This window comes from Eublepharis macularius, chromosome 11 (assembly GCF_028583425.1).
Source record: "Eublepharis macularius isolate TG4126 chromosome 11, MPM_Emac_v1.0, whole genome shotgun sequence".
Taxonomy (NCBI): Eukaryota; Metazoa; Chordata; class Lepidosauria; order Squamata; family Eublepharidae; genus Eublepharis; species Eublepharis macularius.
The window spans coordinates 26,750,304-26,811,251 of NC_072800.1; the positions used below are offsets into that span (position 1 = coordinate 26,750,304).

Genomic DNA, 60,948 nt, shown 5'->3' on the forward strand with positions numbered 1-60,948 from the left:
TTCCTATGTACTGCGAAACCTATTAAGGGAAGAGCACAAAATGTGGCACATGGACTGTGTTCTGTTGAGTATACAGAGGTCCTTTTTTGTGGGAATGTCTTGGCCTCAACTACAGGTTCATTTGCACCAGCTCTAGCCCCACAGTGACATCACTGTAAAGTTACCAACCTTTAATACTTACTGAGAGGGCTCCCAAACAACCGCCTTCCTAGTGCCGGCATGGTGTAGCAGTTGGGGTAGGATCTGGGAGACTCAGGGCCAAACTACAAGTGACGCCTGACACTAGTTGGACACCTGTCAGATTCCCTCAAGTTTTGATGGGAAATGTAGGCAGCTTGGCGGAATGTTGGACAAGTGACAGTTGAAAAGTCCATTGGACAGCAGTCAGAGAATCAAGCTTCAAGACCAGGACGCCTCAGGGGTGAATCACCACTCAGTCATGGAAGCTCAGTGGGTGACTCTGGGCTAACCAAACATTTTCAGCCTAACCTACCTCGCAGGGTTGTTGTGAGGATAAAACCAAGGAGATGAAAACAGTGTAAGCCACTCTAGGTCCTCATCAAGGAGAAATGTGTGGTATAACTGAAGTAAGTAAACAAATAAATAGTGATGGTAACACCAGCAGGAACTGTAAGAAGTGCCATTTACCCTCAGGGGTTTAGTTAGGCACTGTTCTATGATGGAGTCTTATGAGGGCAACACGATGTGATCCGTTCACTGTGATTCATCAAAGAAACCTTCAATTATAGATTCAAATTGGCCTTCTTTGAATGCAGTAGTCATTGCAAAGGACCCGAGGAAACTTTTTTTTGTTGAAAAGAGCTGACTTTTAAACATGGTTTTCTGCAGTTCTGATGTGTCGTTAAAGCCATTTTGCTCCAGCATGTCATCGGAATGAAGTGCATTTCACATGTCCAAGTCTAATGAAAACTTTTTCTTTCTTTCTAACAATGAACAGTTCTTTATCATTTCAGCACTGGATGCAGAAAGGGAAAATTTCCTAAATGGTTGTCACCTTCACTGAAGATTTTGCAATCTATACACTTATTTAATGAAACCATCTTTTAAAAGCCAGGCAGTGAATAGATTCTTCAGGATGTCTTTAAGGGACTGAGGGCCCTGATTGGAAACAAGGGGGCAGAGAACACCAGAGACACCCGGGCTAGAGGGTGGGGTGGGGCGCAATTCAAGAACCTGCCCATTTATTTGCAGGGTAACAGATTAGGCTGTTGCCCCCAGAAGCCGCCTTTGGGGGTAAATTCTATTGAAACTGACTTGCTTCCACATGGAAATCTTAATGTGTAGCTTTGAAGAGTGTGATTCACTCTCCAGTACATTCAATTCCAGTGGCTCTGGAGGGCCTCTCACCCCCTACTGCAACTGCAAATGACCTTTGGGGCCAGGCCAGCCGTCACCAGGGAAAGCTAAGGCAGTTTCTGAGCCTGATACCAGCCCACTAACCACTTCACTGGGTTCAAGCTGCACCAGCTTGAACCAGGCTTGGCTGCCTCCACCCCTCCACCTGCTTTGGTGGGCTGTTCTGAGCCAAACGCAGCCCGGATCTGCCCCAAGAAGCAGGGGGGGGGGGGTTAGAGGGGAGTCATCATGGCGAGGGAAGCGCTCGCCTTTTGCTGGGAGTTCGGGTCCTGGGCTCGGCCTCGTTAATGGGGGCAAAGCTCCTCTGGCGCCATCCTCCAAGCGCGGCCTGATACTATTGCGACGGATTAAGCCCCAGCAGGGCAGGCGGGGGCCAGGCCCGCTCGCCTTAGCACTGCAACCGGCTGCGCTCTTCCAGGAGGCCGCGGCTTTCTTGCAGCTCCTCTGGCCGGCTGCTCTGCCTCCAGGCGCTGTGCGCGCCGCGTCCCTGGCGGGGAACAATCGAGCCCCGCTCGCTGTTTCTTCTCTAGGCTAACGTTGAGCAGGACGACGTGGGCAGATGCAAACGGGCTAAATCAGGATCGCTTTTTCCAGAGGCAGGGAAAATAGGAAAACCGTTTCCTATTGTGGGAAACGGTTGTTCCTCTTTATGCTGGGTGTCATTTAGCGGGTGCCTTTAGTACTTTTTATAGTTACTATGTGTATATATGAACTCTTGTAGTGCGATCCCCTGCGTGTCTCCTCTGAAGTATGGCCCACCAGTCTCTCCACAGGAGACATCTTACATGAGAACGCTCAAGTGTAGGAGACAATGTTAGCCGGGAAGCTTAGTTTAAAAAGACCTAGCAGAAATGTCACTTCTCTACACAGAGCCCGCGGAGATCGCTCCTCAGATAGTTTGTTAATTTCATTTTCGCCTCCGAAAGGCGCTGTCAATTTCACCTCCCCTTCAATGGGGATTAATCCCAGGTAAGTATGTATAATACAGCCCTTCATAAGACCACTCCCCCCTAAATTTTCTGTGCTCATGATCGGTACCACAGTAATTTACAGGATATCATTAATATTTTTGCCCTTTCTTAAAAGCAGGGGATTTTAGGTCGCTAATTTGATCCAAAGAACTCTCCCCCCCCCAACATGCCATAACTTTGTTTATATCCACTTTCTTATTGTTATTTTGTTTATAATATAAGCTGCCTTGAGTTCCGGGCGAGGTACAAAGGAGGCTAAGAAATGTTTTAAATAAACAAATATTTGTGGTAACTGAGAGGTCACAAAATGGGCACATCATCCCAGCCCTCCACCGCGCCCGCTGGGATATAAAGGCTCGGGATTTATCTGAAGAAAGGAGCATTGAGTCCCCTGGAAATCTTGGTAGTCTCTGGGGTGCCCCCGGACTCAAACCCCGCTGTTGCGCTTCAGGACTATTCATCAAAGGTGTGTGCGAGAGGCAGGCAGGGAGGGAGGGAGGCCAGCCAGGCCTTGATTCCTTCATATAGTGCTGGATGGAGCACCTTTCTTTTTCGTCTCTTGGGATGAAGGACAAAATGGCAACCTCCCTTTAAAACAGTGGTTGAGCAAATGTCTCTCTAGCACCGAATGGAAAACCCAGTTCGCTTATGAGGCTTAGCAGAGTAGAGGAAACGAGGCAGGCATTAACCGAGGGGGAGATTAATTGGAATGCTGTCCAGGCTAGAAATGGATTGAGGCCACCGGAGCTAATGGAAGCCAAATTAGGTAACATTAAAGCCCGATACTGACTTGATGTCTCTCTTCAGTGTCTACGGGGCTAATTGGGAAAGAGAGATGATGGTTTTGTGGCAGGGAGAGGCTGCTGTTTTTTCAGGAATCTGGCCCAGTTCCACAGCCCCAGCTTCCTTCTCCCCCCCAGCCCACACACAAGCGCTGCTTTTTAGCGCACAGGCCTGCACCTTACAGCTCTTTTGTGATGAAAATGAAACTTTTAAAGTATATTGAAGGTATATATTAATCTATATTGGAACGGCAGGCAAAGATGATTATGGGACTAAAGGGTTTCTTAAAGATCCTTAATGGGAAGGGAAATAATAGATGAACAAGTGGCAACCATGTGCAGATTTATGCCAGCGCCCCCAAACAGTTGTGCTGGGTGCTCCTGTGTATATTTATGACCTCCCTTTGAGTGTATACACGTCTGTATACTCGTATTCCCCATAGGCCCCAAACGTCTGAGGCGCTGCACGTTTTGGTCACTCGCCGTTTTTCTGTACACGATTGCCTTGGAGAAGAACTCCCGCCCTGTGTGCGCATCCACACGTTACAGCTGCTGGAGGCAGCTGGCGCGTCTTCTCACGTCGGCGACGGGTCGATCCAGCTTCTCTGCCGATTGCACTTCGTTGGCAGTTCAGTTTTCCCCCCGCCCCCTTCATCTTCGGCCCGGGAGGAGCGCGCAGCCGCCGCCAAAGTGTGAATACTTCCCCGGAAGGAGTCGCACCCCCGCGCCAAAGCTTTTAGCACATTATCCGCTGGCAATTGGACTATAATCTAATTGTCAGCCTTCGGGTCTTAATAGAGATTTTCTTTTGCCACTCTCGGATTTGCATCAGGGAGACGCCTAATGGGTTTAAAACGGCCTCTGCTGCGAGGTGACATTGAAGGGGGCTTGAGAGTGGGGGGATCGCAGAGAGGGTGGCCGAGGGTTCCCAGCTCGCCCACGCTCGGGGAAGGGTTCTTTCCGGGCCAGAGCCGAGTCCGGATCTCCCTTGGCTTCCAGTGAGGGCGAGGGGCGCGATCCGCTGGGAAGGTCGTTACCGGGGCCTCACCGAAACGCACGGGAGCCGCGCCAGGCCCTATTGCCCAGTTCCCATTCAGCATTTTAAGGGAACTCGCGCAGAACTTCCGCGTTGATGGCGTCCAATTACCAGCTTTGACACGAGCCTTTCAGCTCAAACTCGCACAGCCCCTGCAAAATTACTGAGATATTTATACCCTATATGACAACACCGTTCTTTCCCGCCCCATTTGCTCGGGGTCTGAGGATATGCAGACGCTAGAGGCTGATAGGAGGACGCCTGTCTGACTACGACGCGAGAGAAGCGATCTTGCCCTGCCAGGCTCCACGCTCCATTTCAAAAATGCCACCTGTGAATCAATGCGGGGCATTCCAGTGCGATTTACTTCCATGCGGACGAAGCAGGAGGCAATCCCGAGCGCTCTGACTACGTCTTAAATTCCGTGGGTCTCAGAAAATTTAAAGGCGCTCTCCGAAGATCTAAGCAGGCCGGACGAGGCCTAGAGAAGCAGCTGGCCTATTTGACCGCGTAGCAGCCGGGAGGCAAAGCTAACCGGGAAGTCTGGCAATCGCAGTCGCGTCTTCCGCCAGATTTGGGGGCTTATTTCTAAGACAGAGTCAAAGCCTGCGCATCTCTGGATATTTATTTAAGAAGTAGGAAGTAACGTCTATTGAACCCAGTCGTACTTTCTTCCGACTAACAGTGCAATCCTATGGAGAGTTATGCCAGTCTAAGCCCATTGAAATCAATGGGCTTAGACTGGAGTAACTCTTCTTAGGATTACACTGTTAATGTGAATAAAATCAAGACCAAAACCTGCCCGGATGTCCGCACTTTACCAGGCTGGGGAAGGGGGCGGGAAGGCCGGGCTGCAACCCTGTTGCCACGAAGCAGGCCGTGTATGGTCGCTTCAAATATTTTGTTTTCTCGATTCGAAATATTGCAAGGCAGCAGGGGAGATATGCTGCACATCCGAACTGGGCCCTGCGTAAACTGGATTTTAAGAGCGCGGTCCAGCCCAACAGAAGGACTTGTCATTTCAGTCCCGCTTGTTTCAAAGGAGGAGGTGCGTGCTTGTAGCGCCCCCTTGGTCTCAACGGGTCTTAAAAAGCTTGACCTTGACGGAATCGTGCCCAACGCGGTCTTAATATTTGAAGGTTTATTTGGAGATGGGTCGCGCGTCCAGCGCAGGTTGTTCATTCACTGCTGCAACAGAGAGTGTATTGCGCGAAGCAATACGGCGTACAAGGAGGACTCAGTCGCTGGCAAACTCTCCGGCATAGCAAAGTGGGAGGGGAGGGGGTCTGATAGAGCAAAGGGGGGAGGGGGAGCACCCCCCCCCCCATGTCAGAGCGCTGGGATGGGGGGAAAGTGGGCGAGGGCAAGGGGGCGCAGCCAAGCAAAATGAGATCTTCCCAGGACCCCCCCCCCCCCAGCAGAATTGGCTGGTTAGTTTCCCGTGTTTGCCTGCTGGCTCGAGAGCCGAAGCAGGCTTGCTCTGAAAGATTCATGGGCCGAGAGTGGGGCTCGACTCCTTGCCTGCGGTCCTCTTCCTCGCTGCCAGCATTTCTCAAAGCTTCACTCGAACTGAAATCGACGGGACTGAAACGCACGCCATTTGGGCAAGATCCTGTCCGAGTGTTTATGGGCCAGGGCGGGTAAGCAAACGAGGCTGTGATATTGACTCGAGAGTAAGCCCGGCTGAAAGTAGGAGCTCAAGTCTAGTAAATGCTTGGCCGGAGAGGGATCACGGCACTGGTTTTGAATGAGGTCCCTCGGAAATCCTCGTGAGTTTCAGTGGATCTTTCTTTTCAATAGCGTAGCGATAACCCCACAGATTTCATTAGGTTCAAGTCGGCTTAGGAGCCAACAGAAGGCAAGAATGGAGCTCAATGGTAAAAAAAAACCCTGGGTTTGCCCGTTTGCATAAGCAGATCTCGCCCCCCCTTTTCCATCGCTTCTATCAGGCCCATCTGAAGGGAGGGGGTCCAGAGAATAATGCTAATATTAGCCACGCCTTGCTTTCGTCTTTGCAGCTGAGCCACAGAGACCGAGAAGGTAACAGTGGAGGGGCGGCGGCGTAATTCACCTGCCCGATCAAGATTCGGGCCCAGTAGCACCTTAAAGACCAGCTAGATTTCTGCTCCCGCATCTTGCTCTTCTACTACAGACCAACAGGGCTGCCCACCTGAAACTACCTGTCCGAAAAAGCGCCGCTCTTGGGCCCTGCAGGGCTTGTCAAGGGAACAGAAACTGTTAACCAAATGCATTTGGCAGGTGCTGAAGGTCGTCAGGTAATAAGGCCACCCTCGTGCGCATGCCTGGGGGGGTCCCTGGTCGCATGATTTGCACCTGGGAGGCTTTTTAAAGGCTTGCACACGTGCTCGATTTAGAGCGCAATTCTAAAGAGATTCCAAGGTCATTGGCTTCAATGGGCTTAGGAGGGCGTCAAAGTGTGCTTAGGATCGCTCCCGTTAGGCAGTAGACCTTCTTGGGATCGCACTCTTACAAGCGTTACAGTTCCCTGGGAGTAAGCCACACTTGAGTAGGATTCCGAGACCTGCTTGGGACGGTTTTTTAAGCCTTGTTTCAGGTGGGCAGCCATGTCAGTCTGCAATAGAACAGCAGGATTTGAGATCAAGCACGGCAGAGAGCAGCAAGAGTTTCTGGGGCTGAGCCTTGGAGGGTCAGAGCCCCCTTCTTCAGTGGAGATCCCTTTTTATATCCCAGTCAAGAGGTAGGATCATATGAAGGCTCGTGGAGATCCACTCCCCGCCCGTATCCGAAGAAGGGCGCTCTGACCCTCGAAGGCTCGTCTCCACGGCGCCCCGGACTCAGGTTCTCCCCCAAGCGCCAGCGACGAGCAGCGCCGGCGGGAGGGGCGCCGCGCCGCGCCGCGCCTAACGAAAGACACGTGCGGAGCGCCGGCCCTCTTCCGGGGCTGCAGGGGAGGTGTCGGAGTGGTCAGACCGCGGGCCAATCCCCGCCTCCTCAGCGAGTCAGTTGTCTGGATTGGCTGAATTGGGAGCATGCGCAGCAGCGAAAAGCGGAGGAGGCCGAGAAGCGCCCCATTCATGCGGTTCCTCGAAGGGGCGGGGCTCTCGCCTCCTTGCAAAGGGCTGGGCCGCGAACGCTGCGCGGGGTTTTTCTGTCTATATAAGGAGAGCCGAGGAGGCCTCTGGACCAAGCGAAGTCGGGTGGGTGGGGCTCTCGCTCGCTTATCACACAGGGTAGGCGGTCTTCCAATATAGTAATATTCTGCCTGCTGATTCATCTCCGGGTTGCTCCGAGAACCCACTCGAATGGCTATTGCTATAAGTTTTTGTTTTAACATGTTCAGAGAAACCTGCTTCAAAATAGCTATCACGATCCTATCTGAAGAAGCGAGCTTTGGCTGTGAAAGGCTCATAGCCTGAAAAGCTTGTTGGTCTCTGAGGAGTTCCTTCTACTGTAGACCAACGAGGCTGCCTACCTGAAACTTTCACTACTATCCTGATACCAGTTCAGAAATCCGATCGGTTTCACTTAACCAAATTTACAGATAGGTCCTAAAATATGTTTACTCTAAAGTAAATCCCGACTTTCAGTTGGACCTCTTTATTTAGCGGCCCTTCACGAAAAGTAGCTTATAACATTCTTCCAATTTATCCTCACAACAACCCTGTAAGGTGGGTTAGGGTAAGAGAACGTGACTGGCCAGTGAGCTTCATGACAGAGCGTGGATTCGAACTCGAGGCTCCCAGTTCTTAGTCTATTACTCTGACCGCCATACAACACATACTCCCTGGTGTAAGATCTTGTAAGCGCACAAATTCGATGATGGGGGAAAGGCGGGGCATTATCAAGAGGAAGTAAAAGTGAATACGAGCTTCGGTGGTTTCTGGCCAGCAGGAGGGATTTGCTTATGGGAGCTTTTAAGTAGTTCCAGATGGTTTGCGGTATTCTTTTGTGTGTGTGTGTGTGTGTTGTGTGTGTGTATTCCCAATGCTGTTCTGCTTTTCCCCCAGTCCCGAGGGAATCCTCCTCCGTTGAACTCTTTGTCACTGTAGATCCAGAGGAGTTAGCTGTGTTAGTCTGTAGTCGCAAAATCGAAAAGAGTCCAGTAGCACCTTTAAGACTAACCAACTCTATTGAAGCATAAGCTTTCGAGAATCACAGTTCTCTTCGTCAGATGCAGGGAGGGTAGTGGCCATGAGATCTGGGGCCTTGAGTAAACCGTTCTGTTTGGACAACTGCACCAACAATCTCATGCACGTTTACTGGGAAGTAAAACTCGGAAGCGTTTCCAGGAAAGTAAGCGCGGGCTGACAGCCTGCAAACCTAGCCAGATTCTTTAATGCGGAATATGAGAGGCGGCAGAGAAATCGGCGCTCTGCCCCTGCTCCAAGGCCTCCCAAGGTTTGCCACCGAAGGCCGTTTCCCGAGCCGAGATCCTCCCCCTTCGCACTTCGTATTAGCCCTGCTTGTTGCCGAAGAGGCTCGACAAAGGAAAGGCGGCGAGCAGGGCGCCAGCTTGGGATCTCTCCTCGGAGCTTGCGGGACTCGCCTCCAGAGGGAAGAATGGGTAGGGCCGAGCTTGAAAGGAAGACGCATCGCTGGAGATGATTGACATTCGGGGGGTTTCGCACGAAATCCGCTTCAGCTCTCGAGGCGCGGCTGAAGTGAGACGGGGACAGCGGGCTGCTTGCAAACAGAGGCGGCGGGCAGCCCCACCTCTGTCTTGTTTACTTGGCAGTAAGTCCCGCGGAGTTCACCTGCACTGCCCAGGTTGGTGCGCATTTATCGGAAGCCTCGGTTCCCTTCCCAGGCTATGCCTTCGTGACTGGAGCGTCACCCTACAATTTACAACGCCCGTTGGGGTGGGGTAGGGTGGGGGGAGTCAATTCACGCACCAGATACAAAAATTTGGGTTTTTAAAAAATTGCATGAAGGTTTCCACAGCTCCGGTCACACACGTTTGTGTCACACTTCGGGCACAGGGTCATTCCAAGACGGGTTTCCACACGGGAAGGAAACTGACATCCTGCCTCGACCAGTTTGAAGACGTTGGGGAATCTCACCTTTCATTTAACTTCCTTGAATAAAGTATCTCTTGAGAACCTACATTTTTGTTGCGCCTCTTGCACGAACCCCTAGGAACAAAGCCCATTGAGGAGGAGGAGTCTCTTAATTATCTGTCTACTGGCAATTAAGCGGAAGTTCCCAGTCTGCAAACTGGTAGGCCGGCTCGCCAAGGAAGCGCAGGCACGCCTAGGAAATCTGCCCAAATCCTGCAGCCAAGCCTTCTATTGTAAGCGTTTACACGGGCATTTTGCCCTCGAGGGCCGTTTGCAGCCAATCCGCAGCCCAGGCGCCGGTCCGGTCCAAACCCTAGTCCGTGGCCTATTGTGCCTAGCGGTATAACGAGATTGCAATTACTTCTAGCTGCAGTTTGTAAGCATTCCGTAGAAAGAAAAGCCCAATTGTTTAATTTAGACTAGTCTCGCCCTAGCTAACAGGACGTTGACGTCAAGCAAAGCGCCGCGGCTTCACTGGGTTCCGGATCGGATTATTCGCGTGATGTGCGGATTGTCAGTTGGCAACAGAGAAATGTGCAAGGGGTGGAATGGGCGCCCTCGAAATCGACTATCCCAGTTCAGAATCAGAGCGATGCCGATTTCGGCTGCAACCCAAAACAACACTTTCCTGGGAGTGGGGCCCATTTAATAAAATGGGACTTACTTCTGAGTAGACCTTCTCCCTCCTCGCGTGATTGTGGGTGGGACTGAGGCACGTCGGTCCAGTGCTGGGGGGGGGGCGGAAGTTAAGACTCTCAGGCTCCTAAAACCCACGCAAAGAATTGCAGACGGGAAGGGGGGAAAGTGGCCCTTCGGGGCTGAAGCGACCGGCCACGGGCTATAGTAACTTCACTGCAGCCCCTTCGTCCAAGTTCTTGCCCTGACACCGAAAACTTTGGAAGAAAGTTCAGTTGAAACCTTCAATGCTGGTAGGGAAGGAGGAAAAGACTTTTCGTTGGGGAGGTCTTGCCCTCCCCACGTTACTGAAGAGAACTGGGCTGTTGTTTTGTCTGCTTTATTGTATGCCTTGAACTTTTCTTTTTAGTGTAACTGCACTATGTGATTGCTCAAATGACCGTAAAGAATGAATGGGTGAATGGGCTAGAGGCGGACCGATCCTCTGACCCCACGCACTCCGGATCCCGCCTGGAGAGGGAAGGGGGAGCGCCAGCCGTTTGGATGGGCTGACGGAGTCGGGAGTCAGCCGAGCCGGGCAGCTCTCCGGATTCGCAGTTTTTAAAAGTATGACCCGAATCTGAGCGCGCGAGTTGACTCCGCCGCGCATCGTTGCGTCAGAGCCGGGATCTGGCTCATTCACACGTGCGCCTCCTCGCCCCGTGTTGTGTGAACCGGCTGTTGTAGGGCAGCTGTCTCGAGTCCAGTGGAAGCAAAAGGCGTTGAGGAGAGGCCTCCTTGGCCAGATCTGGTGCTTTAATTAGCCTTGCCTTTTTATTTTCAAGATGGGTAGCCGTGTTAGTCTGCCTGTAGCAGTAGAAAAGAACCAGACTAACAAAATGTGTCTTATAGGCGCTGCTGGACTCTTTGCTCTTTATTTGATTTGGCCGGCGAGTCTCAACTGAGGAGCCAGCCTGGCGTAAGGGTCAAAGCCAGGGATGGGGCTCCCTCCTTCGAACCTCTGCTCCGCAGGGTTGCCCTAAAGATCAGTGGGAAAGGGGAGTTCCAAGAATCTCCCCTCGAGGTCCTTGAAGGAGAGCGGGACACGAAATTTCAAAACAAAGTGTGCGGCCATCCCACCAGCCCCCGTGCGTACCGAATTGGCACGTCTACAAAAGGTAACGAATTCGGCCGAAGTGATACATTCGGATTCGTTTAGCTCTGCTAGAACCCTTAGGGAACCGAGGCTCTGCCGGGTGTGTGAATGAGCCTTCACGGCTCTTAGTTTGATTAGCCGGGAAATTCCGCCCGCTGATCCCTGCCCGAGATCGCGGGAACTGACCATATCGCTGCCGTAGCAGCAGGGGTGCCAGCCAGCCAGGAGGAAAATGCCCAGTCCCTTGAACGGGTGCAAATGGAAGCCAAAGGCTGTGGAAAGCAACGGGGGGCGAGGCTTGTTCTCAGGGAGAGGGCAAAGGGCGGCTTTCTCTGGGCTGGGCTCCTTCCGAGGAGGCCAGGGGACGAAGGCACGGCGGTGCGCCCCCCAAACCTGGATTCTTCCCGCCTGCCGAAGGAGGCCTTCTCCTTCACGTGTTAAGCGGAAGACCAGAGGTGCCAGAAAAGCCCCCGAGAGTTACAACCCAGGCACAGATCGAGCCCCCGATTTGGGAAGGAGGGGGACACGTGCGAGCGCTCCGGCCTGGCTCTGGCTCCAGGCTAAAGGAGCCATTTCAGATCTCCCAGAAAAGGGAACATTTGCGAGCCCCTCCTTTGGGTGGGGTGTAGAAATCGGTCGACGTGATGGGGGTGCCTTTCTTGCGCCTGATGAAGCGAGCCCCGATGGAAGCTGCAGCAGCGGTGGGTCCCGCTAAGCAGGAAAGGGCCAGGCGATCCCTGATTCATTTAGTAGAGAGTCCAGTAGCACCTTTAAGACTAACCAGCTTTATTGTAGCATAAGCTTTGGAGAATCACAGATGCATCTGACGAAGAGAGCAGTGGTTCCCGAAAGCTTATGCTACAAATAAGTTGGTTAGTCTTAAAGGTGCTACTGGACTCTGCTATTTTGCAACTGCAGACTAACCCGACTAACTCCTCTGGACCCGATTCCTTCAGCTGCTTGGGGTTTTGTACCCAGAGCCAGAGATGATTCTCCCGAAGCTTCTTCACAAGCGGCCCAAACCAGGGATCTCCACCTCTCGGTATGCCTGGGAAGGGTTTCTGCGGTTACGTTTCGAGAACCCTTGTGGTGGGCTTTCCCCCAAACCTCCTCCTGACCCTGTGCGTAGGGTAAGCCATGTTAGCGAGGCGGCAGGTCATCGGCGCTCTGCCCTTCTTTTAAAGGCCAGGCGTCTGCGCGCCGGGGCAGGCGCCCCGGGTTCAGGCAACGTGCAGCCCCCGTGGGAGTCAGATGCCGCAGAAAGTGTCTGGGGGGAGTTTAAAGACCAACCAGCGCGCAGGGCGATCCTCTTCTGGGTCTGGGAGGAAGCCCCGCAGAAGAACTGCTGCGCGCAGCATCTTTGGCGGACGGGAGGCGGCTGCGGCAGATGCGCCTTAGGCCAGCCTGCTTCTTAAAAGGGAACCCCCGCAGGGCCTGGAGGCACCGAAAGCAAAGCCGCGCCCTTCGCCTCTGCGCCACGTGGCCGAAACCGGCCCTGGGGGCGCCCCGATGGGATTCGCGGGACGCGCTGCGGCTCCCCGGCTCGGGTGGCTGGCCGGGAGGCGCGCTCCAGGCGCTCCGCCGCCCCCAGCCCTGCCCTGCCTTCCCTGCCCTTCCCTTTCCTTTCCTGCGGGATCAGGGAGGCCTGACGTGGCCGGGCGCTGATTGGCCGGCAGCCGATAGGATCTAGGCGGCCAGCAAATTAAGGCAGGGGCGAGAGGGGGCGCCGGCACTGGAGTCCTTTGCCTGGCCGAGGCGGCGAGCGGGTGGCCAGCCGCCCTCCTGCGACCAACTGCGAGCAGAAGGGAGCCGAGCGCAGCAGCCGGCCGGAGATGAGCGCCGCCTAAGCCGGCCAGCCTCTGCCCGGGGGCGCCCCAGAACTTTCTCCCGCTGGCTCCGGGGGGCCAACGCGCGTCTCTGGGCCCCGCTTTCCCGCTGGCGACCATGGAGTACACCGCCTCGCCTAAGCCGCAGCTCTCCTCCCGGGCCAACGCCTTCTCCATCGCAGCGCTCATGTCCAGCGGCAGCTCCAAGGCCAAGGAGTGCGCCGAGAACACCATCAAGCCTTTGGGTGAGTGAGGCCCCGGCGCGCCGGCACCGGCTGGCCTGGGCGAGAGGGACTCCAGGGCTGGGGGGCCGGGCCGGGGCCGGGGGGGGGGGGGGTGCAGCCTGCCCCTACGCGATCGAGTCGGGCGCCCGGGACGCGCGCTTCGGTTTTCTGCTATCTCAACGCAGCTGCGTCAGGACGCAAAGATGCTGCGCGGGTCCCGCTGGATCCTGGAGAACACCAGAACTGCAGCCCAATAAAAACAAAAAGGGAGCGATTCCGAGTCTCCCGGCGCGGATCTCGGGGGCCCCTTGAAGGCGCCAGCCTTTTTTCCCCAGGTGGGTGGACTAGAATCTGGGGAGTCTCTAAAGTCCCCCCAAACTCCGGCTGGTGTGTGTTGCTGCTCCGAGTGATCCCCCTGGACTGGCCCTGAAAGGCTGAAACCCCGGGCGGAAGCCTCACCGGTAAGGGGCGGTGAAGTCAAACTCGCTGCTGCCCACGGAAATCTGGCCGGGCTACGAAATTAGCCCGCCTAGTTTCTTCTCCGAGCTGAACATCAGGCCCTGAGTCCGGTACCGGCGCTCCAGGCAACTCGGGGAAGCGCAACTAACCGAGAGTCTTGGAGAACCTCCAAGGCTCTCTACATTTCACATTTCGGTATCCGCCGCTGCAGGGATCGCGCGGCAGGGAACGCGCAATATTTCCGTGAGCGCTTTTGAAGGCCAGTGGAAAGGGAGAAGCCTAGTCCGGGTCGGAGGCTCAAAAACTTCCGCTGAAGTGAAAGCGCCCCCAAGGCTTCCTTGGGCGCAAAGGAAACGATTCCTCTTATTTGAAACTCTCTCTTTCTTGCTAAAAGCTCAAGCCTTAACAACTCTCCGTCCAAAAGGAACCGGATCCAATGGGATCCATTTTTCCAACTGGATCTGGAGTTAAGAAACGCTTCAGAGACAGCGAAGGGTCAACCAGATGTAGCGGCGGCGGATTAGAACCCGCCTTGGCTGCGCACAGCGAGGTGACTCATCCGCAGCTGAAGGAGGCGGCTCTGGCCCAGGAAAGCTGCTCCCCAGTGCCCTTCGGTTAGCCTTCCCGTACCACAAGAGCCCTGGTGGCTATTGGTGCTGCAACCAGCGGCGGAAGCCCTTCTCCCGGATCCCAAGGAGACCTTCAAGGCTGCGATTCCGCGCGCTCCTTACTGGGCTGCAAACTCCATTTAGCACGGAGGGACAGATCTTCGGACAGATATGCCGAGGGCCCCCCTGCTTGCCTCGCATTACCAGCCCCGAGCAAAGGGTGCCGCTTGCACACCGCTATGGCCCGAGATTTCGCCGAACTTCCTTCCCATTATTAAAAGGGGGCTTAAAGGGGCGGTGGAGGAACTGGCAACTCTTGTTGTGTATACTGGTTCTCTCTGCTTCATAGAAGGTCATAGAACCTAGAGAGCTCTGCCTTCGAGGAGCTTACAATGACTCCAGAAAGTAAAATTTTCCACGGGATTTGCGATAAAACTTTGCTTCTGCAAACGCCCTTGAGCTCACTCTCCCGGACTTTTCCGTCCTAGGAAGCTCAGACAAAGCCATATTTTCAATCACTTCCGATTGGGTTTTATGACTGTTTGAAACACCATTTTTCCAGTTCCTCTCCTACTGTCTTCCTGCTTGTCCAGCCCCATTTTAGCTGCTCATGGTCTTTAAAAAACAAAACCAAACCCAAAACTACTACTAGTAGTATTATTCCCTTGGCTAATAGGAAAGGAAGAAATCTCGCTTAAAATATTCTGCTATTACAAACGGTAGCTGTGCTATTACAAGCGGATTTTTTAAAAAATAATCTTTTAAAAATAACTAAAGGTGTTGTATCCAGTCTGCAAAGCCACTATTTTAAAAAAACTCGAGAAGCTTCACCAGAAAATAATTCACTCTCTCACCGTCCCTCCCCATTCACACCCCTAAAACAGTAATTTGGGGTGTTCATTCATTTCCTGATTTAGCTGATCAAAATTGCTTATTTGCAAATATTTTGCTGGAGAACAAAAATTAGCCCTTTCTATCTTGCGGCCTCCCAAGAACTTTTAAGACAAGGCTGCTCTGCATTTCTTCAATAAACAAAATAAGAAGTCTTTATGGAGGGGGAGAATTTAGAACGGTCGGATCTTTTGGATCTGCTGAGTCCACTAGGATTTAAAAAAAAAACAGGGAGTAAATGTGTACCTTTTTTGAATGGGGTTTGTTGAATCTCTGCTTTGGAAGGATCTGAGATCCTGGAAGCATTCGAGCATCTTCGAGCCCTATTGGCTTCAGTGGCAGAGGCAGGACTCTCCCGTGGAAGTCATGGCCTCGAACAGGGATTATCTTTCTCGGGATCGTGTCCAGAATCTACTCGCGGTGCACTTTCCCCACTATAGTGGCAGAATCTTGCCGAAGGTTCGTTTTTCAGATGGCCAAGGAGAGGCCTTCCCTTCAGTCCCATTTCCCCCCAAAACGAAGCAAGAGCTGATTAAGAGGCCGATGCACCGTCCCGGGGAAGCCGGTTCCGTTGAAACCCACCGGGTTGTTCCGAGCAATGGAACCCAATGGCCCGGCTTTTAGGTGGTCGGGAGTCCGGGCCTGGACTTGCAAATGAATTGCGAAGATTTTGTCAGTTGCATCCGTTGAAAATACATGCATTTAATGGCTATTCTGGTTGAACTGGCCCCCTCCAAAATGCCTATTCGGAGTATGTAATCTCCTCCACATCTGCCTGAGTTATAAAAGCGGGGGAAATTGGTTTTTCTTCCTACCAGTTTGTCCCAGTGAAAATGAAGTTTGTTTTCGGAAATCCGTGCTAAGAGAGTCAGCCCTTCCATACTGAAGTAAGCGGTGCATGGAAAAGGCGCGGTGCTAATATTTCTCTCTCTCGTGTTTTGTTGAGTTGAGGAGATTCTACTTCCGAGCAACCACGTGTGAGATCAGGGGGTAAGCAAGCAAGCAAATTTATCTTGCAAAGCAAGACACTCACCCACAGCACCCCCCCCCCAAAAAAAAGTTCCAGGAAAAGATTGGCAAGACTTAACAGCTGTTGAATGTAATTTCTTAACAGGAGTTGGAAAAAATATTTTTTAAAAAATAACGATTTCATGTTTCCGAAATGTGCCAGCTAACAATGCCATCCCATGCATGTTTTTACTCGAAAATAAGCGTACGGAGTTTAGTGGGGCTACTCCTAAACAAGTGGTGTGTATAGTATTACATAATCGTATCCCCCTTGGGAACAAACCCCTCTTTGAATTTAAAACCATCTATTTCAGTATAAAAATGACTGCAGAAGCTGTTAAACATCTCCGTCCCTAGTCAAGCTACACAGAAGTTCTCCGAAGCTCATCCACTTTCAGTTAATGGGAGCTGCCCGAGAGTAAGGACGTTAATTTCAAGGGGACTTTCGCAGCGAAATGACCGTTGGGTTCTGCTCCAAGCGGGGTCCTGTAAAAACATTAAGCGGCACTCATCGTGCCAGGGGTGTGTGTGTGTGTGGGGGGGGGAGAGTGGGTCGTGTAGGTTCGGAAATACAACTCTTGGCACCAAAGCAATGCTGCAAGTCACGCGATCTACAATTCAATTGCGCGGCGTTTCTTGGGGTTTAACCAGATGCGTTTGGTCTCCTGCACAGCTGGAACGCCAGACGAAGCCTGATTCCCACTTTCGTTTAGCGAGCTGGTGATTGAATTCAGGCCACCCAGTTGGAATCAGGAGTGCCGGATCAGAGAGCATTTTATGGACACGGGTTACACCGGAAAGGTTACTCGGCCGTTAAATCCCACTGAACAAATGGGACTAGTCCCCAGTAAATGCCTAGGACTGCAGGCGCGAAATCCTCCTCAACGTGCATGCGCTTTAGGCACCGATTCCACGGTAGGTGTCCGGGAACATCCCTTTCAGGATCGGCCCTGTTCACTGCTGGAAGACCGTCCTGGTCTGTGTGTCTGGTCAGTTTCAGTCCTCGAGGGAAGGTCTGCTTCTGGTCTCCCTTCCGAAGGCTTCTTTTAGAGAGGCCCCCCGGCCTTCAAGTGGTTTCTTTTTTAAAGGGCGAAGATAATCGGGGCAATTAGAGTCGCTTCCCTGCGTTCAGTCAAACGGGCTCGGCCCATCAAGGGCCCCTTATCGGCTGGAATCCCAAGCTCTTGGCACCACCGAAGGTCCCCCGATCACACCCTGTTGGTAGGAGTGGGAGATCTCGCCTGGCTTCCCGCCAGGAGTCCAGTGGTGCCTTAAGGACTTAGATCCAGAGAAGGTAGCCGTGTTAATCTGTAGTCGCAAAATAGGAAAGAGTCCAGTAGCACCGTTAAGACTAACTAACTTTATTGTAGCATAAGCTTTCGAGAACCACCGCTCTCTTTGTCAGATGCCTCTGACGAAATTCAACATACTGTGAGTGTGTGTGACTGGCCCAAGGGCACCCTGCGAGCTTCTGTGGCCAAGGGGGAATCGAACCTGCATCCCCCAGATCCTAGCCCAATCCTCTAGCCACTACATCACCTTGGCTCTCATCAGATGCTCAAAGCACACATCCCTCGCAGATACCTTTACTCTTAATTTTACAAGCAGAATCGGGTCCTGCTTTGTGCAGCTGATGGGGTGAGCGCTGCTCTGGAAAGTTGACGGGAATAAACGTTGTTGGGCCTCTAATCGCCACTGGACCAGGAAGGCAGCCGCCCACAAGTAGAACCTTTGCCATTGACTGTTCCGTCCCACCACATCGCTTCCTGTTGCCGTATTAGAGCAAGATCCGGTTCCAAGCGCCTCAAAGACCAACTAGGTTTCCAGGGTAATAAGCTTCCGGGAGTCAAAGCACCCTTCGTCAGATACAATTAGGAATGCTGTCTCACACCCTGGAAATGCAGTTGGCCTTTAAGGTGTTCTGAACCCGGATCTTGAAATTGGACTGCCGACCAACCCGGCTGCCCCCTTCCTGTACTATACTTTCTATTTCGGGGGGTGGTTGAGGTCTGGTTTCCCCTCCCGTTCTGTTAAATTCCTCATGCGCCCATGGCGAGGTTCTAAACACACAGCCCCGCGGACAGAAAACACGCCCGACAAGGTCAACTCACCGCCGGATTCATCTCCCGCTTCCCCAGGCAACAATAATAAAGAGTCCAGTTAGCACCTTTAAGACGAACCAACTTTATTGTAGCATAAGCTTTTGAGAACCACAGTTCTCTTCGTCAGATGCATCTGACGAAGAGAACTGTGGTTCTCGAAAGCTTATGCTACAATAAAGTTGGTTCGTCTTAAAGGTGCTACTGGACTATTTTGCGACTACAGACTAACAGGGCTAACTCTTCTGGATCAATGACCCAGGCAACAAATAAGTTCCTGCCTGTCTTGGGCGGCAGGCCTGGCGGGATGGACCAGGTCTGGCCGCAGAATCAAAGCCTCCTCTCCCATCTTTGCTCCCAGTCGGTTCCGCTTCAATCTCCCGTTGAAATCCGCGGGAGTAAGTAAGCGTGCTCCGAGCGTGCCTGGATCGCGGCCCGTGTTTATCTGCCTCAGGCCTGCGGAAGGAAATACCAAATCCCCCCCCCCCCCGCCAGCCCTCACATCCCGTCCTCTCCCCAATGTCTCGGGCGGTTTCTTGCGCCTGGAGAACGAAATCTGCTCCCTGCAAAAACAACAACAACAACAAAAAAAACCCGTCCTCGATAAAAATCGCCTTGGCAGCTCTGATTCGCTTCGTCCTATTGGGCTCACCCGGACTCCCCTCCGAGAAAGTGCCCCAGCCTCTGAGAGGGGCGTGCGCATTAGTTAGTCGCAGTTTAGTGTCAGGTTTGTTAAACGCCGCGCATAGATACAAAACACCTCAGTCGGCCGCGTTCGCACGTTACTTCGACCTGGGAGATCTTTACGCCTTTGATAGGACCTTGCCCACCAGTTGCCAGCCCTCCTGTGTCTGGTCTATTCTGTCTGTTGCCAGAAGTCCAGTGGCAAAAGACTAACGACGTGGATCCTAGCATGAGAAATAAATGTTGTGGTCTTTCAGGTGCCCCCTGACTCCTGTTTAAGTTTGCCGCAACAGACAGGCGCGGCTGCCCTTGCCGAGGGGTCTGTTGCAGTGGCTGGAAAGTTGGTGGCTCAGCCCTGGAGCGACACCACTCTATGCCTGCTGGAAATAAAGTCCGGCTTCTCATCTGCTTTTAGGTTCTGTCAGACGAAGCGTCCTGTGCAAATCGAAAGCTTGCCAATTCTTAAACCGGCAGTTCAGGAGAGTGCCGATTGTTTTCCCCTCTCCCTTTCCTGACTGATCTGTAGATTCCTGGGGCCTGAACAGAAGTGGCCGCAGAAGCTGGTGCGGAGCTGAGGCTCTCTAAACGACACCTTCTTCCCCTTCCTCTCCACTTCGATCGTTTTAATCCCCCATAATTTGGGAGCGGCTGCGTGTAGGCTGAGAGCCGTGTGGACGCTGCGCGCTTCTTCGCAGTCCTCCGGTTCAGGTCCCCTTCCCAAAAGCGCTCTGGAATTTAGCAAGAGAGAAAGAAAACCATTAAGGGGCGCTTTTGTGTACAGGCCGACTGCGTGTTTACTCGGAAGTAAGTTCCAGCGGACTCAACTATAATGACGTCCAAGGAAGCCTGCACAGCCCTGCAGGTTTCAAACGTAACCGGAGTTTAAGCCCTTGAAGTCACCGGGCGTAGAAAGTATAACTCTGGTTAGGCTCGCAGGGTGTTTTATTGGAAGGGCCAGGACGACGGGAGCCCTGCAATTTAGCATGAGGAGCAGCAGACGCCCCCAGTCTGTTTCTGACCGCTGGGCCCCAATCCAGCCCACGCTGTGCCCTGCTGCATCCCTTAGGGAAGCTGAAGCAGATGCTTCGATTTCCCCACCGAAATTAAAGGGATGGCGACGGAATTGCCTGTCCGGCGCTCTCCTCTGTGCCCCTCATTTCCGACTGTCCGTTTTCCAAAAGGCCGGGGCGCTTCGGCAGGGCGGCCGCGGGCAGGGAAAAGGCAGCCAGTAACACAGAAAAGCCCTTCCCCAGAAAAGCATCCGACTCAGCCGATCTGCAGGGCGAAGAAATCGCCGGGATCCTCAGGCTGCCCGTTCCCTAAGGGTCAATTTCTCTTCGAGCGGCACGCGAAGCTTCTGCCCGCTGGTCAGTTTCACGGCTTTGCCGCCGGGCTCCCGCCGGGCCCGGGATTTCCTCGGCTGGGTCTTCTCGCCCTTCCCGGGCGGGCGATTTGGGGTTCCTCGAGGGTGGGGCGCGGCCCTTCCCCGGCAGCCTGGTCCTGCTCACCGGGCGGCCCGCCCTCTCCTTGCCTCTGCCCTTTCCAGAGCAATTCGTGGAGAAGTCCTCTTGCTCCCAGCCTCTGACCGAGCTGCCCTCCTTGGAGCCCCACGGCGATTTCGGCGGCAGCGGCGGCGGCGGCAGCCCCTCGGCCCTGTGCACCGAGCCCCTCATCCCCACCACCCCCGTCGTCCCCAGCGAGGAAATGGCCAAGATCTCCTGCGGCCTGGAGACCAAGGAGCTCTGGGACAAGTTCCACGAACTGGGCACCGAGATGATCATCACCAAATCCGGAAGGTGAGACTCGGGGAACGGGGGCGGGGGGGGGGAAGCGCTGCCGGAAAAACCCTCCTAGGGTTGCCCTGGAACAGCCCAGAGAGGGCGAAGCTGTTTATTTACTCGGCCCTTTTTCACCCCCACCGTTTTCTGTAGGAGCGCAGGGGGCACCCGTAATTCTCTGTCCTCCCGTTATTTTATTTTATTTCATTTTTAAATTTCATTTATACTCTGCGTTTCCTCACAACAAACCATGTGAGGTCGGTTAGGCTGAGAGTATGTGGCTAGCCCCAGATCAATTCAGCAAACTCCCATTGCAGAGCAGGGAATCGAACCTGGGTCACCCGGATCTGAGTCTGTCACTCGGCTCCACTCGTGCTCACAACAGCCCTCTGGGGTAGGTTAGGAGGAGAGTGGGTGAGTGGCCTGAAGGAACCCCATGAGTTTAAAGATGAGGGCAAGAATAGGATGTTGTAGGAGGAAGTGAGTATAGTATGGGAAAGGAAAATCCCTGCTGGATTTGAGTCCAGTGGCACCTTAGAGAGCAACAAGATTTTCAGGGCATAAACTTTGGAGAGCCAGAACTCCCTTCTTCAGACATGAGTTGGAATGGAGATCCCTGAGCCTTTAAATCCCAGCCAGAGGTGGGTGGGGTGTCGCAAGGGAGGACACAAAGATACAATGCAGCTTGAGTCTATGGGAGGGGTGTAGCAAAGGAAGCTGTCAGGATGTGAAGGTACAATGGTGCAAAGCGGCTTGATCAGAGCAGAAATTAGCATCCCAAAATAAGAATCCTAAGTCTCTGTTCAGCCCCAGGGGTCCATTGTTCTGAATTTGTGAATGAACTCCATTTCAGTAATCTCCCCTTGAAGTTTCTTGGAGGAAAGCCACTTTTAGGTCAGGATTCAAATGACCTGGAAGATTAAAATATTCTCCTACTGGTTTTTGAGTGTTGTGATTTTTAATGTCAGATTCATGTCAATTTATCCTTTTGCATAGGGACTGACCTGATTGTCCAAAGTAGAGAGTAGAAGGGCATTACTGACACTTGATAGCATACATAACAGTGGAAGTTGAACAAGTGAATGCCCCCCAAATGGTATAACTGAGGGTGTTAGGTCCAGTGATTGTGTTGTCAGAGTGAACAGAGTTGGCAATCACTCCCTGCTGTAATCCTACTGATATTTCTGCTAGGAAAGGTTCCTAGGCGTTCAGGAAGAAGCGGTGATTCTCTCCTCGGCCACGCAGGGGTTCATCATTCAGTTACTCTGTGCGAAGGACTATGGGCCAAGCTACAAGTGACAAATGACACTTGAACAGCAAGTGAACAGACTCACATGTATTTCTCCCTGTTCACTTGCACTCCACTTGCACTCCACTCGATGAATGGCAAGTGAACAGACTCACGTGTATTCCTCCCTGTTCACTTGCACTCCACTTGTACTACACTTGATCACTATGTGGAGTGCAAGTGAACAGGGAGGAATACACGTGAGTCTGTTCACTTGCCATTCAAGTGTCATTCGTCACTTGTAGCTTGGCCCTTTGTCGCAGAAAGGGCAAACTGCCTCCAGTGTAAATAGTGTTGTGTGTCTGGGGTGTGTCAGATGCTTTGAAAGCACTGACTGGTTTCAACCTGCCCTGGCGGTTTCACACATGCATGTCATCGGATGATGAACCCACATGTATCCTGCCCTGGACGACTGCCTCGGAGTTCCCAAAGATCTATTAGCTTTCCATTATTTTATGAATAGTGCAAAACGGTGGAAAGAGTCTTCTGCTACCTTTTGGTATCCATATTTTTAAAAATCCACGGAAGATTGAAATGCACCTGGTAGCATTATTCGCACGCAGAAAGCAGCTGTGGGTGGCTGTGGGGAGAAAGACGGGGTTAAAATGCCTGAACCGAATGAACAAATAATAATAATAATAACATATGATTTATATGCTGCCTTTCAGGATGACTCAGAGTGATTTACAAAGTATGTTATTATTATCCCCACAACAATCACCCTGTGAGGTGGGTGGGGCTGAGAGAGCTCTGAGAGAGCTGTGACTGACCCAAGGTCACCCAGATGGCCAAATAACCATATTAATACCATCGTGTCTGTATATTTTAATGATCCTCCCCCACCGTCTCCTTGCTCTCTAAATTTTACCTCTTTAGCTTCACCAATAAAGTATGCATCTATGCTGACTTTAAAAAAATATGGTCAATATGCTTATTCTGCCCTCCAAAACGGTCACTGACCCCAAACTTTCAAGTGCAGGAAGGCAGCATGCTCTGAGTGCTAAGCAAGCAACTACACTGCAGTCCTAAACAGAGTTACACCCCCCCTTAGCCCATTGGCTTCAACGGGCTTAGAAGGACATGACTCTGCTTGGGATTGCACTGTTACTGTACAACACTAAGCAGGGGTTGGGGGCTCTTAACAATGGGTGGTTTGGGGCATGATGCAGAGCAGGAGCATGGATGACTCATGTTTCTGTGCCTCGTCCAAAGCCCAGAACTACGCATACCTACTCCAGACCTCCAGGATGTGTGGGGAGAAGATATGATGCAGATGCTGGAGAGGGACGTATCAGACTGTGGCTTCGTGTGCATCCCACCATTTCTCCTGTCCCAAATTCCTTTCCCCCTCCCATATAGTCTCTGCTCAGCCTTGTTCCACTTTTCAATACAGCTCATGGTCTCCCAAGACCCCCGTGCTCATAGGGCCAAGTTACAAGTGACGGGAATGACACTTGAATGGCAAGTGAACAGACTCACATGTATTCCTCCCTGTTCACTTGCACTCCACTTGCACTCCACTCGATTAACGGCAAGTGAACAGATTCACATGTATTCCTCACTATTCGCTTGCACTCCACTTGCACCCCACTCGATCATGTAGTGATTGAGCGGAGTGCAAGTGGAGTGCAAGTGAACAGGGAGGAATACATGTGAATCTGTTCACTTGCCATTCAAGTGCAATTCGTCACTTGTAGCTTGGCCTATAGATCCACACCGGTCAGGTTGCTGCTTTTACCAGCACCTCAGAATACCTGTGCCAGGAAGCAACTTCAGGGCAAGGTCTCAGCCTCTGTGCCCTGTTTGTTGGCCCTCCAGAGTAGCTGGTTGGCCACTGTGTGAGACAGCATACTGAGCTAGATGGACCGCTGGTTTGATCCAGCAGGACCTCCATCCTCATCTTCCTCCTCTTTGAGTGTTCTGCCGTTCAACATACAGCTGGAAGAGAGGAGCTGTTTCGAATTGCATGGGGGCCACAAGTGCTTCTCAAGCGGCAGTCACATCCCCTCCCCAATATATTTTAAATATTTAAAACACGGAGTGGCTTCAATCCACATCTATTGCAGGCTTGTTTTTAAATCTTACCAAACAGATATATCCAGGCATCTTTGGAATTTCCCTTTCTCTCTGGTGACCAAGCAATGATGTCTGTTTCTGATCAGTTTCCAAAGGGTTCTTTTCCCTGGGCTCTTATTTGTGTATATATCCATCACCTCCTTCTGCTTCTGTCTGTTTCAGAAGAATGTTTCCGACCATCCGGGTTTCCTTTTCGGGTGTGGATCCGGAAGCCAAGTTCATCGTGCTCATGGATATCGTTCCGGTGGACAATAAAAGATACAGATATGCCTACCACAGGTCTTCGTGGCTGGTAGCGGGCAAAGCAGATCCACCTTTGCCTGCCAGGTCAGTCCATTCTCAAGTTATAGGTTCCCTCCTCCACCATAACATTTCTACTGCTAATTTTTCTAGACAGTTTTCAAATGTTGTAGCAGGAACTGGTAGAGGCCAAAAGCCCAACTAAATAATAGCTCATGTGATCTGAAAGTTTTGTTTGTACCAATAGGACTGATCCAGTCTAATGCAGGGAGGTTTCTGGGAGAAAGTTCTGTACATCCTCGGCTCTTTCCTGCTGGAATCCGGAATCCCTGAATGTGATCCGGGCAAAAGTTCTCTCAACTGTGGCTGGAAAATGTCCAGACCTTTAAGATGGTTTAAAAATCTCTTAACAGACTGCCCGAGATGGTTTTGTTGTTGTGAGAATCATTTTTGTCTGCTAAATATTTTGCGCTGTTTTTATGCTCTGGCTAGGTGTTTCATAGCTAGATCTTTATTTATTTCATTTATAAATTTTTATGCTGCTTTATGGTTTCACCATATTTTAATTTGTAAGCCGCCTTGAGTCAGTTCTCTGGAGAGGTGGCATATGCTTTGCAAGGGGAGGGGACAGCATCTGTGTTTCAGCCAAAGGATTTCAATTTCTGTGCTGCTACAGTTTCTGAATAATAGCAAGGTGGGTATTTTGAAAAGCTGTTTACATAAATGGATTCAGAACCTTCTAGTTCAGAGAACCCTTCCTTGGCTCTTGTTAGAACAACCCTCTGTTTTTCTGCCCAGGAATTTCTGCATGTTGCAAAGGAATCTGGAATGCCATCTAGGGGACACGCTTGCATCATGCAAAGCAGTAGCCAGGCTTTCCTAAGCTTAGCTACAGCTCTGTATGCCCTGAAAGGGCTCCCTGTGCACAGTTTTTGGTTGTCTCATTGGAGCACCCTGGTAAGTTTCCAATGAAGCTCAGGAACTTCCCTGGAACATCCCCAACCCCGCCCCCCCCCCCAGCCTAGCTGTATAAAGCATCACATCCTTCTTGTAATAAATGCATCCTTTGTCAACCCACAATAAGCAGAAAACCAAGTCGGTGTAGCCAGAAGGCTTTGGACATGCGTTTCTCAAACAGCAGCTCTGTGCAGCCCCCATTTGGTGGAGTTCCAAATGTCACCTGTGAAGCAGCCTGGTGGGGGAAATATCTGCTGCTCTCGGGTGGTGCAAAAGATTGCACAGAAGCCACTGAGCATGCTTAAGGTAATGCGATGGATGGGTTTGGTTGGCAAAGGCTCTGCTCAGGTTCAGTGTCCCGGTCTTGACCTTTAAAGCCCTTAGCGGACTTGGACCAGCATACCTGTGGGACTGTCTCTCACCCTATATTCCCCGGATGCTGCTCCATTCAGCATATAAACATCTACTGGTGGTCCCTGGCCCCAAGGAGGTCCACGTTGCCTCGACCAGGGCCCAGGGCCCAGCCTGGTGGAACTCTCTGTCTGTGACAACTTGGGCCCAGCAGGACTTATTATCATTCCGCCGGGCCTGTAAGACAGAGATGTTCCCCAGGGCCTTTGGTGATTGAGGCAACCGGATCGTCAATTTGGCCTCCTACCAGCGGAGGGCATCCCCTCCCTGGTCTTTGTTGTCAATGGCCCCCCACAGGCCCAAAGGATCATGTATGGGATTGTGCAATGAGTGCCGCTGAGGGTAGTTTTCTGTATCATATTTGCTCTTTTATGCTACTAGTTTTATCTGTTTTCTTATAGGTTTCTTAAGTCTTTTAAAATGATGTGATTCACTCTGAGCCTGCTTGAGGGGAGAGCAGATTACAAATTCAGCAAATAAATAAATAAATACTCTGGCACAGGAGATGCTTGCATGCGAGGTTGATACTCACCTAGATCTAGGTTGGCAACCACAATGTAGTTCTAGTGGGGCTCCATTCTAGTATGGACTGGATGCATCTTTGAATGCTCGCATGTGCACAACCAGAATGGGACGGGGTTAGTGTATGCAAACTTCTCTACAGTGACACTAGCCAATTTTGGCATGGCAGCTGTAATGTACATGCAGCTGGGCTTAATCCAAATGAAAAGAGTCAAAAAGTTTACCAAGTTTCCAGTTCCAATGTTTTCCCTACCAGGATAGTTTTAAGCAAGCCATAGAATCTGACTGTAAAGAGTAAGGGCATTGAATAAAAGATCCTGAAACCGGGGACAGCAAGGAAAGTGCAGCTTATAGCTTCCTTCCACCCATGAGAGCTTTCCATTCCTATGGTGGGGATCTCTATGCTATGTAAACTAGATGTTCACTCCACACATGACAGAGCACACAAGTTGGGTCTGGGTCCCTGTTTAAGAGGTAACACAATCACACGAGACTTGTGGGTTCTCCTCCTCAATTCCAGTGTGTGCAGGGCCTAATTAAGATTGAGATGAAGACCCAGAAGTAATCAGCAAAGAGTCCAAAATTATTATTTTCCATATGTTTTCTGCCTCTCCCCATAAAGTTAGGTGGGTGTCAGGAGGAGCAGTTCTCTGTGAGCCGGCCAGCATCACTATTGCCGAATAATACAGCAAAGACAGTGGAGGCATCTTCTCATGGGCTGGGTCCTCTAATTCTAAAAATATTGCTCAGTGCACAATGCACACAGGGCTTCTCTTTGTGCCCAGGAGATGTGTTGTGCAGTGGGGCGCTGGACTTAGCTTCTGTGCATGGCCAATGTGGAGTTGGTTATGTGAATTGGCTCCATTGCTTGCAAACCAGAGCCAGTTTTTCCTTTGGGTCCAATTCAGTGCTGGTTTGTAGGGTCAGCTCATGGATTCTGTGGCAACTTAATGCAGAATAGATCAATTAAAAATTATCAAAATAATAAATGTGGAATGACCTGCCTGAGGAAGTCAGAAGAGCCCCCACTCTCCTGGCTTTTCGTAAATGATGCAAAACCGAACTATTCAAAAAGGCTTTTTATTCAAATGGGAGGGCTGCATTGTAGGGAAGTTGCTTCGCTAATGAGTTAGGGACCGTAGACTTCATCACCATTTTTGCCTTATATATTATCTGCTGCTTTAAATATGTACTCCTATGTACAACCAGCATTCCATGTTGTCTAATGTTAGTCCTAGAATTGATTTATGTTTTGCTTCAGTATTTTCTGCTGTGTCTTGATCCTTGCTAATGCTATGTCTTTAAACTTGTATATGCTTACCTTATGGTATTGTATTGAAATGTACTTACTTGATACTGATTGTATTAACCTCATACTGTGTAATCCACCTTGAGTCTCAGTGAGAAAGGCAGACTATAAATGATGTTAATAATAATAATAATAATAATAATAATAATAATAATAATAATAATAATAATAATAATAATAATAATGTACTGTGGCATGACCACACAGAGAGAAGTGCTTCCAGCTTAATTTGAAGAACACTCTCCAGGGTATTAGCTCCATTGAATAGACTTGAATAATATTCTGAATGGACCTTCTTTGGATGGCTCTCTAAGTCAAGCAATATGTAGACTGGTTTCTCCTAGGTGATGCCTTCTTATATGGTACAATAAGTATAGACAGTAATGATGCAATAATTCTAATACCACCATCCCACAAAATCCAAATTTTTTTACTGAAATTCCATTTCCAGTTTTCTGTATTGATTCTTCTTCTGTCGTGTGCCTGATTCTCCAGGGCAACAATTCTGTGCCTTCTTCCATGGGAACTACCTGCTGCTGCAGTCTTCTCAGGGAACAGGCATAGAACTGAGCTGTACAAAACTTGAATCCAAACTGTGACTTTAAAACCTGTTATCGCTGTCATCAAAGCCAGTGGTCACAGCATTTAGCATAAATACTTTTGAGGTCTACATAATTTTAAATTTGCTATGTTCTTCCTGGTTTCTGATCCTCTGATACCAAAGCCGCACATCCATATCTATATATTTAAATTTAGGTGATGAAATGGTGAGGCATGTGTTTCAGGACTAGATTACATGAAATTAACTTGTTGATTTCAGAAAGCCACGTGTATAAGTTTACTTAAATAAGTGAATCTCCCCATAAAGGATTCGTGTCTGGGTAGAAGACTTGATGACATTCATACCCTCAGGCATTCCCACATCCTTTATGTATAGAAATAACTTTCAGCACTACAACTGCCAAGGCTGAAATTAACAAGGATTATGCAATAATCGGTTGAAAGCATTTCCATTCATAAAGCTTCACTACCGATGGCCATTAAATCCTTCTTTTCCTGCTGTCAACGTGCAAAGCATTTTTTTTTGTTCTTGTGGGTCAAAATTCCTTTAGAAAATCTATTGTGCAACTTTTAAAGGGTTCCTCAACACAGAATACAAGTTAGCTTAAAAAGCTGTACAAACTAGCCTAGACATTGGAAAGAAATGTTCTCGCTTGTGCCGAATTTTTTCATCTTTTATTTGCTATGAGAGTTCTATTTGGGGTTTTGTTTGTTTGTTTAAGACTGGTATTGAGCGTTTAATAATTCCCATGACAATATAAGAAACACTTGCTGTTAACCCCTTATTAAATGCATGACATTTAAAAAAAATTATAACAGTTTTTTAAATTGCCTGAAAGGTTCTACAGAATATATTTGTTTATCATCAGCCTATTCTCTGTACACTTCTAGACAATGTACATTTTCTGTCCATATTATCATCACAACAGCCTTGTGAGTTTGGTGACTGGCCCAAGTCTATCCACCTACCCTCGTGGCAAGGTGGGGGTTTGAACCTGGATCTTCCTGGGTATAGTCCATTACTCTAACCCCTTCACCAATCTGGCTCTTACCGTGCTCTAGCTGTGCTGTGCCTTGCTAAAGGAGCCACTGATTGTTACTTTAAGCCTTGCTCCGAAAGAAGAGTGGTGGGGAGTGACCGTCTGTCTTCCTGTTTGGAAGTCATAGCCATGAAGACGCTTCATAATAAGTTAGAATGGAAATGTTACGCATCAGCTGACTAAATAAAATTATGCTTGTGAGTACAAAAGAAATGAAAGGCTCAGGGAATAATAAAGCCGAGGAAGAAAAGCACGATGCAGTCTGTAAATGAAGAACTTAATAAACCTGTTTCAGACGTCTCAGTCTATGTCCATCTACAAATCTACTTGGGACGCCCATTGATTTCATTGGAATTCACCTGCAAGGATGCACCTATGGGTTTCATCATGTGTATATTTCCTTGGAAGCAAGTTCCCTCACAAGCTGTTATTTACACAGAGAGAAAAAAATTGGGAACTCTGAACACCGAAATTTCATTAGCTGGTATAATCCAACACGTAGCCCTATCCTGACTATCTCATAGCTGCCTAGCCAGGTCCTGTCTTTTGACAATTGCATGTAAAGCTTGGGGCAGAACCCTTTGCAGATTCCGTTACATTGCGGCACATGGAGTGAGCTTCAATACATAATAGAGTCAGGATGGAAAAACTGACAATGAACAGCTTTGGCTTTCTTTCTTGAACGTTTAGTGCTGGACACCTTTTACTTTATGGCCCAAAGCTTAATTGCTTTAGAATTTAAAATACCAGATTTGACATCACTCTAAATAGAATGTATAAATTGCTGAATAGTCAAAGCCATTTTTATGACTATTTCCGGGCCTTTTAAAAAAATAGAAATGAATGAATCAGATTTAGAGTGTGTTAATTCTTCTTGCTCTTCCTTCAATGATTTCAGAAAAGGTTACTTATGGTTGGTTCCAAAGCTGTTGTGTATTTAACAGAGTTACGTCTGCACAGTTTCAGCATTATGTCTTCCACCCTCCCTCCCTGTTCTATAATCCATTTTTCTGCTTCTGTTTTACTGACTGGGAGGGCCAGTGGCATTTTTGGGAATGCTCGTGTTTGTTGTAGGGCTATTTTGTTACAAAAGAAAGCTCAGGGACAAGGATCTGATGATTGACAGGCCCCTGTTTCTGTGGTCCTTCTAGACTGTACGTGCATCCAGACTCGCCTTTTACTGGAGAACAATTGCTGAAGCAGATGGTGTCCTTTGAAAAAGTGAAGCTGACAAATAATGAGTTGGATCAGCACGGCCATGTGAGTAAGCCACCCGGTGGCAATGGAAAATAATGCATGGAAAGTGATTCCCCCCTCCAAGCACAGTTTCCTTCCCCTGTCTTTGCCCAAGCGGTGGAGAGAAGGCTTCTTCATCCCGTCCCGTCCCCCGCCCTGCCTTCTCACTCCCCTTTCTTAGGTAGCTGCCACCTTCCAAGCTCTGCCCTTCCTTTCCCTGCCCATGTCTTGAGGCACAGATAGGGGCCCTGTGCTTTCCTCCTGATTTCCATCCTTAAGACCCCCCCCCACCGTCTTCTGGATATAAAAGGTGGCAGTAAAAGAACTACACTGGTGGCCTACTCACTATTTGGCACTTCCAAGCTCCCTCTTAAAGCCCTAATTGATCTGGGAGCAGCATACTTAAAGGAATACCGGCACCCACAGAGGCCTGTTCAGGTGTCAAAGCCATCTGTGGAAGTCCTGCTGTGGGTCCCTTCATTTTCTGGGGCTGAAGGAAATGGGGTCTTTTCTGTCAAAGCCCCTCAACTCTTCTCTCTCTTCAGAACCACTGGGTTGTGAAGGTTTGGCCACTGGGTAATCTATTTTTTTTCTGCAGTCTTTTTGTAAATTAATATTTTTACCTGCTGTCAGGCTCTGCCAGTTAGATCCCCAGTTACTTCACTGTGGACACTTCAAGAGTCCAGTTAAAGTTTCTTTATTAGAGATCCATCAGTATCAGTGCATTCAGACAACAGTATTGGCAGAAGTGACGTAAAGGGGAATAGCAAGGTTAGTTATAAGGCAAGATTCCCGCCTTGGGATAAGGACCGTTGGAATGTAGGCACACAGGGCCTAGAAGGTTGGAGGGGGTAGGGGAGGGGAAGACAAGGATGAACTCATTTCATGTCTCAAGGAGGTACGGCTCCGACTGGCACTTCAAGGACACTTTCCCAAGCCGGTCGAGAAAGTGAAAGTAGCCACCTGCAAGATAAGCGATTCACAGCTACACAGACAACTACACAGATATTTCTTTACACATTCTCAGAGGCTCAGAATACAATATAGAGTATAATAGGCACACATGGCAGATAAGCAGGGTGCATCTGACACCTGCCCACATTCTCTCCCTTCCTTCCCCCTCCAGAAAAGTAAAGCCACCTTATGTGTTGGTGATATGTGTTCACATTTTGCTTCTACTGTTTTTTAAAAGTATTTTAATGGTGCTGCTTATTATTATTTGACAAGCAGGAGACCCACAGTGTTGTGTTCTCAGCCCCCCATTTCCTTTTTCTGTTCCTTGAAAGCCCCCTTAGCCTTTCCCCTTTTCCTGCTTCCTTCTTCCCGCCCACCAGCCAAACTATCTTTATCTGCCCTCCTGTCTTCAGCTGTCCCTCCTTCCCTTCCTCTGGCAGCTGCTCCCTGGGAAAAGTATGGCCACCTTGTGCAGTCATAGCTGAGTGCAAGTACTTGCCAGGACTTGTTTGTGTGTGGGGTTCCCCCTTTGCCTTGTACCTCCCCTTATTTCTTCTTTCCATCCTCCTGGCAGCCACAGTAGTCTTAACGCCCCCTGGTTCTTTCTCTCTTTTCCATCTACCAATCAACCAACCAACTTTTTATCTGCTCTCCGTCTTCAACTATATTATTTATTTACTTTATTTATATTCCATCTTTCTCCACGATGGCCCCCCAAAGCAGATTACATCATTCTCCTCGCCACCATTTTATCCTCACAACATGCTTGTGAGGTAAGTTGGTTCAGAATGTGTAACCGGTCCAAGGTCTCCCAGTGAGCTTCCATGGCAGAGCAAGGATTCGAACCTGGGTGTCCTAGTCCAAAACTGTGATAACTAAACCATGCTGGTTTTCATGGGATGGCTATTGTTGAACAGTAGCAAGGAGCTGGGCCTGGCTAAGTCATGCTAGTCTAATGGTGGCAAGCAGGGCTTTTTTTCTGGGAAAAGAGGTGGTGGAACTCAGGACCGCACAATGACATCACTTTGGGTCAGCTGGAACAAGGGGGGAGTTTTTTAAAGTTTAAATTGCCCACAGTGAAAATGGTCACATGGCTGGTGCCCCCCCCCCCCCCCGATCTCCAGACAGAGGGGAGTTTAGATTGCCTTTCATGCCACTCGGCGCAGAGGGCAATCTAAACTCCTCTCTGTCTGGAGATCAGGGGGTGGGGCCACCGGCCATGTGACCATTTTAAAGAGGTGCTGGAACTCTGTTCCACCACGTTCCAGCTGAAAAAAAGCCCTGGTAGCAAGTCACCCAGTGGTTGCTAGTGGGCCTGGCCCTCATAAGTCCTTCCTCAAAGGCCAAAAGGGCCCTGCCCTCACATCCTGCCATTTACTGACAGAAACCAAGGCTAGAAAACTGCCAACTGTGTCCCTTCATTTCTTAAAGCTACCGGTGCTGCTTTTATTATTTTGGGGATTTTAATCCCCAATGTGGGGGGTTTTTTTTGTTTCTTTGTTTTAGATTTCAGTTTTTCTCTGCAAGCATGGAGTTTTTTCAGGTTGTCTGTTCATGATTCCATTCTGTGCATTTAAGTAGCTACAGATTTGGGCACATTGAGAATTAGATATATTGATGATTGTTGCTCTCTCTTAACGTTCACCATATTTTACTCTAGGAAGCTGCCTTAAGAATTGGCATAGCTGAAGGTGTGGAGTTGATATTTTAAAAATACGACTCTGTCCCATTATGTCTCTTCCCCATCATTGCCTGTGTTCAGTTTCTTTGATATGTTCTGAGTGTAACAGCTAACTGGGTGGTGAAGAACGAAGGTTGGGAATTGGTTGTTACACTTGAGTTCTTTTTCACAGAGGAGTTATTTTTAGGAGGATTCCATCCTCCAGCCCCGAGCAGATTCACACACGTGTTTTCTTCCTTTGATGTGTCTCAGGCTTCAGATTTCCTGGTTGTGAGTTTGTAGCTCTAACTGTCCAGGTGATAGAAGGGCAGAAAGCTGTATTTTCAATCAACAGAGCCAAGCAATAACTGTAATGCAGCAAATCTGTCGTGATTACCGGAACCAAGAAACATCCATTGCCTATAATTTCATCAGAATAATTTTTAACTTGGCACATGTCCCCCATCTGTTTCTTCACTAGCGGTAAGGAAAGAAACCATTCAGTGGCTGAAGTGAGAAATTTGGTCATCCAGTAGAAATTGCGTTCCCAAGGACCATCATGCCCCCCCTGGGGACAACAGATCTTTTTACTGTTCTGCCTCCCTATCCTTTCTGCCGGTATTCTATTTTTTTAAAACATGAGACCTCATCTACAAACACATGCAGCAGAACGAGAGAGGATCACTTCATATTGTAGGTGTGGAATCACATTCTTGAACGTTCTCTTATGTAAAATATAAACTCCCTGCTAGTAAAACAACAAGCCAACCAAGCCTAGGATATCAAGGCTCTATCTTGGCCTGTTACCTGCTGTGCTAGTTTTCTACTTGCAGGGATATTTTGTTTCTTTTATGCAAAGCTCATTCAAAATGGCACCCTTCACCTGCAATCTGCTGTGGCACAATCCATTCTAGTTTCTTTCTTCTGCCGCCCCCCGCCCGCCCCCCTGCTGCATTTATCTTCCAGACCTTAATAATAGGACTTTGATATGATAGAAAATCATTTGGTACTAGCAGGACACTCTGTTCTTCTGGAATTGAATGAAACAAGCCTGAACAATCCAAAACATGAGTATAATATAAGAACTGATGAGGTCAAAAGAGTTGACGTGCTCAGTGTGGAAAAATATAAGAATCTAAGAACCCAACAAGATAAAAAAGGACTGCTGCAGCTGAGCACTGATGGCCCTTTTCTCCTTTTCTCCAGATCATCTTGAATTCAATGCACAAATATCAGCCCCGGGTGCACATCATTAAAAAGAAAGACCATACTGCTTCCTTGCTTAACCTGAAATCTGAAGAATTTAGGACATTTATATTTCCAGAGACAGTGTTTACGGCGGTCACGGCATACCAGAACCAATTGGTAAGTGTTCTTGGTGGGTTTATGTTAACATTGATCTTCAGTAAATGCTGCAAGGCTAGGGTTGCCAATTCTGTGTTGGGAAATTCCAGGAAATTTAGGAGAGGACCTTAGGGAGGGCGGGGTTTGGGGAGGGGAGAGACTTCAGTAGGGTATAATGCCATAGAGTCCACCCTCCAAAGCAGCCATTTTCTCCAGAGGGATTGATCTCTGGAGATCAGTTGTATTGCCAGAAGATCACCAGGCCCTGTGTGGAGGTTGGCAACCCTAAGGGATAACATGAAAGCAGAGGCTGCACGTCATAATCCTGTCAGGTTGTAGCTGCTTGCCAGAAAATGCCTGGCCTACGTTGTTCCAGCTCTGTGGAGGTCTTGTGACTGCTCTTGGCAGCCTTTGAGCAGACCGGTTTCAGCATATCACCAAAGCGGGATGTCGTTGAGAGGACACAGAACCCGGCATGCCTTGCCGGCCATATTTAATTGATGTTTAAAATAATATATATATATATTAAAAATACAAATAACAAACATAAAAATATATAAAAACATTTTAAAATCTTTAATCTCCTTTTTTTTAAAAAAATGCCCAGGGTACCTCACAAAACAATTGTTAAATCACCTCTTAAAAGAACATAACTAAAAGAATATAAATCAATTGGCAGCAGCATATAGCATACTTTTAATGAAAATAGCAGCAGATATTTTTAAAGCATCTTGAATAATAGAAGCAGACTGAAAAAATTAAACAAGCGCACAAAACTCAGCCCAACAGGGCCAAGCTACACATTACAGTTGTCCATGTGTTGTGTCTGGGATTCCTGACATGACTTTGACTCAGTCAGCCATACGTTGGTTGCGAGCTCCTTGCTGGGAACTGAATTGCCAGAACACAAGGCCCCAATTCAGACAGGGACAATGGCGTGTCAGAAGAAGGGCCTTCTTTCTTCCCTCCCAGTGCTGGTTTCCCAATCCAAAACAGTCCCAGAGGTGCTATTCACCTCATCGTGGGCTGTGTGTGTACTGATGTGCTACATGTAAATGGCCCCCCCGCCCCCCAGGCCGTCTCTACTCAGGAAAACGATGCTGGGGAAAGACAGAAAGCCCTTTCTCCCATCTGTTGGGATCCTGATCTATAATGATAGAAACTAAGGTGAACCTGCAAGTCATGTGTGATATAAAGACAGGGCGGAGAACCCAGACTCCAACTCTAAACTCCAGAATCAATCTTCATTTAGGGTTAAGAATATAAGAGCAGATGTACTGGGTCAGACCAGCGGTCCATCTTGCTAGCATTCTGTTGCATTCAGTGGCCAGTCAGATGCCCTCAAATGCCAATGCCTTTCCTCTGTTGGCTACCACCATCGGTACTGAGAGGGTCAGCACTGCAGCACATAAGAGTTTCCTTTCATTTAGCCATCAGGGCAAACAGTCATCGATGGGCATCGATCCTCCATGAATTTATTTCACTCCCTTTTAAAGCCAACTAAAGTGGTAGCTACTCTTGTGTCCTGCAGTAGCACATCCCACAAGTTCATTACTCTTGGATTGAGGAAGTAAATCCTTTTGCCAGTCCTGAAAGGTGGTTTATAGCCATCTTGGGTAGAAGGTAAGAGGGGGGTCACGTATCTGCTATTATATAGTGGGTATGACAATTCAAGTGATTTCCAATAACTCTTATTAACAGGAACATCACCATCAACATGGCAGTTATAGAACACTCAACTCCCCACCAAAAACATGCCCATAATTCAATTCAACCAAAAGCAAACACCCAGTATCCAGAAACCCTATTCGCTAGTTCACTAGTTTGTAGCGGAATCCTGATTGGCCAGCTCAACATCCCGGCCAATCGGAATGCAGCTGTACAGAAACTTGCTACTAAAGCCTTTTTCTTGAAGCTACCAGTACATGGCATCTGCCCGCTGCATCTCTGCATGCTGTGGGATGGCCTCATTTCAGTCAGGTGACACATCAAGATCAACAACAGGGAGGTTCCTCTGAAGAGAGAAACTCTATTTTTGCATCCCCTTACAAGATGCCTGTTTTGGGTAGAAAGAATAATGGGCGTCTCCAGTTTTGGCAAATAAAGGGGCTTCAGCTATCAGAGTTTGGGGGAAACTCTGTTTAAAGGCAATGACTTTGGCACTGCCCAGCACACCTCCCTGAAAGGGAGCAACTCCCTGAATTATATGAAAAGATGCCGCTGCTTAGAATCAGGGCTTTTTTTCTGGGGAAAGAGGTGGTGGAACTCAGTGGGTTGCCCTTGGCGAAAATGGTCACATGGCTGGTGGCCCCGCCCCCTGATCTCCAGACAGAGGGGAGTTGCCCTCCACGCTGCTCCAGTGGCACGGAGGGCAATCTAAACTCCCCTCTGTCTGGAGATCAGGGGGCGGGGCCACCAGCCATGTGACCATTTTCAAGAGGTTCCGGAACTCCGTTCCACCACGTTCCAGCTGAAAAAAAACCCTGCTTAGAATAATTGCTGTAATGTCAGACCAATGCACTCCCTAGTCCTGTCATTTTGCCGTATTGGAAACTATGTGAGATTTTTGAAAGAGCTTTTGCCCGTGACTTTTCAAAACTGTTTGAACAATTTTTAAAATGGCATGGGAATATAACTTCTCGAGTTAAACTGCTTCACTGGAGCCAGTTCTGCACGGTATCTAAATGGAACACTTCGCATACTTTTTGGATGAGGAATATCTTCTTATTTTTTATTTTTTTTTATTTTCTGTAAACCTCAAAAGAGCTTTTTGACATGTTTCCTGAGCCGTGTCGGAAGAAACTGTTCTCTGATCCTGGATAAAAGTGCTCACCTCCAAGCCATTTCTGGAGGTGTCATTGGAGAATCACAAGACCACTGCTTGCATGGGAGAGAGGCAACATCCTCTAACACCCTGCCAACATACAGACTAGGCTGGGCTTTCCGATTAAGCAGTGAGACGTGAGCGTGAACTAACCACAGCTGGTTGTGGGGCCAGCAGAGTTGACAACAGGCAGGTACCTAGCAGGGAGGCCCACAAAAGGAAGAACAAGATCCTTTTTAGATCATTTCCAGAGACTGGTCACTCCTTATAGAGCCCTTTTGCAGATCCACAGAGACGGACTCTATTCACCACCATGGTCTCTACCTAATTGCAGCAACATCCTCAGTTTTGTCAAGTTGGAAATGTTTTGAACACAGTGCGTGCATAGTTTCTGTTTATTTGATTTGCAGAACCCTGGAGCATGCATATATATAGTTCACTGCTGTGACAAGGATCCTTTGATTTCTCTGTCTGTCTGTCTATCATTCCAGATCAAAGGATCGTTGTCACAGCCATGAACCATGCCTATGTGGTTCAGTCAGACCCTTGGTTTACCTGGCTCAGTTTTGCCTACTCTGAATGGCAATGGCTGTCCAGTGTCTTAGGCAGAGGTCTGTCACATCACTGACTTCCTGATGATTTCCGTTGGTGATTCTGGGGCTTAAACCTGGGGCCTTCTGCATGCAAAACACATGCTCTACAACTAAACCACAGACCTTATTTAAGCTACTTTCTACTGAGTCAGACCGTTGCTCTATCAAGGCCAGCGTTGTCTACTTTGACTGGCAGCAGCTGTGATGCAGAGGTCTTCTTTCTCACCACCTGTTGCTTTTAACTGGAGATGTTGCATGCATAGATGGTCTCCTGCTAAGCCAATGTGCCAGCCCCCCCCCCTATACTATCAGTTAAACTTTAAGGTATATGGCATTTCCCTTCCCTTCCTCCAAGGAGCTCATGGCCGTATGCATGGATTTCTCTCATTTTGTCCTCAAACAGCCCTGCAAAGTAGGTGAAGCTGAAAGAGAGTGACCCAAGGTCTCCAAAGGAGCTTTGTGGCAGATGGGGGAACATGAATCTCATGCTCCCAGCAATGTGCATTTTGTCATGCATGAGGAAGTTCCTCTATCTATAAAAGGCCAGCATTGTCTTCTGACGTTGTGCTGATCACTGGTGGTGGCGGACACAGTAGACATTCATTAGAATCAGTTTCCAGTAGGCCTTTGACATCCAGTTAAAGACACCTTTAGGCTGTTAACCAAATGGGTTGCAATACATTAATCTATTTGCCCTGCATAAGAATAGAACAGTCACTGTGAGATATGTTGTCGAAGGCTTTCACAGCCGGAGAACGTTAGTTGTAGATTTTCTGGGCTGTATGGCCGTGATCTTGCCAAGACCACGGCCATGCAGCCTGGAAAATCTACAACAACTAACGTCACTGTGAGCCTTTCAAATTTTGTTTTTAGATGTGGCAGCATGAATTATACCTTAGAAGAGCTCTTCTGCTAAGACAGAATCTATATTCAGTGAGGTTTTACAGATGTACGTCACTTACAAAAAATATATATATATATATTTCCAGATTAATGGCGGCAGCTTTTGAAATTGACCAAAATGTTGGTAAATGATCTACGAAATGTGGATTAAATCCCTGTACCTTAGTGAGGAGATCAAAACACACAACAGTGTCATCATCCTTTGCTTGTCGTAAGACCACCACGGGCACTGGATCCGGGAGTCTATCCAGGGGGCTGGATAGACTCCCTGGATAGACTTTGGTGCCAGTGCATAGTCTTTGGTAGGCTGATCAAGTTGCAGCAGCTCATTGCCAAGTGTCCATTGTCCTCACAGGATTGCAGATGAATATATTTTGATCAGATATTATTCTGCGTTCCAAATGGCCCAGGTTTTGCAACCCAGTTTCCTTGATCAATTTCCTATGCCGGAGTAAACGGTATATGAATTAATTATTCCAACGAACAACAGAATGGATTTGCTGAGAGGATACACATTGACCGTTCCCACGCAGATGACAGTAATCTCTAAACTTGGAGCCGAGCACGGAAACAAATGGGGTTTGCCTTGATAAATCAGTTTTAGAAAGCTTTGGTTTGATCCTTAGGCACATACCGTAAATACTGCTGAATTTCCCAGTGGAACTTCTCTGGAAACCCGAGAGATGGATGCTGTCGTATTATGTATGACTAATGAAAATGGAACCTCTCGTTTTTTGCCATTTCTTTCAGTGCTGGTTTTAAGAAGCCTGATTACATTTCTGCTGGTTATTAGATAAGGGCTAAATACATTACACTTTCAACAAACTATCTCACATTTAAGATTTAAAGGTCATGCGTTTGTTAGGCAGTCAAGCCACTGCAACAGAGTTGAATTGTAGGTCAAATTTCATTTTCCCCCTAGCTTTCTTTCAGATGTTCTCTTGATTTATTTGTGAAATGGTTTGAAGAGCATTTTTGTACTCAAGTTATTTATTTATTCATTTCTATCCTGCTTTCCCCCCAACAAAGGACTCCAAGAGGCTTACAAAGAATGGCAAAAATATAATTTAGGCAAACAACAAACAAGCGCACAGAATAAAAACACAGCACCTTGACCTTCGGAAGCACAATTTGGTGGTGGTGCGGAGGGGTGAAGTAGGAGGAGGAGGCAGGGAAATTACCTACCTGTAAGGAAACTCCCCTTGCGCTGCTTAGGAACAAAGCTGTGATAGTTCCGGAAATGCTTCCTGCTGAATCTCCTTTATTCTTCCTTCACTGTCTTCTTTCCATCCAGTTCTTTAAACACCTGCCATTTTCTTGAACTCGTGCATTTGTTTTTGTGGCCTGGTTAAATGCAAGCAGCAGTTCCCTGCATTTCAGCTGAACTTGTGTAGAATTAGCACAGTAGTTTATGGGCATGAATGCTTCAATACACACACGGAGCTCTTCCGCCCACTTTCCTACTTGCATCAAGGATGGGGAGCTGCTCAGTAATCACAAAAGGATGCACGCATTCACTTGCCTCTCCATTGAAATGAATGGGCAAAGCTGGCTCAATGTAATCATCATCATCATCTGCGCTTACATACCACTCTTCTAGACAGATTAGTGCCTCGCCCAGAGTGGTGAACAAGTTAGTGTTATTATTATCCCCGCAATACAGCTGGGGAGCTGGGGCTGAGAGGAGTGGCTGACCAAAGGCCACCTACTGAGATCGTGGCAGTAGAGGGCTTTGAACCGTAGAGTGCTGATTCTCAGCCAAACCACTTAACCACTCTGCTACAGCAGTACAGAAGTATCTCTGGGGTAGGAGGTATCTTTTCTATTTTATTTATATTTTTACATTTCCCTACCCATATGCTTCTGATGGGTAATTCTGCAAAACATGAAAGAAGACAAGCTCTCACTTCTCTAAAGTGTGTGGTCTCCAGTTTGTAACTATTAAATTCGATTCAATAGTGGTTTTTTTAATGGAGCATATTGGAAGGCATGCATTTTTCTGTCATCTTCATCTGCACTCAGTATTTTGTAAAACGATTCTTCTATGGAGACAGTATCAACAATTCAACCACTAAGGCAGGTTTTGTGGTTACTGGGCTCTCTTGTCACTGAAACGAGTTGAAAAGGTAATGCAATCAGTGTTAATGCCAGAGATATCAACATAATTGAAACTTCTTAAGGTTTTAATGGCTGGGTTAAATGTTAATGGTTTTTATGCTATTTTTATGATTTTATTGTTTTAATTTGTGAACTGCCTTGAGAGGCAGAATGAATAATAGCAAAATAAATAGTGAAATGGATTGTATGTATTTATCTGAACATGTCTATAGATCCTGAACATGCTGTTTACACATGATCAAGAGCTCTGAAGTTTCCCTGGTTGGGCTGTCTGAGAGCCAAGCTACAAGTGACACCTGACACAGGTTGGACACTTGTCAGCGTCCCTCAAGTTTTGATGGGAAATGTAGCAGCTTGGCTCTCCATTTAATTGAAGTTTACAGAGCGACAGTCTATGGGACGGAGAACATGCGGTCAGGAGGGGAGTGCAGGCGACGGGCTCTCGCTGGGCACCCCCCTTCCCCTTTGCTGGGTGTGTGTGTGTGTGGGGGGGGGGTTCTGTAAACTTCAATTAAATGGAGAGCCAAGCTGTAAGATCAGGACGCCTACATTTCCCATCAATACTTGAGGGAAGCTGACAAGTGTCCAACCTGTGTCAGGCGTCACTTGTAGCTTGGCTCTGAGCCTGTACGCGTATATAGCTGTACAATACAAACACAATGCCCTATGCATACGTTCAGCTGAACACAGGGAGGGAATGACTCCACTGTCCTCCATGCGTTCACCGTACATGTCAGTTTTGACTCAAGAGGACCGTCGTAAGCAGGGTGGTCAATTCCAGTTTGGAAATGTCCAGGATCTTTGGAGGGTGGAACCTAGAGAGGACTGAGTTTGGGGAGGACAGTGAACTCTGCAGGGATGTGAGGGCAGAGATTTCTCCCTCTGAATTTGCCACTCCCTCAATGAGAATGGATTCCGGTGGTCTGGAGGTCTCCAGGCTCTCCTTGGAAGATGGGAATGGACCTTTCTTTGGTACTGGCAATTGCCGTTTGAAAATGCAAGCAAGCCCCTCAAACATTTTAGACACAACTTGTGCTTTGGTAGTTGCCTTAAAGTGAGACACATCACACATCTATTCTGTTCTTATTTAGCAAGGAGTTCCAATTCTGCTGTAAGCAGCATTGAGGAGAACTTCAATTCTTGCCCCAAACACTGTTGATTTACTTTGGGGCTAAATTATTGGTAATGTTAGAGCTGTTGATGAATTATTTGGCCCTGAAAAGCGACTGGACAGTAGGTTGGGTTTAACTCTCTCCCCCCCCCCCCCCGTGCCATTTTCCTGCTCAATATTCCCCCTCCTCTAGGGGACTAACTAGACATTGTTTTGCTCCTGCCAGTCAGGCGTGTGATGTGAGTTTTGTGCTGGGAACTTAATTCTCAGGGATGTACAGGCCTGATTGGGACTGGGACCTCCAAAACAAGGGGAGGGGGAGTTTAAACTTTCACCCCTGCAGTGTTTTCCTAACCCGAGAAAGCCTCAAAGAGCTGCTATTTGCTCCATTGGAGAAACTTACATGTAGCTTATCCGTTCCTGTGCTTTGTCCAGCAGGGCAAATAATGGCTCCAGGTTGGGAAAATGTCATGGCGAAAGGCTTAGCGCCCCCCCCCCCCTGCATGCCATGGTCCCAGCCAGGTCCATGTGTGTCTGGCACAGACCTTGAAACTTTCCAGAGCCCTGGTTGGATTTCAGGACCCTGGGAGGATGCGAGTAAAATGTTACGCCCAGAGTTGCTTTTAAGGTTAGTGGGGGGAAAGACTAGCCCCTTAAGGGTGCCTTTCCCCTAGCAGAACGTAAAAGCCACCTAAATGGGGTAGTAGCAAAGGCTGAAGGTCCCCATTTATACCTCCCGCAGGCCCACCAGCCTCCAGATGGGGCCTGGAATTCTCCCAGAATTATAGCTGCTCTCCAGACTACAGAGATGAGTTCCCCTGGAAGGAACGGCTGCTTTGGAGGGGGCCATCACATACCCACTGAGTTCCCTCCCCTTCCCAAACACTACCATCCCCAGGCACTAGGGATGTCAGGGCCCTTGTGGGCGAAACCATGGGTGGAGGGCGGCAGGGGCTTAGCCCTTGAGCACATGCAAAGCATGTGCACGCCTCCATTCGTCCTTATCGTGCTGTGTGGGGTGATCTTTAGTGGATCCCTCCCTGGCGTGACTCATAGCTTTTGCATCATGCCAGAAAATGTCATCATTTTCTGGTGTGATGAGAAAGCCGTGTGTGTACTTTGTGTACGTGTTTCCCCCAGGTGCCTTTCCTCCCTGCTGGCCAGGTGAGCAGAGCAGGGGGCAGGAGCTGGGGGTGGGGATCCCATGCCCCCCCCCCCAGTGATGGGATGGCAACACTATCAGATGCTGCCCTCCAGTTTCCAAGAATTCCCTCCCTCCTCATACACACATGCTTTTTAAGGCTAAATAACATATTAGTTCCAGTTATGTAAGAATATCAAAGACAGTCCGGCTACACTGGAATCCTAGCAAACATATATTATACCTGCCTATCCCCTTCCTCATTGGGAGATGAAATCAAATCCATAGAGATTCAGCAAAGAACTCTCTGAGGATGAGTTAGTTTGGGTCCCTCTTGGTAAGCTGCATGATTGATAGCAGATGTTGCATTCTCTCTTCTGCTTCCAGATAACCAAGCTGAAAATTGACAGCAACCCTTTTGCCAAAGGATTCAGGGACTCTTCCAGACTCACCGATATTGAGAGGTAATGGAGGCTGGTTGTTTATTTTTTCATTTTGATAAGATAAAGAGGGAATAGTTGGGATGAAGAGAGTTGGGAGATAGTTGGGATAAAGAGAGCTGGGATGAAAAGCATCCTTTCATTTTGTCTATGAAGTGATGCGTTTGAATGTTATCTTGTCCCATGAAAGGGATCACATCTTCTTTCAAAATGATTATGAACTGTTTGAAGATGATTCTTAATGGGTTACTGCAGTTATATTGATCTTGGTGCTTCCAACAAGTTATTTCTGGACCTTTTAATATACATATGCATGACCTTGTCAAAATAGATGACAGCATAATTTTGGCATTTGCCTTTCACTTCTGATACTTTTAATAATAATAACTGTGCCTATATACTGCTCTTCTAGACAGTTTTGTGCCCCTCCCAGCGGTGAACAAATTAGTGTTATTATTATCCCCACAATGCAGCTGGGGAGCTGGGGCCAAGAGGAGTGGCTTACCCACTCCTTTCCTACTGAGCTCAGTGGCAGTAGTGGGATTCGAACCAGTAGAGTGCTGATTTGCAGCCAAACCACTTAACCACTGTGCTACAGCAACCCTATCATATCAAGCCTTTATCATGTACTTACCTGTCAGGTCCAAGCTCAGTAGAGCCAATTCAAATATTCAGAAACGTCCTGTAGCAGAATCCTTAATGGACATCAGAATGCATTTGGGGAGGGGGAAGGGATGCTTTCTGCATCTGCAAAAGGAAGCTCCTATTAACCTGTCTGTTTGCATGTGCAAAACTGGGCACCAAGCCCAAAACTTTCACTTCAGGGGGAAAGTTCTGGGATTTTCCTTTGCTGGATATTTGGACTTCTTCTCCCGGATATACACAGGAATCTTTCAGTACCACCAAGATTATTCTAGCATAAACTAGACTACAGACCACTCAAAGTGCATAGAAAATTCTTTTTTTAATATATATTTTTATTATTTTTAACATCTAAAACAGTAAACTACAAAAAACTACAATAGTACAAGGGAAGGGAAAGAAGGGAGAATAAGAAGAGGGGGAAGGGGGGGTGGAAAAAAGGGGAAGGCAACTTACAAACACTAAACACTATACTTCAATGCTTTCCCTTCATACTGCCATAATTTAAAAAATAGCTTAATAAAGTAATGATGGAATGGTTGATCTTACAAAATACAAATTACAATTCAAATTAAATCTCCCTCCCCCCCCCGGGCCTCGGACGCAGTTCTCTCTGAGCAGCTACAGCCGCAGCGCTCGTTGCCTCCCCCCTCCCTTCAGGCTTCGAATCTTCTTCTTTTTGCTTGATGTCTGGCCCAAATTCTGGATTTTTGTCCACAAAATCCCTTAGCTGATCTTCCGAATTAATCTTGTAAGCTTGATCTTTATAACTAAATCCGATTCCTTCCGGAAATAGCCATTTGTACTTTATGTCACGTTCCCTCAAAAGAGCAGCCAGCTTTTTATACTTAAATCTTCTCTTCCGAACTAAAAATGGAACGTCCTTCAATATCTTGACTTTATTTCCCAGAAAGTCCAACTCTGCATTATATGAGTTATATAGGATATTGTCCCGGACCCTCCTGGATGAGAACTCAATAACGATCTCGCGAGGCAGCTGCCGCTTCATTGCATATTTTGAAGATGCCCGATGGACTCCCAAAATGGCGCTTTTTACTTCTTCTTTAGTTGCCCTCGCGGGTGACGCTAAAAGTTCCGAGGCAAGATCCCATAAATCCTCGTTTTCCTCCTCTTTAACATTCTGGAGATGCAAAATGGTCTGTGTTCGTTCCACTTGCAGCCCAATCAGCTGATTTTCCACCAACTTTAGCTCCTTGTTCGTTGCTCTCATAAGTGACGCATTTTCCCGAGCAGACTTCTCTGCCCCCCCCACTACTTCCTTGATGGCTTTCACATCGCTCTCAATTAAGCCCACCCTTTGATCTGTTTCATTCAGCTTGTCAACAAAGGGTTTTATGGCTTCAGTAACCAATCTTTTCACCAGTTCCTCGAGTGACTCGCCTCTTCCCTGCAGGGCAGCCGAAACTGACTTGCCCAAAGCAGGACTCTGCTTTTTTGCTGCCATTTTAGGGGGGGGGACCGCCAATCTTCCGAGACTCTGCGAGGGGGAAAAAATCCGAATCTTCTAAACTTCAGATCCCACCACTCCTTCACATGCGCTTGTAGTAACAGAAGGGATTCGCTTACTTACAGGCTTCCGCCTAATCCTGTTCTTTGCCGTTTTCCATGGCCCGGCAGCACACAAGGTGCCGCGCACGTCTGCCGGCCTCCATAGGGACAAACGGGCAATTTACCCCCTGACTCAATCTGCCAGAGGGCTCTTCCCATCGCGTCCCGGACCCAGACTCCCTCCCTGGGAGCCCTGGGGGCTAACCTTTGCAGATCAGCCGCCCGGTCAGGGTGCTCGGCCGCTTCTTCTCGGACCTGCCGAGAGGAGCGTCCGACATGGCCGCGAAAACGAAACTGAATCCTAAAGTGCATAGAAAATTCATATGGGAGCTCTTTCAAACAAATGATCCCCACCTACATGCTAGAGGTGATACAAACCTGTAACATATGCTTACCTGTGTGGGTCAACTTAGACCCTGGGAGATCTGAATTAAAAATTCATCAAAATTATGGGCATTCTTGGTGATTTTAGGTCAGCTTTTCCTTGCCTGAGAAATTAGGAATAATAATGATCTACAGTCACAGGTTGAGACTTTGGACATTATTTTGAGGAAGGAAGGAGTTCCAAAGCAGCCAGGCATCTGTTCAGAACTCCTTTGTTTTGTAGTGAAGTCTTGGTGCCCAGACTGAAAACACAGTATCTAGTATATCTCACGAAAATTGTTTAGAGCACACTGTACATGGTTTTTCTTTCCCTGTTTCATTCTCGCAATGATCTTGGGCAAGCTACAAAGTACTTAAATCCTTCCTCTACCTGCATCAATTAGTGCCTGGGAGAACAGGAAGTAATTAAGTGGGAACAGGAAATAATTAGGTGGGAAGAAGGAAGGACTGAAAATGTTAAGGGACTGCAGGCTGAGGAAGCCTTAGTAGCATGTTTACTGTAACATGGGACGACCCAGGACATTTCCACATGGCTTACCTTGTTCCGTAAAACAGCAAAATCTCACATGAAATCGCGCAAGAAGATGCTGTTATTGTGTGAGAAGACGCGATAACAGCGTCTTCTTGTGAGATTTCGCTGTTTTCCGGAACAAGTTAAGCCGTGTGGAAACTGCCCCAGTGCTGCAATCGCGTTTGTCTGAATTCTGTATTAAAACAGAATTAATGAACAATGGTAGTTTTAGACTAAGTTTCTGGGTCTGAATAGGACTCAAGGGAACATGAGTGGAAAGGGATATTTACCTCTTTCTCCTCTCACCCCATTTTTCAGATGAAAATCGCCATCCCCACCTGCTTTTATCCCCACTGGGGAAAACTTGCCAGAGTTGCAAACTTTTGCCAGTGGAAGTAAAAACATTCCGGGAGTGGTGATTTCCTGTGGGGAAAATGGGGATGGGGAAAGAGTTCTTGCAGCCCTTCCATTGCCAGATTCTGCATTTAGATCACATGTCAGATCTTACTAGGAAGTAAGTCCTATGAACTCAATAGATGCTACCAATTCTTGCAGTGAACAACTTTAGGATTGAGCTGTCGGTTTGTTACATGAATTCTAAAAACCAAGTTGTCTTTAAACGACTGACGTGTAATCTTGTTTTCCTTATATGATTGGTTTACCACATGACTACAACAACCCAATAAATTATGGGCCACCCTTTGTTCCCATGTACTTTGATAAAATGCCTGAAATAACATTTGATTGTTTGAAAAATCTATGAATATATTTTCCCAGTGTACATTATCTAAATCGGGTAGACATGAATTTTGCTGTAAACCTTCAGTTCATTCCTACCTTCACAGTTCTAGATGAGGGACAACAGCCTCTTTGGGACAAAGATAATGTTCTCTGGAAACCATTGAGATGAGCAAGTTCAATTGTATCTGCTATGAGGATAAATCCATAAAGATGACAAATTGCAAAATGCTAGGAAAGGTCTCCTATTTCTTCCGTATGCTAAAAGCCAAGCATTGTGTAATTTCAATAATTTCTTTGATGTATGGACCTTGAAGACAACTTGCAAAGTTAATAGAGCCTTAAATGCCACTTCTGGAAAAAACAATATTATCCGGTCCATTTATATGCTTTGGCACAGTTTGTTCGCAAGTTCACAGCCGCACCTTTGTGAAAGGTGGATATTTGATTAGCCCTTGTAATCAGATAATCTGTTTCATGAATGTTCCCCCTAAAATAGACCGTTATTTTGTGTATGAATGTCAGGGGATGTTTCCTCGTGGTCACCTCTACTGTGCAAAGCCTCCAAGAGAGCATTCCTTTGGCAAACGCGCTTAGTGTTTGGGTTGACCTAAATAGTGTAAATGTGGGACAAAGCTTTGGATTTAATTTCCAGATATTTAAGTCTGCTTTTTTCCTAACTAGCCTTCAGGGAGGGAAGCAAATCAGATCAATTGATCTTTAGAGACCTAAAGAAATTAAATTAGGTGGGAGTCAGTTACTGCACTAAACCATCTAGTAATTGGATTGCTCCTTGTAACTGATTGAAAACAGCTCCTATCTTTCACAATACCGGCTGGGCTTCCTTGCAGCAGACCTGAGAGAAAAATGCATCTTTTTATGACATGATGACAGAAATTGCACTTTTCTTGCCTAATTGAATCTGATTTTATAAATATGTGACTTTAGCAATTTCAAACTTCCCACTTCAGATTTACAGTCATGCTCAGGGCACAACTCCAGAAATCTGTGAGCTCAGCTCTGGAAACAGCTGCCAATGCCAAGGCTTAGCTCTGGAGCACCTTAAGTAGGAACAAAAAGTAAAGTATTACCATAGTATCTGGAAAAATATTTGGGATAGGGCTGTGGCTCAGTGGTACAGCGTTTGCTTTGCATGCAGATGGTTAAAGGCAGGGGTCATTTCATAGAAAAAGAGCTGGAGGAACTCATTAGTATAACTCATTAGCATAACTCATTAGCATATGCCACACCACTTGACTTCACCTATCCCGGCTCTTTTGGACCCAATCCTGGCCATTCTGGGCCGAAATTGGGCCCAAAATAGCAAAAGGGGGGTGAAAATGGCCCAAAATGGGCCCCAAATGGTCAGGATCAGGCCGCTGCTGAGTGGGAGAGTGATCCACCACCTGTCAGAGGCCCGATTTGGGCCGTTTTGGCCCCAATCCAGGCTGAAACAGGCCCAAAATGGCTGAAAGTCAGGTGGGCGGGGCCACCTAACATGTGACCTCTTTGGGGAACTGCCAGAACTGTGTTCCTGTGCATTCCCCCTTGAAATGAGCCCCGGCTCCAGATTCAGTCTCTAGCATCCCTAGTTCAAAGGATCGGGGAGAGTCAAACTAGATGATACAGGTGAGGTTGGGGGGGGGGTGTCCCTTGATTTGACTTGCAGTCACACATAACATTGAGGAACTACAGTGCCTAAGTGGCTCAGTTTGTCTTGGGATTTCAGTACAGGGGAAGGAGGGGTTCTGGCCTTCCTTCCCTCATTGTTTTCCTAAGTCAAAACAGTTGCGGGGACCCACTCCATGCTGTGGAGCTCTGTGTGCTGGACTTAGTACAATAAAGCTCCAGAGTGGGGCAAACAGGCGTCCCCGGTGGTCATTTCGGCTTGGAAAAATGGTGCAGGAAGAAAGGTTGAAGCCCCTCCTGCAACCGAGCTGCATTCCCAAGCTGAATTTGTGTTGCACGTATGGTTTAGTTTGGCCCGTAATGTGGTATGAGACATTAAGTTGCTTCTGACTTATGGCTACCTTATGAATTAACAACCTCCAAAACATCCTATCCTCGATAGCCTTGCTCAGGTCTGGAGACCGTGGCTTCCTTTACTGAGTTAAGCTATCTCATGTTGAGTCTTCCTCTTTTCCTATTACCTTCCAACTTTCCTAGCATAATTATCTTGGAAAGCCACTGCCAGTCAGGGTAGAAAAGATTGACCTTGATAGACTGAGGGTCTGCTCAAAAGCAACTTTAGATATTCATCTAGGAATTTCCAGTTTTTCCACTCAGGGCTGACACAGGTTTTCTCTCTTATTGTATTTTTCTGCTAATCATTGACCGAATAAACTTGATTGATTGATTACTGTATTTTTCAGTAGTCATATTTTATGGCAGAATCTTTTATATTAGCACTATTGCCTTCAAAAAGTTTTATTGTAGTTTTTCAATGCTTGCCTATTTTGCAAGTGTGTGTGGGATGGGTGGGTGGGTTTGTAACCAGTGGCAAGTCTTTCCCCTTTGGCATGCTTGACCTCCACGCATTTAAGGGAAAATCTGCACAGTTGACAATATGCACCAAAAGCATGCTTTTGTACCCCAGAAAAGGGGAGGTGTGGGTGACCTGGTTAGCACCTGTAGTGTAGGCTGCTATGCAGATGTGTCCTCTAACATGGGAAGATCAGGCAGAGGGGTGGTGTTGTCTTCTAAATCTATTTATTGCCTCTCACTCCCAAATGGTGACTTTGGATTTGTGTTGCATATATACTGCTTTCAGGCAGTCATTAGTTGCTGCTTCACTTTCTCATGGTCACAGGAGTCAGCTTGCCCAACAATAAGTGAGAGAATCAACAGCTGTGGGGAGTAAGTTAGGCTGGGCGTGAGTGACTGGCCCTTGGCGAAGTGGGCCTTTGGCCTGGGTTTTCTCTGCTCCCAGTCTCACGCCACCACTGCAATGGAAATGGCTTTTATGTTGCTGAGAGTGAGTGGGAAAAAAGAGGTCTTTTGTAGTGGAGGGTTTGGTCTCGTGGTGTGCCATTTCAGTTTGCTGTTTGAATGTTTCCTGTTAGTCACTCATTTTCCCCTACATTGATGCTGAGTGAATTTATTTTATGCCTTAGAAGCCTGTGGAGGCGACTCAGTTTTGATGTTTTTTGGAACTTGGGCATTCTTCCAAAGGTGCTAAGAGGCTCCTGTGTGAAACAAAAGCCTTTGAAATTCAAAACAAAAGAAGTCCTGCATGCTGTTGAACTTCCAGTCCATATGCTCTGTATACTGTTATATAGTTTTCCTTGCCATGCATTGAATTGATAAGCTAACTGCACTTGTCTAATTTCTTACTTTCGTTTTAAAATAACTTATTTTTTAAATTAAAAAAAGAAACAAGAACAAATAGTGGATAGATTTCCGCCTGCATAGTAGCCAACTTGTGTCACGCACCAAAACTTGTGGTGCTGTGAGAAAAGAGCAAGAAGGTTCACTCATTTATCTTTGGCATATATCCAGGCCAGTTATATAATACCTCTCTGGGGCCACCTGTACCTGGTTCAGTAGAGAAGAGGTAAAACAAGCAAGGCACTGAGGCTATATAAATACTGTTGTATGTGCAACTTTCCATCAGAGTCCTTGTTTCGGGAACCCCGACCAACTATATGGAGGTGGACAGTCCCTTCTTGGTGGTGGCACCCTGATTATGGAATGGTCTTTCTTGGGAGATCCACCAAATGCCATTTTTGGTCATTTCAGCACTAGGCAAAGCCATATTTATTTCAGTTGGCTTCAGTCGTTTGGAAAGTTTTTGCTGCTCAGTATTTATGATTGTCCTTCTATCAAGTGTTCCCTTAACAGCTGCTGTGCATTAATTGTCTTATTGAGGTATGTTTAATATTTTTATACCACCTCTCATTGTGACCATATCAAAGACAGTTTATGATTAGGGGATGTACACTTCCACAAAATATATGTATTAATTTTGCATCCAGATTTGGGGGAAGGCACTGGTTCCATTATTCCAAATTCAGCTCTGGATCAGAGACTGTATCTTCATCTTATCTCTAGAAGAAACATAATAGCATTTGTGACAATCTTACAGGGTTGTTTTTAATGGATGTTACTGGCAAAGTTTATCATTTGAGAAAAATGGGATTAAGTGTTAGGGGTAATGAGTATCTGGTTATAAATGAATCCAAAGCTTTCTGAGATTAAACTGGAATTGTATAATTATTCACAAAATGACCAGCTCAATATGTATTATTTTTGAAAAATGTGCATTTGTGCTGTATAAGAACACCCCAAATTGAATTTCTGTCTCAAATTGCCATTGAAGTATTTTTATGGAGTAGAATTGTAATAGGAAATATATTGATTTGTCTGCTGGTGATTTATAAAATTATCTGCATCTGTTTATAGGAAAAATATTGAAGAAGGGACTGCTTCTTTGTACCTGGATCTTACCATTTAAAGACTTATCCATGCTTATAGCTGCCAAACAGGTTTTGGGATGGGGGCTAGATTTAATCTAAGGCTCCCAGCCCCCCAGTAGGTGGGGATCCCCTGCCCCAGCTGCTGCCCCCCCCCCTCCAGTAGGTGCAGGGAGGCAAGTGGAGCACATGAAGAAATGGCTTGTGGGTGCTCCATGGAGCTTGAAATGACATGATTTCTGGAGTGAACTGGAAGTGACATCATTTCAAGCCCATAGACCTGACAACCCAGATTTGATCCCCATTGTTACAGTTGCCAAGCTCCTCAGAGCCAAGCTTCAAGTGACGCCTGACACAGGTTGGACACTTGTCAGCTTCCCTCAAGTTTTAATGGGAAATGTAGGCGTCCTGCTCTTGCAGCTTGGCTCTCCATTTAATTGAAGTTTACAGAGTTGCAGTCTATGGGAGGGAGAACATGTGGTTGGGAGTGCAGGTGTTGGGCTCTCGCTGGGTGCCCCCCTTCCCCTCCGCTGGGTGTGTGTGTGGGGTGTTCTGTACAATTAAATGGAGAGCCAAGCTGTAAGATCAGGATGCCTACATTTCCCATCAAAACTTGAGGGACGCTAACAGGTGTCCAACCTGTGTCAGGCATCACTTATAGCTTGGTTCTCAGTCCCTCCACCAGTCAGTCCTCCAACGCTTCATGCATGCTTGCAGCATGGAGCCTCTTCAAGGTGAGGTCACAACTCTGGGTGCTTCTCTTCCTGCCAAGTGACCTTCATGTTACACGGCCTTCTGTAATGTGTTTGTGACCTATTGGGTTCCAAGGTGCTGTTTGGGTATTAAAGATGGGTCCTGGGTCTGGAAAGGTTAAAGACTATCACTGTATAGCACACTGTTTTTTCTGAATTCCAGGGGGATCATGAATAGACTCCCCCCCCCTGGTACATTAGCACTTCAAACTTGAATCCTTGAGGGTGGGAATGGGGGAATGCCCACTGCCAGTGGGCAAATGGCACGCCTAAATGAAACAGACCTGTGAACATTATGCAGGAAATCAACTAAGCACTGTTGTAGAGCATCTTTTGGGGACAGGATAAGATGTATCAGCTGAGTTCGAAGCAGGAGCCGGGAAAAAGCAAGATAACTAAGAGGAGAGATATAGATTCAAAGACAGTCAAGGCAAAGGAAATGGAAGAAGCAACACAGGCGAGTTCTAGCTGAGATAACAGCAAGGAGCTCTAAAAAAGAGCTGTGAACCATTCTGCTGGCAGCATCTTCTGACTGCTTTATGGGGGCTGCTTGGTGGCTGGAACAAAGGAGAGAGCAGAGAAACGGAAGAGTCCACAGAAAAACGTCGTGCTTTGGGGGGAGCCTCTTTCCACTGGAGGAAAGTGGGATCCAATGGGCTGCATTTACCTCTTGCCCTTCCCCCAAGGCACTTAGGTGGTATCTGTGGTCCCCAGTCCTGGCCAGCTTTATAAATGAGTGGAGATTGGAACCTGGGCTGCTGTAGCACAGTGGTTAAGTGGTTTGTCTGCAAATCAGCACTCTACTGGTTTGAATCCCACTACTGCCATGAGCTCAGTAGGTGGCCTTGGGTCAGCCACTCCTCTCAGCCCCAGCTGTATTGTGGGAATAATAACACTAACTTATTCACCACTCTGGGTGAGGCACTAATCTGTCTAGAAGAGCTGTATATAAGTACTGTTGTTGCTGTTGTTGTTGTTACAGTAGTCCAGCCCCTGCACCATACTTTTTCTCACCTTACTAGAGTAATGATGAGCAGCTGGAGGCACTGGAGTCAAATTTGGCGCTCCCGATCTCAATCCACTGCCAAAACAGCGATGTGAAGAAAGGGGTGGCTGTGGCAAATGGACCTGTAGCAAACAGTGGATGATACAGGAGCCCCATCCCTCCAATGCCTTTCTCGTCTCCACAGTGGCCTTCCCATAATACTAGTTGCAGAGGAAGTCATTACGTGTTAGCCAGATGTTCTTATACCAACCATCTAACTTCTTATTTAAGAAGAAGGCAGGATATAAATAATAATAGAAAGCCAGTAAAAAGTGTATGTTCTCTGTTCAGGCTGGTTACAAGATGTCTGCCTTCAAGGTTATAAATGGTGAACTGTAAATGAGCTCAAAAATCTTTGGCCTAAGTGATCTTAATTCCTCATTCCGTCTTAATTTCTCACTCCTATTGTCTTTTCATTTTTCCAGAACAGTATATATTTGTATTTCTCCTATTGCTTGAAACAAGAGGGCATCGAATCCATAACAGAACCAATGCAGTATTCCCCCCCCCCCCCGCTTCCCTTGTGAGATCTGCTGGGAGATAACGTAGGGATGGCCAGAGTCTTCAATCACTTAAAAGGCAATAATTCAATTATATCCTCCTCTCAGTAGCAACTGCCATTGCTTTCTGTCCACTTCCAGTCCCTGCAAGTAAATTACTTCGATAAGATTCTCCCCCCTGCTCTTCACCCTCATACATACGTTTTTTAAACAAGAGACTCGCATAAGTAATCATACCAGCGATAATCCAAGGACAATACACATATAACTGCCCTTAGTAAGAGAGAGGGAGGAAAATGCACCGTTCCCAGGATTTATTATGCTGTTTAGCGACCCTTTTTTGATATACTATGAAATGCAAAACATTTTTAGCAAGTCTGAGTTGCAACCAAACAAGTGTAGAGGGGACTGTTACCAAATGCCAGGTATTAACAACTGCAATTAACTAGATTGTCTATGAGAGCAAGAACAAGCAGCCGAATTGGAAGTGCCTCAGGTCAGATTGGTCTTTGGGGACTCCTGCTAGCTGACATGGTTTTGTTCATAAATAGGTTAAATCAGTAAATAGCTTCAACTTGCTCTTGTTTTCTAAAAGCCACATTTGTGAATGCTGTTTGGCTACCAGTCTTCAAGCTGTTTTCCATTTAGTGAAGCCTTCAGGGGTCCGTTTCCTTGAGAAGCAAGAATGCCTAAGAAGGCCTTAATGATCAAGGACAGCGTTCCCCAATGCGGTACCCATGGTTGCCAAGACACCTACCAATGTGTGTCCTGGTGCTACGTGTTTCTTTCCTGAAGCATCTCTTCTCTAAAAGGGAAAGATAGTCTGGGCTTTCTTCTACTTCATTTGGAGTAGGAGGTACTTCGGAAGAGCCTAGGTGGAACCCATTTGGAAATAGCTGGCTCCACCATGCATGGCTTGTACCTCCCAATATTTTGCGGAATCTCCTCAAGTGTTGTGGTTTGACCATCCTTTGATGGCAACATTTTTACTATGGTACCCACTGCCATGTTCTCAAACTCCCAAAGGTGCCCACAAATATGAAAAAGGTGGGGAACCCTGAATGTCTTAAGGAATCCCTTTCCTCATTATGTCAGGACCTTCTTGGGAAGGGACACTTTATTTAGGTAGCACTCACCTATTCTGCAAATCAGCAGTGCTAAAAGTAAGGCCGATTCCACACAGCTTACCTGAAGCTGGGATGTTGCGGATCATGCCGGAAAAAACGTGGAAGATCACATTTTCTCGCACGAGTTTTGCACGACATCGCGCAAAACTCGCGCGAGAAAACGCGATCTTCTACGTTTTTTCCGGCATGATCCGCAACATCCTGCAACATCCCAGCTTCAGGTAAGCCACGTGGAATCGGCCAAAGTCTTGTAATCACCCCAGGATTATGCAACTCTTGGTCGAAAGAGGTTCAACAGAGCGCAGCTATCTGGCTCTGAGAGGCATTGCAAAACACTGTCTTCAGGATGGTTTTTAGTGATTTATTATCATTGTGATCTGACTACTGGGACTTTTTAATTGATCTTGTGGGTGTTTTTATGATATTATTACTCATGGGTTTAGATTTTAAAACATATTAGCCATGAAGAAAGGTGGGGTATAGAGATTTATTTAAATAGGTAATGTTCATCATACATATAACTAATAACTTTATAAGTTAAGAAGATACGGTTAAAGAATTCCACCCATTTTTCAAATTATGACACTGTAGCTGGTATGTGGTCTGTATTTGGTCTTGTAGTTTGAGGAAGTAACAGTGAAAACCTGAGCATTTTTCTAAGTCAATTTAAGTCAATGGGCATGGAAGGTCATAGTTTTGCTGAGAAAGTAAGTTTTCCTATATGTGTTTTACACCTTTCTCCATGTAAGCCCACGTCCCAGTTAAGAGTAGGGGAGAAAGTGACAATGGTAGCAGCAGAAAGTAACGCTTTTACTGCAATTGACTACGAGGTTTGTAAAGCCACATATTTTTAAGGCTCTGAAAAGAATGGAAAACATTCCTTTTATAATAGACAGCCTGTTGGTTTTTAAAGTTCTCTTGGCTGTTTTATAGCTCTAATTGTTTTATTTTTGGTGATTTTTATTGATTGTTTGATTGCCTTTTAATGGATTATTTGGTGTTTTACTGCTTTGAGTGTTTTGGGTAAAATAGTTTACAATGTTTTTAAATATGATGCTGTCAGGATGTAGACAGAAAGCCAAGAAGAAGCTGTAACATGCTACAGGGCCTATTATACTGCCGGCATTAAGACTCACAGGAAGGTGGTATGTGGCCTGCCATCTATTGGCTTAAAAATGTGTCTAAATAGTCCAAAGTGAAAAGCAAACCGTACATATGTTACACTATTTGAATATGTTATATGACCTTTTAAAGGATCTTCTGGGGCCTCTGTCTAAGCTGCCCCCTTGGATGTTATAAGTGTCTTCTTGTTATTTTATTGTCCCTCCCGTTACAGCATCTGTAACTTGTATTACCTTTTCATTTTTCTCCACCAGATATCTTAAAGTAACCAGTTCAAAAGGGTTCAAACGCATTTTACCGTTTAATGGTGGTGGTGGAAAGGGCCATTCACTCATAGCTGACTTATGGCGACCCCTGGTGGGGTTCTCATGGCAAGAGACTAACAGAGGTGGTTTGCCAGGGCCTGCCTCGGCACAGCAAGGCCTTACTTGGAGGTCTCCCATCCCATTACTAGCCAAGGCCAACCTTGCTTAGCTCCTGAAATCTGATGGAATCAGGCTTGCCTGGGCAATCCAGGTCACCAATTACATAATGTTTAGAAGAAGCGAATATAACAATATATAAAGAAGGGAACGATCCATTACTACCACAATCATATAGACCAATTTCATTATTTAATGTGGACTATACATTTTTTGCAAAAATAATGGCGGAGAGATTAAGATAATTTATTCCAGATGTGATTCATGAAGATCAAACAGGATTTGTTCCAAAGAGATATATGAGAGATAACATCAGATATCTCCTAAATGCAATTGAGTAGTCAAAGAAAAAAGGAGAAAAGATGGCATTTATGTTTTTGTATGCAGAGAAAGCTTTTGATAACTTGTCTTGGAAATCTTTGATGAATCCTAGAATTTCAGGCAAAATGGAAAGCTTTTTTTGATTAGGTAGCTGAAAACTAAGAACATCTAAGAACAATTACCAGTAAGTGAGCCAGTTACTAAATCTATAACTCAAAATGTTGAATATAAAAATTTTTTGATGAAGGGGATGGCGGGGAGAAATACTTTATGGTTTATATATGCTATTATATATAACTACTTCTGTTTTAGGCAACTATGTTATATAATCCACTTTTCCTTTCTGTACCCCTTTGCTCATTATTTAAAAAAAATGTTTAGAAGAAGTGATGCAATCAGTGTATAGTTGACTTTGACTCTGTTCATGCCTGTGGCTTGTTACCTTTCACAGAGAAAGTGTGGAAAGCCTCATACAAAAGCATTCCTATGCACGATCCCCCATCAGGACCTACGGCGGAGACGATGACGTTCTGGGAGATGAGAACCAGGCAACACAAAGCAGAGGTAAGAGCTGTGATGCTCCCCTCCCCCCCCAATGCCTGACAGCCCACCGTTTCTCTTGGCAATGCGAGGCCCAGCCCTGCTCAGAAGTTTAGGAAGAAGCCATTTTGGTGAAGGAACGCTCTCATAAAATACACTAAAAACATGTTATGCGCACTAGAAAGACGTTCCTTTTCACAGAACTCTTCCACAAGCATGGGGGCAGCTGCATAAAAAGCTTAAGCCCCACCCTTACAAAACACACCATAGACAGTGCAGCAGCTTCACTCTTCTACGTATAGAAGCATCCAGTTCCTGTGGTTGCAGGTAAACGTGAACACAGCATCTGTGCGTGTTCCTGGAGGAGTGTTGAGACCCTGTGTGTCTTCTGAAGCCTGTACAGTACGGTTTTGTCCTCCCCTTACCCCTCCCCAATAACTCCTTGGGAGCTGTGCACCATGGAAAAGCCCATGAGTGCTGACATTTGCTGATGGCATCACCAGAGTATACCAGTACCCAGAAGTCTCTTGCTTAGTATCGAGGGCACGTGCAGCTTCTGTATATGCTTTTCCCTGTTGCCCAAATTTATCTTCAGAGGCCCTCATTCCATATGCCCCTCTTTACTGACATGAGGCAGGTGGCCAAGAAGGCAGGAGCCTTTTTTGTGGTGGAATTTTGTTTTGTTGATTCCCCCCAACCCCGACACCATATACCTGCCACAGAGATACCAACCTCGTTCGTGGTGGTGCCTGGAGTTCTCCTGGAATTACCACTGATCTCCAGATTTCATTTTCCTTGGAGGAAATGGCAGCTTTGGAGGATGGACTCTGTGGCATCATATCCCTGTGGAACTCCTTCCCCTTCATGAACTCTGCCAGGCCCAGATTCTGCTCATAGATCTCCATGAATTCTCCGAACTGGAGTTGGTAGCCCTAGCTTGGCACCCCCATTGTTTTGCTTTAGGCCTTTTTTATATGTTTGTTGCTTGGGAGACTTGACTACTGCTTGGCTTTATTGTTTGTGTCTTATTTCCCAGTTTAGCTTTATTTATACCCTGTTGCCTGCAGTCGGCTATTTTAAATATTGTAATTGCTGCTGTTTTATTATTATTTACTCATGGCATATCAGTTGTGATCTGATTGCTGTGCTTTTTCTATATACTGCCTTGAGAACATTGTAGATGAATTAAATAAGTATCGGCAAAAAGCATTGTGCGGGGAGCAGAATAGCCAAAGATCTGCATCTTCATTATAGCAGAATGGTCAGTTCTGAAATGGAATGTGTAAGGTACAGATTTCTAGAAGCTGTCTGCAAATCACACCAGGGTTTTGCAAGTTATAAAATCTCATGACTTTGGCACTGTCCTCTTCCCTTAATTCCTCTTACAGTTTAGATCTGCAAATAGGAGAAATGTGTAATTTTGGAAGCGACGCTTAACAATCTACTCCAACCAAAGTTATTTTTGGTGCAATCCTATGCGGAGTTAGTCCAGTCTAAACCCATTGACATTGGGCAAAGACTGGAATAGCTTTAGATAAGATGGCACTTTTTGCTTCCAAACAACAAAACCCTGGCTGTTTGTAAGGGTTTGCAATGTGGTACTGGCCTTCTAAATTGCCATCCAAATAGATTCTAGCGGCACCATTTGCATTGACCCTGACTGCCTAGCTCAGAATAGACCATGGGCTGACATTTCTCTCTCATCCTGCTGGATAAGACAGCAGCCACTTGACCAAGATCACCACTATCTGCGGTGCATCCAGCAAGACCCCTTCATTTGTCCTCTAAGTGTATTCAGTGTTGCTGCGATAGCAGTACCACTTGGAGGACGACTGACAGGGATGTAGTTGCTTGTATGATAAAGCTGCATTCACCTCTTTTGTTTGCAGGATCCGCTTTCACTGCATCTGATAACTTGTCTCTCAGTTCCTGGGTCTCGTCGTCCTCAAGTTTTCCTGGATTCCAGCACCCACAGTCCTTGACTGCTCTGGGTTCCAGTACTGCATCCTTAGCCACACCGATTCCTCATCCAATCCAAGGGTCCCTGCCTCCATACAGCCGCCTAGGAATGCCTCTCACCCCTTCAGCCATTGCCAGCTCCATGCAGGGAAGCGGGCCGACATTCCCATCTTTTCACATGCCCAGATACCACCATTACTTCCAGCAGGGGCCTTATGCAGCAATCCAGGGACTGCGCCACTCTTCTGCTGTGATGACACCTTTTGTATGACTGACCTAAGACGAAGGGAGCCCTGGCTGGGCCCCAAAATAACGATGGACCTCTTGGAAAGGCTGTGGTGAAACAGCAAGGGGGGAAACGCAGCTCGCATAAAACGTTAAGGGGGATAGATTCCTCCTCTGAGGTTTCAAGGGAAATGCTATCTTGGAGTGGCTCTGAAGTCTATGTCTGATGCAGCCAACGGGACTCCAAATGCTGCAGAAATTGTCCAACGGTGCATTGTAACCACTTGGTCAGAGGGCTGTATCCATGCAGCAGTTGTATAATTGTATTGTGTATAGACTTTCCACTCCCAACAGGGGCAAAAATAAGCAATATTGTGCTTAGGACTTCATTGCTCTTGATGAATAATGGAAAAAAATATTTGTTGCTTTGAGCATGTATAGGCTATTTCAGCATCAAGTTTGCTAGGAAAGCAACAGAAGGGAAATGCCATGCTCCATCCTCCCCACCCTGTTTAAATATATCTTAAAACACCTACCCCAGTGCATTAAGAGCACTAGGGAGAATCCACTGGAATTCTTCCATCACAAGCCCTGTTAGAAAGGAATGGGAGTTCTCCAAGGATAATGTACAGATCTTTTTCACTGCAGTGGAGTTTTGCACAGAAGACGATCCCCAGGGGCTGATGCCTTGTCAGTAGTTCAGGCTGCATAGAATGAACGTGCATGAGGCAGGGCAAGATGGCAAATTCATCCTCAGCCTACACAGCCTATGAGCATATCAGTGTATTTGCACAGTACTTTATCCATGCGACTGGGAACCTTGAGAAGATGGAGAATAAAAAGAACCGTACATACATAGGCTTTATGCATACATTCCAATCATTGTGCATCAGCTGGGGGCAGAGCTTGCTATCCTAATCCTGCTTCCTTCCCTCCCCCGAGCTGCTTATTGGATGCTTGTAGAATCTCAGAAAAGGGCTGTCATTTCTTCTGTATCGGACAGAATTTTTCCACTCATTATTTTCCTCTTTATGTTTGCAAAATCAGGCTAGTCGCTGAAAATTGTATATGGAAATAGAGCATTCAGTTGAGAAATATGCTTTTCATGCATCATGGAAATAATTTAAACACCTGCGTTTTGGAATTGAAGGACAGTATTAGTTGCTAAAAATGATTTGAAATTGGAATGTGAAGGATCTTCACGCCCTGCCTTTATAGCATTTCACTTCGTATTTATCACCCTGTATCCAAATCCATGTAGATTAATGTATTTTTGTTGTTGTTTTGTTATTAACATCAGTAGAGATTTCAGAAGACAATCCAGGGCAATTACTCCTTGTTCTGCCTTCTGTTAGGTTACCCAGTTTTATAAGAAGGATTGAGGAGATCATCGCTGGT

General features: G+C 47.2%; 1 protein-coding gene across 1 annotated transcript; it reads left to right on the plus strand.

Annotated features, from left to right (window-relative positions):
• Positions 1–12,920: 12,920 nt before the first annotated feature.
• TBX20 (T-box transcription factor 20) lies at positions 12,921–59,596 on the plus strand. The gene is made up of 8 exons (XM_054991788.1): positions 12,921–13,047; positions 20,322–20,571; positions 24,080–24,244; positions 30,109–30,217; positions 34,014–34,172; positions 43,229–43,305; positions 57,278–57,390; positions 59,256–59,596. Exons 1-8 carry the CDS (start codon positions 12,921–12,923, stop codon positions 59,594–59,596), a joined length of 1,341 nt encoding a protein of 446 aa, XP_054847763.1.
• The last annotated feature ends 1,352 nt before the right edge of the window (positions 59,597–60,948 follow it).

What these genes read in the sequence shown, in the direction of transcription:
- TBX20 (XM_054991788.1), top strand. Translation starts at nt 12,921, where the DNA reads ATGGAGTACACCGCCTCGCCTAAGCCGCAGCTCTCCTCCCGGGCCAAC. An exon ending in GATCCACCTTTGCCTGCCAG is followed by an intron (nt 24,245 to 30,108) that starts GTCAGTCCATTC and finishes TGGTCCTTCTAG; the next exon opens with ACTGTACGTGCATCCAGACT. An exon ending in AGACTCACCGATATTGAGAG is followed by an intron (nt 43,306 to 57,277) that starts GTAATGGAGGCT and finishes TACCTTTCACAG; the next exon opens with AGAAAGTGTGGAAAGCCTCA.